The sequence below is a fragment of the Rhinolophus sinicus genome, linkage group LG13 (genome assembly GCF_036562045.2).
Source record: "Rhinolophus sinicus isolate RSC01 linkage group LG13, ASM3656204v1, whole genome shotgun sequence".
NCBI classification, from domain to species: domain Eukaryota; kingdom Metazoa; phylum Chordata; class Mammalia; order Chiroptera; family Rhinolophidae; genus Rhinolophus; species Rhinolophus sinicus.
In genome coordinates, this window is record NC_133762.1 from 47917034 (window position 1) to 47989122 (window position 72089).

The 72089-nt window shown below is 40.0% G+C and overlaps 1 long non-coding RNA gene and 1 pseudogene across 1 annotated transcript; both read left to right on the forward strand.

The window, feature by feature from the left end:
* Positions 1 to 5147: 5147 nt before the first annotated feature.
* On the forward strand, positions 5148 to 5339 carry LOC109449018 (thymosin beta-10; annotated as a pseudogene).
* Positions 5340 to 22891: 17552 nt separating this feature from the next.
* LOC141568057 (uncharacterized) lies at positions 22892 to 50534 on the forward strand. The gene is made up of 3 exons (XR_012491072.1): positions 22892 to 23019; positions 41231 to 41327; positions 50270 to 50534. It is a non-coding gene; the product is annotated as an uncharacterized LOC141568057 (long non-coding RNA).
* Positions 50535 to 72089: the final 21555 nt, after the last annotated feature.

Sequence of the window (72089 nt, forward strand, 5' to 3'; positions counted from 1 at the left end):
CTGCTCATGTTTCCACCGTTACCTTCTTGATCCATATGCCAACTGTGCCTCATTTAGCCAGGCCACGAAGACCTGTTTTCCTGTGGAGGCACAGCTCTAGTGACAGAGATGGCCACAAAAATACATATAAAGAGAATAGAAAAAAGTATCCGGCATAGTAAGCTGTGTTTCTGTCTAGCTGATCAGACTAAAAAGTACAATTCAACAAACAAATTCTGCATAAATAAAATTTCATTCATATGTTATTTTCCTTGCTTCCTGTACCACCTTTATTATTTAAAATAAAAAACAACAACCGAAAAACAAAAGAAAAAAAACAACACAAAAAATTTCTTATTGGAATATTTTGAAATTTAAAAGCCATCTTTTATTTTTAATGTCCTTAGGATAGGGGAATGCATTATATTTGAGATTTTTTACATTAACTAAACCACTCTCTTGGGGAAGAGAATTAGCAATTTGGAATACTGGTATTACCCAGAAACTATTGTGTTCCCCAAAGTAACACTGATAAGAAACCACTCCCAGAATGCCATGGGCCTTTTCAGTTAAAACTAGGATGGGTGTAACTTCTTCACTTCCTGAAGTTATATCAGTTACAAATATGTGGAAACAGAGAAGATTAAGCTATAATGGAGAATTTTCTTCTGAATAATTCATATTTTTCCTGTATAGGACTATTTATTCTCTCCCTCCTCCAGGTATGAAGTAAATATTGAAGCTTCATTATATTTTTTCTGAATATCAGAATTCTGACCATGATACTAGGTTTGGGCACAGGCTGAGTGTTTAGGGTCCCAGTGAACAGGATGCAATAAAAACTTCATAAAGAGCCAACTCTTTGCCATGTACTTCAAACATTATGTTTCACTAGTAGAGATTTTCTTGTTTTCAAAGCTTGAGGGAAAGTAACTTAAAATCTTAGCTTAGTTTTGCATGTCTCTGAAGTAAATCAAGATTGTCCATCCAAATTATGTTTTATTTTTAGTTTTTAAATTTGTTTTTAATTACAGTTGACATACAGTATTATTAGTTCAGGTGATTCAACATTTATATACCTTACAAAGTGATCACCACAATAAGTCTAGTCACCATCTGTCACCGTACCTAGTTAACGATATTATTGACTATGCTGTTACATCCCCATGACTTATTTTATAACTGGAAGTTTAAACTTCTTAATTCCCTCTCCCTTTCCTGCCCCTAATCATGTTTTAGTAAAATTCGTCCTACTCTTAACACCCCAGATTTTAAATCAATGAAATTTTAAGTTTTGTCACCTAAGTGATAAATTTCTTCCCTTCTGGAAGCTTTGCCAGCAAACTGACTTTCTGCGTGATTGGTTTTCCTTCACCCATGTTGAATGCAGGACCATCTTACTCAGTAGGAAATGAGCATGTGAGGGTTGAAGATGTTCAAGCCTTTCTGGTCCAAGGAACCCCTTGACTGTTTAAGTGTACCTGACCATTTGACTTGTCAATTTCCCTTGTCAAGTAACTCATCTAAGGTTTTAGGTAGTTCTGTCATTTTCCTGGAAATGGTTTAAGGTTCTGTGCTTTCTCATCTACCTCAAATAAAGTCTTTAATTTGGGCATAGAACAGATGGAATTCTATTTAAATGCCTACCACTTCATACTCTTGTCCTCCCAACACATATAACAATGTCCAGCTTTTCATGGCAAAACATCCACAAACCTAACCTTCTCTTTCTTCCTGTTCATTTCCTTTGACCTTTTAAAGGACAATCTTAGATCAATTGATAATTTTTCAGAGTACCATGCTGTATTGTCTTAGTGCCTTAGTGGGGAGGGTTGGGAGGACAGATTTTAATTACTCAAGTATTTGTTGGGTGTCAATGGGATGCCAACCACTGAGCTCAACTGAGGTTGAATTTTGCATCTCTCACCTCCAGAATGGCAGCTGTAGGGACAAGCTGAAGCAGAGGTATTCTGGCTTTGTTGGTGTGCAAAAGTTATTACAGATGAATTCACAATGACAAATGGACCTGGCTAGTGGTGTCCTTTAGGCTATAGGAAGAAGAACAAACAAAGCTGTGCCCTTCAATTAAGAGTAACAACCATCCAAATAGGAGAACTCTTCCGGTTTTCTTCAAGAAAGAAAATGGAAGCATCTACTGATGAGATCAGTTGTATAGACAAAGCCAAACCATTCAAGAAGATAACTGACCACTGCTGAGGTGGTGGGACAGATGCAGCAAGAGATTCTTTTGACTAATTTTGCCTCAAATGCTAGAGCCCTACAAAAAATAATAGCTCGCACTTATAGGATATTTACCATGCATCAGGATTTATTTTCAGCCTTTTATATACTATCTAATTTAAACTTCACAGCAACCTCTAGGGCAGGCACTATTATTACTTTTTTCAGATGCAGAAAATGAGATACAAAAAGCACGAGTACTTTGCCTAAATTCACGCAGCTAGCAGAAGATGGACCCAGGCAGTCAGATTCCCCAGGTTGAGACCCCTTAACCAGACAATGGAGCTCCTTGGGATCAGGTTTCTTGTACCACAACCTGGGAGAAAGAAGCACAATATTTCTCTTAAAAGCAATTTCTTAGAGAATTTGGGTGATGTTGTTTGTTTGTATATAGGTACTCTATCATATGATACAGGGGAGAAGCACACGGCTTGTATCCACGTTTCCTGGGAATTAGTTCAGCGTTTGGAAAGTTTTCTGCCCACGAAGCTCTTGTAGGTGGTTTTGCTCTTCTAGAAAAATTTGTAAGCTAGAGTTTGCAAAGCACAGCCCTTTAGCTCCCCTGGGAGACTGGGAAGAAATTTTGTCTTAAGCTGATTGAGTGAAAGCCCCAGCAAAGTGGCATTTTATAGAAGAGGTTCGATCAAAGCCAGTAAGGCTGAGGATAATTCCTTAAATGTATCTTTATGTAAACAGGGAGGACTCAATAAGATTTTAAAATAACACAGTTGAGTAAGTGAAACAATTGGAGATATGCATCTGATTCAAATCGAATTCAGCAACTGCAACATTATTATCTGATGAGAGAGATTTTGTGTCACATGTTCAAAGTTGGCTTTAAGTCCTTAAGAGGTATCAAAATAATCAAAGTGTTTTCTTTGCTCTTAGCTGTCTTGTGAAAGAATTATAAATGGTTGAACCGTTTATGTTGATCAGAAACCACAGTTGGGAAGTGAAAAGAAAGTATGTTTCTGAGCACAAAGCAGGGAGGGAGGAGACTCCATCCATTATAGCCTCTGTCTTAGAAGTAATGCTCTTTCTGCCTCACCTCCCAGACTCCAAGCCGTCAGAGGCTCCTTGGAGAGGAGTATGTCTAATGTGAGGAGAATCAGAACTGAAAAAGAGATTCCCAAGCTTGGCTGATTACCATAATCATGCAGAGTGCTTTTTGAAAGGTACTGATTTCTAGGCTCCTCTCCTGGAAGTTGTGATTCAGCAGGTCCAGATTAGAATCCAGGAATACAAATTATAACATATCTCTCTAAATGGGAGTCTTATGATCAACCAGGACTGGTAGCCACAATCTAGTGTACACATTTTATAGAAGAGGAGACTGAAGCTTGACAAGGATAATTCATATACTTATGCCCATTCTAGAGGTGAGCTGAGGTTGAAATTTCTTTTTCTTTGGCTCTTGATTCAGTGCTGTTTTCAAGTCTGAGTATATATGCACTGGACAGTTGGGGATAAGTGTGTGTGTGTGTGTGTGTGTGTGTGTGTGTGTGTGTGTGATGTACAGGTATGTAAGAATGAGGACCTATCAGTAGTAGATGTTAAATATTGGGCTATTAATAATTACATTATTTTGAAGTGTAGTCAGATGAGTAAAACTCTCTGACCCTTGGAATTAAAATGTTTATCCTTTGAAAATATGATTATTTAGTACACCGTTTCCTGGGAGAAGTAAAAAGCACAAAAAATAAAAGTGAATTATGCTTTCCAAAGAGTTATTTAAGAAAATATTAAACTTACTTTGCCCAAGGCTTACAAACATGTAGAAGAATCATAACTTAAACACCCTAGAAAGGATAACTAGACAAAATAGTGAAAAACTATCCTATTACTTGCGTCCCCCTCCCCAATCCATTTTTTTCCTATTTTGAGCATCTTGAGGTCAGGGACTATATGAGTATCTTATCCCTACTTATATGCTTCAATGCCTAGCCCAGTGAATAGCATATAATAATATTGATAATAATTATTTATTGGGCGTATTTAATTTTTAAAAGAATCGTATAATATAGATACTCTTATGACCCCATATCACACATGAGGAAATAAATATGTAAGCACTACCTGGTTTGTTTAGTGAGTGTAGAGGAAGCACCACCTCTGGCCTGGAATGGACAAGGAAGGGGTTCATGAGGAGATGGGACTTTTGTCAAGACTCGAAGGGCTGGGGAGGGATGGTCGCTGGCAGAAAGAAGGTCGCTGCCACTATGCTTGAAAAGGCAGGAAGGAATCAAGGTCGGCATGCTTGAGAGCGATGGTCTTCTTGTAACAGGCTTGATCAGAGAGACAGTGACAACTGCGATTGGAAAGGCAATTTGGGGTGGACCCATGGATGGCCTTGAAACCTGGATTGAGAAACTTGGCTTTTATTCTGTGCACATTCAGAGCTCCCAGAGGCTTTGGAGTAGGGGAACAACATGCTGGAAACTGCTATTGTGGGATGATTATGTCACGAATTAGGAATAGTCTCAAACACCACAGCTTGAAGTTCTAGTTCAAAGAAATAGGGACATCTGGAGGAAGCACCAGTTAAAGAGGAGAGGAGAAGATGAGTTCATCTTTGTGTTGACTGGGTTGGAATGCCTAAGTCAGGCGGCCATCTCTGTTGGCAGTTGGAGCTGTGGGGCTGGAGATAAAATCATGGACTATGGATTTTTGAAGTTGGTAGTAAATAAGATGTCTGAGTAGAAGAATAAGGAGCAAGAGGAACAGGGGGCCCAGGACCAAATCCTGTGCACCTGACATGTTTGGGGGTCAGGAAGATAAATCAGGAAGGCAAACACTTAAATGAAGTCTAGCATGTAATGAGCTTTTGCACTTTATTCAAAAACACCTTCCTGGTCTCTTGCTGCAGCGACGTGAGCAGTAACCAGGAATCTCGGCTAGGAGCGAAGACGGGGGACTGTTTGAAGAAAATGGCAGACAAGCCCAACATGGGGGAAATCATCAGTTTCAATAAGGCCAAACTGTAGAAGATGGGGACATAGGAGAAGAACACCCGGCTGAACAAAGAGACCATTGAGCAGGAGAAGTGGAGTGAAATTTCTTAAGAACCTGGAGGACTCCCCACCCCTGTCATCTTAGAGACTCCAGTCGTGATATGGAGAAGGAGCTGCCTGCGAGATGGACATGAGCGACAAGCTGTACTGTGAACCCGGGCACTCCATGCCCATGCCCTCCACCTGTGGGTTTCTGAGGGGAACCCCCCCAATCAGACTGCTAAATTCTCCAGTTTGCCCTGGGATATTGTAGAAAATGATTTGTATGATTAATGAAAATAAAACACACCTCGTGGCAAAACAAACAAACAAAATAATCAAACAAACAAAAAACCTTCCTGTATACAATTAACTGTATAATGTAGTCATCTCTTATGTGTATCCAGTGAGATTGGTTTTTTTTCCCCGACTACCTACAAGACATTCCCACCAAGCTGTCTGCCCTCTAGAAATCTTCCCAGAACCTCAAATTTAATATTTCCCCAAATGAACTTGGCTTCTCACTTTCCAAACTTGTCTTGTGTCCCATGTCCTCTATTTCAAGCGACAGTACCCTATTTTCCAGGCTCTAAACCCTTGACTCTCCTCTGTATCCCACTAGCTTCCAAGGCCCAGAAGGTTGACCTCTTTTTACTACTTGCAAGTGCCTCATCCCCTACCCTATTGTGCTTGAGTTCAGGCTCCCAGTACCTCTACCTGGGATGTTGCAATCACCTCTTAATTCATCCTCTCAAGTTTACACTCTTCCCTCTAATCCATCACACATACTGCTACTACCAGATTCATCTTTTGGTATTTGATCTTCTGACTCATCTGACCCTCTTAAAAACCTTGCACAGCTTCAACTTGCTGACAGCAGTGATTTCATATGTGGTCTCCTGAATGAAATCTTGTCCAGAAACTCCAGTATGTCAACTAGATAAAAGCAGGCTGTTGTGGTCACACCAGGAGAGTATCCTGGATCATTGCCCATTCTGTCTTCACAACACCCAGAACTCAGCAGAGGAGATTTTGAATAAATGCCAACTTCCTGAGTCTCATAGTGATGGCCCTCTGAAATTTCCCCCCAACTTACTTTTCCTATCTTATTTCCCATTAGAGCCAGGTATGTCCCTACAGTTGAGTCAAGGGGAACTGTTGTCTCCATACATTCCCTCTGCTTCCCCGCTTTGTGTCTTTTGCTCATTTGAATGGAATTCTCTTCTGTTTAGAATGCGTTCCCTTCTTGTGCATGCATCCACACCCTGTCTTTTAAGACCCGCTTCAAAAGCTTCCCCAGTGGAGAGTTCCCGCCTCAGTCCATCCCCCCTTATTGCTAAGTAATTTTCTTTCTACTTATCCCTTCATTGTCCATTATCTGGGTCTCTCTTAGGTATGTATCACTTTCTTTTTAGCATTAGAATTATTTAATGTCAGTTTTCTCTCCTTTGTAGACTGTAAAATCCTTGAGATTAGGATAATTGATTTTCCATCATGTTCTTTCTCAGGGACTGGAATACACCTTGAGCATGTTGCTCATAATTATTTGCTGAGTGAATATGGGCTTTGTGAGCATCTTGAAGGAAGGGACGAAGGCTTCATCATTATTGTGCATTTCCCATCATGCATCAGGCGCACCAGGCTTACAGCAGACCTCATATTGAGTATATGAAACTGGCAGAGATTTCATTTTACTTTGCAGCTGTAATGTACATTCTTTCATTTTCACCTGCCTTTTGAAAGCCACTGACGGGAGACCCTCTGAAGAGGCACCAAAGAACAATTTGTTCACCCAGTGTGGAGAATTAGTATCACTATTTTGTTCATGGTGTTCACAGGCTAAAAGAGCTAACATGCATTTCAGGCAATTAGAGGCAGAATCTTAAAATGCCTTTCTTCGCTATATCTCTTCCATTCTAGGCCATCTTTTCAGTAAATATTCTGTGGCATGTTCCCTTTGAGGTTATTCACTGCATATCACTGTCTTTAGGACAGACCTTCTGAAGGGATCTGGAAAGAATCTAAACTAATGGTTTGGAGCTTTTATAGTTATGCATCTCTAGCGAGGTGTATAAGTGGTTTGAGTTGAAAGAACCTGGAGAACTGTGGCAATAAGCTTCTGGTAAGGGCAGTGGGAAGTCTGAAGGAATAAATTAAAGTACCAGATGCCCTTTATAATGCTCAACTTCTCAGCATGAGTCAGTCCCAACTTCCCAGCTTGGGTCACAAGTTTATCTTCTCTAAGGGCTGTGAAAGCAGCCACAGCAGCAGGGAATGATGGATGGAGTTGTCCTGAGGAAGGGTGTGCATGTAAGTTCTGGTGGGGTCTTGAAATTCCCCAGGAAGTTTCAAAAATTTCTTGTAGTCTATTCAGTAAGTGAAAAACAAAGCTGGGGCGGGGGGGAGTTCACATAAATCATTTTACTCAATTGTATACATTTCAGTATCGCATAGGAAAAGCTTGAAAAGTGTGAAATAACAAGGGGGGAGATTTTTGTGATCACCACTTTTGACAATTAAAAAGGAAGCATGTAATTAATTAATTTAAAAGTTTAAGTGCAAGTTATAGTACCTCATTTATGTATCTTTCTCTTAAAGGCTGAAGTCTCAGAGCACACAGGCTTAGAGATGTGCCTGTTCCAACCTGTTCCTCATTTCTCTTGCAGTCTGAGTTGCCCTGAGTTTTTCATTGATAAGAAAATTAGGTCTTTTTCAGTAATAACTTACTCTTTTATGAAAATAATGTGCATGTTTCCTGAACTAGTGATTGGACGTTTTAGTGTCATTTCTTTGGTTACAATATTCACAATAATTAATCATATGTTAATTGTTGGCCCATTCATAGACATTACTATTTAAGAATGTTTAAGAAGACCTAGAATATAAAATAACTGAATCTTGGTTTGAGATGGAATTCAAAGATCTCTTAATATTTCACACAGAATGGAATCACAATGTTTACCTCAAACACTGGATATGCAGTATAAAGCAGGGATTAAGGACACTTGTTTAGACTTTTATTGCTTGGTTTAAATTTCAGCTTGACTAATTAAGCTGTGTGATTTTGGTGAAGTCATTTAACTTCCCTGCACCTGAATCTCCTCATCTGAAAATAGGAATATTTACAGAACATGTCTCTATTAGTTAGCTTTTACTACAATAATGCTGTGTAACAAACAGCTCCTCCATTCCCCCATATCTCAGTGGCTTATAACCATAAATATTTTTTTTCTCCCTCAAGGGTCTCTAGGTCAACTGAGGCAGCTCTATTCTAGGCTGAAATTTGGATTTAGATCTATTCTACAGGTACCAGGCAAAAAGAAACGATTCTCTGTGAGGCGTGTCTGGAGTACATGCGAATGAACCAAACCATTAAATAATTCCAGTCAGAGCCTGTGCTGTCATACATTTACATTTTATTGGTCAAACAAGTCATATGGCCAAATTCAACATTGAGGGGGTGGGTAATTATACTTTCCCCCCAGAAAGAGGAAGGGAGAATGAGTAGTTGTTGAACAATAATATCTACCTCACTGTCCTAGGGTTGTTGTGAGTGATAATTGATAGAATACATGTATAGCTCTTAGCATAGTAAAAGATCACATAGTAAAAGATCAATATGTAGTCCTTCTTATTTCTTATAAGAATGACTGCATAAGAATGGTGCCATAAACTGAATAGAGCAAAAAACAAAACAAAACAAAAAACAAAGCCAAAAAACAAAGGAACTTCTGGGAACTCAGTCAGACATTACTGAGATTCATGTTCCAACTTGCCCTGAGTATTTCCTTTATTGTCCTACTTCCATTCTTCTTGTAGTACCTGAAGGACTGTCAGCAATGTAGGAACAGAGGGAAGAAGTTACTATTTCTCTCTTCCTCATCCAGGCTGGTGCTCAGTTGACCCCTCACTGCTACTTCTGTAATCACCCAAAAGTGTCACAAATTCCATTTGTTCAGTATTTATGATAGTGAGTTCTGAATTTTTGGAAGTGCATAACTTCTATTAATTTTTCCCTTCCCCCACCTTCCTTCTTTGATTTTTCCCTCCCTCCCTCCTTCCCTCCCTCCCTCCCTCTATCTTCCTTCCTTCTTTCCTCTCTTTTTATAGTTTTTGTTTTGTTTCATCATTTAAAAAATAAAATGGGACCCTCATCAGGTAAATGGATTGGATCTCAGTACCTACTGTAACCACTGACTCTAGCAGTGAATTTGTCTTGGGGTCTTGGAAGTGGACACTAAGACAGAGTTTGAAATGTAAGATGTTTACTAAAGACTGAGAAAAAGAATTTGGCTTGTGCTACAGGTCTGATGAAGCCTCAGCTAACCAAACATGAACTCTGGATGTAGAATAGCCTTCCAGAGCTCTCCTGAGTTGGGTAAAGATAACCAATCCTTTCAATATTGTCCTATATCACTCACTGGATGTGGGGTACCCCAAGAAAGGGGCTTGGGGATTCTGTGGCTGTGGCACACCCCAAAGGAGCTGGCAGAGGGAGGCTATGTGCAGAATGCATACCTTGCAGCTGGACAACAAGCCCTTCCTGAAGAGGGATCTGTGTGCTGCATCTCCATCATTGATACTTATGTTTATGTATAGTTTTGCTATCTCAGTTCCACACTGCTTCTTGCCCAACCCCAAATGGACTGTTTTTCCCCTTTGCTTGTCATAAACTCTAAGAGACCTCTTTTCTATTCTAAGGGCCATGGTGGTAGCAAGACCCATCAGGCTCCTTTGGCTTTGAGCCCTTGAGAACACTCTGCTCCTGTGTTCACTCTTGAGTTTCCAATTCAGGTCATCTAACTTCAAGCAGGGTATGGAGGAGATTTTAGCAGAACCCCAATATCCGTTAGACTTAGATCTGTGTCCAAATTCTATTAGGAACCTTACCATAAAATCTCTAAAATATACCTTTATACTTCCAGGCAGGAGTCTAAACATTTATAGAATAATGGACTGTTGAAATAGAAGAAAAACACAAGTCAAAGTGTTCATCTTCTTCCTGCTACAGTTGAGGAAACAGATATAGAGAGTTATGACTTGTTCTTGTTCACCCAACTCTTTAGTAACAAGAAATGGGGTAGAAGCCAGACTCTCAGGCCAGTGGTTTTCTATGTCACCATATAGTGTTTAGATATTACTGGACTTTAAAAATTGGGGTCAGAGTTGGAGTCAGACAACCTGGTTCAAATCCTAGTTCAAACACTTATAAGTCATGTGATTACAGGCAAGTGACTTAACCTGTGACTCTAAATTTCCTCATTAAAAAAAAATTTATTAAAATATAGCTAAAATACAATGTTATATTAGTTTCGGGTATACACCATATACCTAAGGAAGTGATCACCATGATAAGTCCAGCAACCATCTGACACAGTACCACATATCAATATTATTGACTATATTCCCTATGCTGTACATTACATCCCCATGACTCATTTGTTTTATACCTGGAGATTTGAACCACTTATTCCCCTTCATCTTTTCTCCCTTTTTAATTTTCCAATTACAGTTGACATTCAATATTATTTTATATTAATTCCAGGTGTACAGCATAGTGGTTAGTCATTTGTATAATTTAAGAAATGATCTCCCTGACTAGTCTAGTATCCACCTGGCCCTATACATAGTTATTACCATATTAGGAACTATATTTCCTGTGCTTTATTTTACAACCCCATGACTATTTTGTAACTACCAATTGTACTTCTTAATCTCTTCATCTCTTACACCTCACCCTCCAACCCCTTCCCATCTATCACCACAACAAATCCAGTATCCATCTGACACCATACATAGTTATTACAATATTACTGAGGATATTCCTTATGAAATACCCTACATCCTCATGACTACTTTGTAACAACAAATTTGTATTTCTTAATCCCTTGCCCTTTTTCACTCATCCCCAACCCCACTCTCATCTAGCAACCATTGAAATGTTCTCTGTATTTATGAGTTTGTTTCTGTTTTGTTTGTTTATTTTGTTCTTTAGATTCTACATATAAGTGAAATCTCATTGCATCTGTCTTTCTCTATCTTACACTCCAACTCAGCACAATATCCTTCAGGTCCATCCATGCCGCTGCTGATGGCAGGAACCCATTCCTTTCCATGGCTGAGTGATATTCCATTGTTTTTATGTATCACTTACTCTTTATCCATTCATCCCTTTATGGACACCCAGGCTGCCTCCACACCTTGACCATTGTAAACAATACTGCAATGAACACATGATACACATGTCCCCTCGAAGTAGCATTTTAAGTTTCTTCAGATAAATACCCAGATATAGGATTCCTGGATCTTTCTTTGTCTTTTGTTTGTTTTGAAGTCTATTTTGTCTGGTATAAGTATGAATAATCCAGCTCTTTGGCTTACCCATTTTTATAAAACATTTTTTTCCATCCCTTTACTTTCAGTCTGTGTGTGTCTTTCAATATGAAGTGAGTCTCTTATAGGCAGCATATGCAAGGGTCTTGTTTTCTTTTCTTTTTTTTTTTTTTTTTTGAGTTATATGGGTTTTTTTTTTAATTTATTTTTTAAATTTATTGGGGTGACAATTGTTAGTAAAATTACATAGATTTCAGGTGTACAATTCTGTATTACATCATCTATGAATCCCATTGTGTGTTCACCACCCAGAGTCAGTTCTCCTTCCATCACCATATATTTGATCCTCCTTACCCTCATCTCCCACCCCCCACACCCCACCCCACTTACCCTCTGGTAGGGTCTTGTTTTCTTATCCATTCAGCCCTCCTATGTCTTTTGAGTGGATTATTTAATCAATTTACATTGAAAGAAATTGTTGATAGATATGTAGCTATTGTCATTTTATTATTCATAATTTTGACCCTTTTTTCTTCCATCTTAGAGAAGTCCCTCTAACATTCTTTGTAATACTGGTTTGGTGATGATGAACACCTTTAGCTTTTTTTTTTTAATCTGAGAAGCTCTTTATCTGCCCTTTGATTTTAAGTGATAGCTGTGCTGGGTACAGTAATCTTGGTTTTAGGTCCTTACTTTTCATCATGTTGAATATTTTGCCAATTCTTTCTGGCCTGCAAAATTTCTGTTCAGAGATCATCTTATGATCTTATGGGAGCTCCCTTATATGTTACTAGTTGCCTATCTTTTGCTGCTTTTAGGATTCTCCCTTTGTCCTTAACATTTACCATTCTGATTATAATGTGTTTTGGTGTGGACCTGTTTGGGGTATCTTGTTTAGGACTCTTTGCACTTCCTGGACTATTGCCTTCACTAGGTTAGAGAAGTTTTCAGTCATTATTTTATCAAATAGGTTCTCAATTCCTTGCTTTCTCTCTTTTCCTTCTGGTACTCCTATGATGCAAATGCTATTATGTTTGATGTTGTCCCAGAGACCCCTTAAACTATCCTCCTTTTTTTGGATTATTTTTTCTTTTTGCTGTTCTTATTGGGTGTTTTCTACTACCTTGTCTTCCAAATAGTTGATTCAATCCTCTGCTTCATCTAGTCTGCTAGTGAATCCTTCTAGTGCATTCTTCATTTCGTTATTGTATTATTCACTTATGACTGATTCTTTTTTTATGGTTATGTCCTTTTTTATGCTTGCTATCTCTTCGTTGAAGTTCCCACTAAGTTCCTTGAGCATCCTTATAGCCATTGCTTTGAACTTTGTATCTGGTAGGTTGTTTGCCTTCATTTTGTTTAGTTCTGTTTCTGGAGTTTTATCCTGTTCTTTAATTTGGGATGTATTTCTTTGTTTCCTCATTTTGGCTGTCTCTCTGTTTGTTTCTATGTATTAGGTAGATCTGCTATGTCTCCCAGTCTTGGCCAGATGGCCTTACATAATAGGTGCTTTGTGGGGCCCAGTGGCAGTCTCCCTAGTCACCTGCACCAGGTGTTCCAGGAGTGTCCCTTGTGTGGGTTGTGTGTGCCCTCCTGTTATAGTTGAGTGTTGGTTGCTATTGGAACATCAGCGGGTGGGATTGACCCTCAGGCTGATTGGCTGTGGGGTTCTGCCACATCATAGCTTATCGGCTGCTTTGTGGGGGGCTTACCCCACTGAGCGGGATTTGCCCCCATGGGCTCTGGTGCCTGTTGAGACTGCTCTTTGGGTGTGCCAGTTGTGGGGCTCATTGGGGAGTTCTCCGCTGTTGTCTGATGCCAACCTCCAGGTATTTTGGCTCTGGGACCTTTTGTGATGGGCTCCTGTGCAGATCCAGGTCACCCACTGCCTGTGACCAGCCCGGTACTACTTGGTAAGAACTACAAAGTGATCTGCAGTTGTTCACTGCCTGAGCTAACCCTGCAGGATTGTGGGAGAGGCCATGCTGTGAACGAGGACATCTGCCACCATTACCTCGCCTGGGGTAGCTCCACAAAATGCCAGGACACTCTGAGGTCTGTTGCCACCTTCCAGCTCTCTTAGGGTTCAACCACTAATAAAGCCTTACGTGGTATACAAGTTGGGTGCGGCAGAGTCCCAGGGAATCACTAGAGTGGCAAAAGTTGCAGTCAGCAGGTTGATGCAAATTCTGGTTTGGTGCCATTTCTGAGCCTGAAGCTACTTAGCAAAAGTCTCAGATCACACCAAGTCCTGTCACCACCCACCTGATGTCTGTTGGACCCCAGGTCTGATAGTTTTCCAAGAAAGAGTGCAATGTAGGTGAGGCTGGATGTTCTTGGAGAAACTGCCTCCATCGTTGGAGGAGTTGGTAAGATGAGGTCCCAGTTAGTTAGCAGGGTGGAGCTACAGAGCTCACCAGATCAATCAGATTCAGATTTGGCTGTAAGAATAGGGGGTGGGCTCAACACAGGAAAGATGGCACCAGCCAGTTACATGGGAGGAGGGAAAATGCTGACTGTCCTCTAGCCATTGTCCAGAAGCCACATAGTTCAGTCTTTCCCCTGTATGTCTCCGACACCCCCCGCGTTACTGCCCCTCTGGTGGAGCCCAAGGTGAGTGCTGGCAAGCAAGTGAGTCTGTGTGTAGGCCCTTTAAGAGATCGCCTGGGTTTCCTGCCGCCTTTCATCCCGCCCGGATGGTCAGAATCCGCACTGTTTTCCGCAGCCAGATGTTGTGGGGATGCTTTTCCTGGCACCAGTATCCTGGGCTGTGGAGGCCAGTGTGGAGCTGTGGTCCCTCACTTTTCTGGGATGAAGGGAACCCTTTTGGCTGAGATATCCCTCCAGGTTCTCAACCACCACATGGAGTTTTAGGGCCAATCAGTTCTGCGTCTCTGCCCCTCCGAACAGTCTCAATGTGGCTTCTTCTTCTTATCCTTAGTTATAAAACTTCTGTTCAGTCAGACTTCAGATGGTTTTCCAGGTTAACTGTTCTATAATTTTAGTTGTAATTTTAATTTATTCATGGAAGGAAGCAGGCACAGTGTTTATCTACCCCACCATCTTGGATCTCCTCAATTTCCTCATTTTTAAGAGGTTACTTCATAGTGTAGTTGGGAGCATTAACTTAGAAATGTATAAAAAGAGCTTTCCTGCTATGACGATGATTTCATTCACAAATCTTTATTGTGTGTTTAGGAAGACATACTAAGGGAGTGTGTCTATTATCTATTACCACAACGATTCTGTGGCAACAACACAAGACCTTAGTGGCATACAAAATTAAACATTTACAGATCATACATCAAGTGTCAGCTGTGGGTAAGCCAGCCATTTCTGCTGATCTTGGCTGGAATCACTCACATGCCTGGATGTTGCTTGTCTGTTGACTGATTTAGAATAACCTTTACTAGGTCAACTGCAAACAGCTCTGCTCTCTCTCTCTCTCTCTCTCTCTCTCTCTCTCTCTCTCTCTCCCTCCAGCAGGCTAGCTCAGGCTTGCTGTCATGGTGATGATAGAGGTTCAAGAGCAAGTAGAGATACTCAAGGCATCTTAAAGCCTAGGCTTTGAATAGGTACACCATCATTTCACTTCTTTCTATTGGCTAAAACAAGTCATGTGGCTATTCCCAGAGTCAGAGGAGAAGGGCACTACAAACGTACATGGTAGATCAAAATGAGGTGGGAGGAAAAGGCCACACCTTTTGATGGGAGGAGCTCTAAAGTCACATGATAATGGGTGTGGATATAGAAATGGGTGGAAGTCATTAATGAATTCACTTTTGCACTGAGAGACACTTTCTAATAAGCCTCAGTTGACCCTATTGGATACAGGTTCATGATGACTATTCCATGCTGAATTCTGCTTATGAAGGAAGAATCTTTGTAATGAGATTCCTTTATACATGAGTGAAATAATTCCTCCCTCATCGTTATCCAAGGCTGACACCCCACTCCAAAGCCTAAGTTCATCCTCTTTTTACTTCCTTTCACCACCAGCTCCATAGAAACACAGAGTTTTAGATCTGGAAGGGGCCATCACAATCGTCTTCATTTTACAGGTGAGAAACCTATACTCTAGATGGTTGTAATAATTTGCCTCAGGCTATCGAGTCACTTAGAAATCATCCAAGGCTGGCACATGGTTCTGATCATCAGGCTCTGGTTCTCTCCACTGCTCCATCCTGCTTAAGATTTTTTTGTCCAGACTCTCCTACTACTTAGGAGTTTGAGGAAATGCCACGCAGACTCCCATTGCCTATTACTCCAACATTATCATTTAGTTCTTTAGTTTAAACAGCGTTGGTTCTTTAAGTGACTTATTATGAAGCAAATGAGCCGGGGGGAATCATTCTATTTGATTGTAGCCATCTTAGTTATCAATGAATACTTTAGCAAGAAATGGGAATAATGAGGCGTGTGTGTGTGTGTGTGTGTGTGTGCAGCAAGATGGGTTGGGGGATTATTGGTAAAATAGAAGTTAAGGGCAGAAAAAAGTTTCTAGGCTCAAGTGCTTCTTAAATTTTGAGGTACACATGAATCTCCAGGGAATCTTGTTAATAAAATGAAGATTCTAATCCACTAAGTCTAAGACAGGGCCTGAGACTGCATTTCTAGCAAGCACTTAGGTGTTGTGATGCTGCTGGTCCAGGGAACCCTCAGTGAGTAGCAAAGTCTAGAACATTCTCTCTAATAGAACTTTCTGCAATGATACAAATATTCTATACCTCCACTGTCCAGTACACTAACCACTAGCCACATATGGCTATTGAGAACTTGAAATGCGGCTAGTGCTGCTGAGGAAATAAATTTAAAATTTTATTTCATTTTAATGAATTATATGTGTCTAATGGCAAATATTTTGGGCAGTGCAGATCTAGAGAATAGGATCCATGTCCTATTTAGCTCTGAATTCCCTGCGATAGAGCCCAGGGCATGATGGTTCTCAATACATATTCACTGTTATGTGCAAAGGGCATGTTGGTGAGGCAAGGGGCTGGGGTGGCATGGAAGACACAATTCAAATCTGTTCTACTTTATTTTTCCTAAGAACTATATTTCAGTAGTGCGGCATGGTGGATGAGACCAGGGTGTAGAACTCGCCGTCTGGATTTGAATATGGGCTCTGCCATTGATTAACATTGACTTCTTGATCCTCTGTGCCTCAGTCTCCTCATCTATAAAATGAGAATAAAATAGTGTGTCTGTTCTAAGATTGTGTGTGTGTGCATGGAATGATGTAATATCTGTTAAGTTCTTAGAAAAGCTTCTGGAACATACCAAGTTCTCTCATGTACACATGATCTTACTAAGGCAGAATCTCACCTGGATTAAGCCCTTCTGTATCTTTGCATTCTTTCCACCTCTCAGAAAAGCTAAGGAACTACTTGAGCTCCAAGTTCTCAGGCAGAAGGGTTCCTTCCATGTTGCTGATGCTGCCTGGGGCAATGTGACCTGGTTGTGTTGTTAATCCAGGAGACTTTAACCCAAACTCCCATCCCTAAGTGGAGCCAATTCACCCAAGTGTCTGGTGTGAGGGGGAGAAACAAACTGCTAAAACAATGAGGCCAACCTTCTGAACCAACAGGGTAATGATAGCTGGCCCCACAGAAGATACGACGGCTAGGAAATTCTGCACCATGTTTATACAAAACCAAGCAGGAAATGTTTGCCAATGGAGTAAATAAAGGAGTCTTCTGGTTACATAATGTTTCGTTGTGCCCCAGTTTGAAGCTGTTTTGGAATCGTTGCTTGCTCTAGGTTTGAATTTTGGAGCTCAGGCTGCCATCTCCTCTTTTGTTTGCTTGCTCTTGATACTTGAAGTGTCATTCTTCTTCAGTTTCCTAATGGCCTGAGTTAAAGAAGGACCAGAACGTGACTTCATCACTTTGGCTTAAGATAGCCCTCATGATCTACTGTGCTGCTGAACCTGTGATGCGGGGATTGATTTGGATCAGGGTAGGGGCGATGGGCTGGGGGCTCAGGGCCAATTGTCCCATGTACCTGGAGTAAATGGAAGCTCCATTGTTACTAAAGACACATCTCTTTGTTGAGATCCTACTATGTGCCAAGCATTATGCCAGGCACAGTCTCAGGCTCCCAATAACCTTGTAATGTAAGCAATTATGATCCAAAGATATGGAGTAGTCTCAGGTAACATGATCTAACTCAGAAGCTGGGGTAAGTTAGCCCCCAAGTCTCTGATTTTCCCCTTCTGTTACACTGCCTCTCCTGGACTAGAAATTAAAGCAAAGATTTCAATTCAGTTGCTTAGCTTCCCCTTCGTTGCCCTGGAAAACAAAACATATTCTCGCCTCGGGAAAAAAAAAAATCTAGTTTTAAAAAAATCAAAGAAAGTCCTCATGATTCAACACATTTTAATTTGTATAGATGGGCAAATTTATTACAGCATATTTTTTGAACTTGTCATTCCGAAAAGGAACCAGTTTCTCCCTACCCAGTATACATTGCATGAAATATTTATTGAGCACTTGTTGAAGGTGATGGCTAGGGGGCAAATGAAGCAAGGTACAAAGTCCTAACATGGTTCTGACAGATTGCGAAGATTGGTGAAACCCATTTTACTGCCGTGGGCCTCAATTTGCTTAAGTATAAAATGTAGGTGTTCAAGAGCTCTCTGAAATTCTAGGGTATGGTGAACCTGGGTGAGAATTTTGGCTCTCTCAGAGAAAAACTACTTTCTGACCTCTTATCTCCTGGAGGCTCCTATGGTTTATCCAGAAACTCTAGAAAAGTCAAGAAAACATATCCATGACTCTGTTCCTTGAGTGCCCCTCAGGGTCCAGTGGGACTGAAGGAGAACTAGAGGAAAAGGCAGAAATGGAAGCCATCGTGGTATCTGCCATTTCCTGGGCATTTGTCACATCTCCAACACCACTGTAAGTGTGTTACTTGGACTGTATTTACTCATTTAGTCAATCAGCCCAATGATTTAGAACAGTGCATAGGGCATATGAATGAATCTAGGAAGTTGAAGGGATGGACAAGTGTTTGCAAATGGATGGGGAAGGGTGCCTTAAGTCTGGGTGGCCTAAGTGATTTCATGTTCACACTGGTGTCCCCTAATTTCTGATTAGGAGGGCTAGGGACCTACAATTCATTTGGAAGAGGGTATATAGAACTTACCCTGAAGCTTTGTTTGACACACACATCGTTTTTGCTTAGCTTGTGTGTTTATTGGTTGGGAGATGTCTGTTGCTAGAGATTGCAGGGCCTGACCCTAACTCACAAAGCTGTTCCTTGGTGCTGTCACTTAGCCCCTAGCAAATCTTCTTTGTGCCAGGGGTTCAAGTGTCTGAAATTGCATAGTTGAAGACTTATTCCTTAGTGCTCTGCCTTCTCTCTGTAGGTTTGTTTTTATAAATTTTATTTTTTCTTGAGGATTATCACTCAGTGAAGTGAATGGATCCTAATTATACAGTTTGAGTTTTGACAAATAGATTCTCCCAGGGACCCACCACAACCGTCATGATTTAGAACATTTTCACCTCCCCAGAAAGTCCCTTTCTTCCCCTTTCTAGTCAATCCCTGCCCCTCTGCTCATCCCACATAACAACTATTCTGATTTTTACCGATATAGATTAGTTTTACCTGTTCCGGAACTTCATATACATGGAACCAAGTAGTATGTACCCTTTAGAGTCTGGCTTCTTTCACTTAGTATAATGGTCTTGAGGTTTTTCTGTATTGCTGCATGTTCCAGGGGTTTGTTTCTTTTATTGCTGAGTAGTATTCCATTGTATGAATATACTATGAATTTTAAAATCCATTCTTGCTGATAGACATTTAGGTTGCCTTAATTTTTGACGTTATAAGTAAGGCTGGTATGAACGTTTGTGTACAAGTCTTTTGTTGGCACATGCCCTTCTTTCTCTTGTGTAGACACACAGAGAGGATTTTTTTTTGGTAAGAGAGCAGGTGTATGTTTAACTTCATAAGAAACCTCCATGAGAAAGCAGTTTTCCAAAGTGCTTATGCCATTTTCTACACCTACTCAAGATTTTCTCTTAAAAGATCAGCAGTACTGGAAAGGGAGATCTTTGTACTGCACAATCTCTCACTCCCCCATTTCCCTCTTTGCTTATCAAACAGGCCAACTAGCCAATCTGGACATAAGGCAGGATTCAATTAGTAAACATTCCAATCTCTTATTACTTAGTTTTTTATTCACTTGTTCATTGTATCAAAAAGCATCTCTCAAAAGGTACAAAGGAATGAAAGTGTGAAGGATTTTAAAATCCAAAGAGAAAGCAACAGCTAACATCATACTCAATGGTGAATGTTGAATGTTTGCCTTTAAGGTAATGAAAAAGATAAGGAAGTCTTCTCTGACCACTTCTGCTGATATTGTACTGGAGGTCACACCAGTGCAATAAGACAAGAAGAAGAAAAACAGGCATTTTTCTTCACAGATAGCATTTTTATCTATGTAGACAATCCTAAGGAATCTACAAAGAAGTTGCTGCAATATGAAGTATAACAAGGTTTCAGTATTTAAAATTGATGCAAAAAATCAATTGCATTTGTACATCCAATATCAAAGAATTGCAAAGTAAAAGAAGAAATATCATTTACAATAACATCATAAAGCATAGACACTTAAATTCATCTGTAACAAAAAAATCTGTAAGACTTATACACTAAAAATGCAAAACATTGTAGGGACAGGTAATCTAAATAAATGGAGAAATATATCCTATTCATGGATTGGAAAACTCAATATTACTGAGATGTCAGTTCTTCTCAAGTTGATCTCTAGTCGGTATTGGCAGACATTTACTGTAAAGGACCAGATAGTATGTACTTTAAGTTTTGTGGGCCATATGATCTTAATCATAGCTACTCAACTCTGCCTTTGTAATACAAAAGCATAGACAATATGTAAATGAAGTGTGGCCATATTTCAATAAAACTTTATTTACAAAACATTGTGACACAGATTTGTTCTTCTATTACTCATCAGCTGAAAAATGAGAATTTAGACCAGATAGTCTGTAGGGTTCCTCCCAACTTTCTCTTGGAAAAAGAGAAAGGGGTCTTTTCTCTAATTGTGCCAGATAAACAGTGCACGTAAGTTATATTACTGTTTATTTGGTTGATAATTCTCTTGCAAACTCATTTACATATACAAAATGGTGAAAATAAAGCCTACTTGGCAGTGTTGATGAAAAAATTAAGTGAAATAATGTAAAGATGTAGAGCTCTGCGAAAACACCTGGCTCATTCAAAGATATTTATATCCTATATCCTACACTCCCCATTACGATATTTTTTCATTTGTTTTCAGAATTTAGCTTTCAGGGTTGAAGTTTAAATTACTGTTTTTAGTTAAGCAACTGTGGCTTCAGATGACAAGCTTGTGTGTGTCTGGGGAACCTGGCTTCAGTACATTTACACCTGGCCCAACTGCAGACTGACCCAACTGCTATACTGCCATTTTGTAGGGTGAGCTGCTGGAGTTGGATATCTAATAATCACTCCCCTCAACCTTCAGGTGCCTCTATGAAGGACTTGGCTTTGTTTCAGGGGTCACAGTGAAGAAAGTGCAAGAAGCCCTGGGGTGGCTACCCAGAAACATCAGGCGCTTAGCTCCCATTGCCTTTTTAAGAAGACTTGCTTCTTATTGTAAATATTATACTCCAGCCTCCCAGCATAATCCCAAATAATGTCAGTTCTGAGAAAGGTTGATAAGTGGTGAGAATTTAAGACCTTCCATCTGTTGGGAATAAAAGCTGGTAGACTTACAGGGGTTTTCTTCCACCTTGTACCATTGGACCTTTCCTTCATTCACTTTCCGTATGCTTTCTGGTCTTGAGTTAGTTAAAGATGAGGGTTGGTATGCTGCTTCCTTCAGCTTTGCCCTGTGTGGCATTTGTCTTGCAACTTTCCCATGCTTGTTTCAACAGGAAAAAAAGCGTAAAGAGATTGACATATAGCTGCCCTGAGGCTAGATTGTCACTGAAATAGATTTCTCCAAATAAAAATAAGGGCATTTTTGCTTGCAAGGCCTTGCAATGAAACAGAGTTAATAAAAACTGCATGGGAAACTCACATTGCAGCTATAAAAAAATTAAAAAATAAAATTCTTAGCTAAAGTCAGCAGTGATTGTTGGCTCAGGGTAGGAATTAGAGAGGAAAACATTTTGAAAGTCATTGAAAGTGAAGAGGGAAGATTTATTACCCTTTACCCTTTTGTTTAACCCTTCAGAAGTAAAGCTAGTCACACTTGCTTAGAAAGTGATTAAGTCCTGGGTTTTTAAGAGTAGGACAGGCCATTTTCTCTTGGTGGATAAGCTGTTAATAGAAAATTGGTCTACTTAACTTAAAAACAAAAACAAACAAAAAACCCAAAACTGCTTCAAAATAAAGACTTGATAAAATCATTGATGAAAATGTTTCCAGCTTCATTCTTCCTCCTCCATCAGTCTCCATCTTTGTGTGGGTGTATCAGATATCTCTAAGGTTAAAGATTGTGTATCTTTCCAGGCTGGAGGGCAGGGACACCTCTCATCACTCTCCATTTCTCAGACCCCAGTGCTATCATCTGGAATATCTCCTGGAACCCTGGGGAGATCGTTTGTTTCTAGAGCACCCCGCTGGGCAGGGGTCTTCCCTTCAAGAATGGAGCATCCAGGTTTTTTCCAGCCCCAGTGTGAGGCACCACTAGGCCATCAGGAAATGGTGATTGATTAGCTGAGAAATTCACCATCTTTCTGCATTCAGGATTCACCAAAACACTACTCTAATTGGAACCTGAGGCCTCAATTAATTCCTATTTAGGACTACAGACATGAAAAATCACAGCAGCTAAGACAAGGGGGCTTTTAGTCCCTGGTTGCTATGGGGAGATTTATAAGAAGATTTAGAAGTGGTTCAGGGTCCTTTCTTTCTCTCCCCTTAAAACCTATAAACTCTGGTCATTTTCACAAGTTTTTGCTAATTAATGCCACCACTGTGGAAATGGGGGCTGTTCTGCAAACAAGCTTCAACAAATGGGATTTTTATTACTGGTGGAAAAATCTGGGGAATAATTAGCAGATCCATGGAGATCCCTTGACTCTGGGCATCTGCATGGTAATGGCCAACCCTGGAGATCACTCAGGGAAATGGGGTCCGACTTTCCACCTTAGGGCACATTTATATCGTCAGTTACAGCCTTCAAACTGCAGTTGGACAAATGTGGGAAAATATTTTGTGAAATGCTAGACAAATGAACCTGATGTTGACCAATCTCAACTAGGAAAACTGGCTCTGCTTTGCTAAGTGCTGTACAGCAGCCAAGATTTGCAAATAAAATATTTTGATATCTCGTTAAACTTGAGTCCCCAGAGAGCGGCACACACACACATACACATTGCTGGCGAGGGTCCCCCCTTAAGGTGCCTGGCTGAAGAAGATTACAGAAATGACAGACTCACAGGGCTGGAAGAGAAGCTGGAGGTCATCTGGTCCAGAGGTTTGTAACCAGGCGATCCTTGGAGAGAATCCACGGGAATCTGTGAATGTGGTTGGGAAAATAATTACATTTTTGTTTTCATTAACCTCTAATTGAAATTTGCTATTCTTTCTGCTTCAACTGTGGGCAACAAACCACAGGGACATCACCTGTACTTGTAATTTTTGACACAGTAGAAATCAAAGATGTCTTCATATCACATTGCAGTGCTGCAGCTGATCTCAGGATATTTATGCCCATCACTTCTTTGAAATTATGGTAGTTATTAGATCGCCTGCTAGACACTATATTTAATGTCTTACTAAAGAAAATACGTATATTACTATATCACATATTTAAAATTATTTTGAGCACTGTATTTTATGTAATTAATTCTTTCGTAATTATATGTATTTTCTTAATCCATTTAAAAACATTATTCTGAGCAGATGCCATAGACTTCATCAGACTGCTAAACAGGTCCATAACACAAGGTTTGAGAACACGTCCTTGCCCAATCACCTCTATTTACAGCTGAGAAAATGGAGGCAATTTGGTGAGCGGCAGAGAAAAGGCCAGAAGCTCATAGTGCTGTCCCCAGTCTGTTCCTGCCCTTACAGGTGTGTGCAGTGAAAGAGTGTATCCCTGGTAAAAACAACACGGCACACTTACTTGAAACAAAGTTTTAAAGAATAGGAATCAGGGATGATAAACAATTCCTGAGGCTAATTTTAGCCAGGAAATTTGTTTTCAAATTCAAATATGCTTTTCTACCTTCATTCTAGAGTGTGGATATTGCCAAGGTAAGTGCATGTCATTATTTAATAAAATTAATATAGAGGCACAGTTATGCTAGTTATATTTAAATGATCCCACAGAATACATTACATGTTATTTTCTATACCCCTAATAACAAATTTGTCTCCTGAATATTTGAGGAAATGAAAATTTTAATCTGTGAACATTCCAGCTGTGAGAGACAAGAAGCTGGGTGTCAGGCCCATCTAGGTTGGGATGAGTATGGATAATTTGGATTATTAACTTCATATATTATCTAGAATGAAATGCATTAATGATACAAATATTTTTGAGCTTATATGCCTGTACTAGTGAAACAAACAAGAGCACAATCATTTCAAACAACCTGTGTTTCTCATGAAAGTGTTAGCTGATCCTACACTCCTGATGCAAACATAGAGATGTAAGACATTCAAATAAATTTTCTTTTTGTCTCACTGTTCAGTTAAAGGCAGATTTTTTTTTTTTTTTTTTAAGAATTGATCCCGAAACATTCTGGTTTGCTAAATTTCACGATTCATGGAATTGTAAAACTTTAGCATGGAGAGACGTTGTATATGCTCTAGTTCAGCAGTTCTCAAACCTGTAGATTTTTCAAACATCTTTTTTTCTTCATTACCAATTTATCAGATGTGACATACATGTGAACATATTTATTCATCTTGTTTGACTTTAATTTTTTTATGTTTTAACTTTTCATTTTGAAAATTTTTCAGACTTATGCAAAAGTTACAAATATAAATAATTTCTGTATGCCCGCATCCAGACTCTCCAAATGTTAATATGTCTTGAACCACAGTACAGTGATCAAAATCAGTAAATTAATATTGTTCTACCTTATTGTCTTAACTATAGACCTTATTTAAATGTTGCCAATTATCCTACTAGTGTCTTTTTTCTGGTCCAGGATCAAATCTAGGATTACATACTACACTTAGTTTTCATCTCCACATAGTCTCTAATCTGAAACATTTCCCCAGGCTTTCTTTGTTTTTTGTGATCTTGAAACTTAAAGAGTTTTGGCCAGTTATTTTTGAAAAGGTTTCTTAATTTGGGTTTGTCCGATGTTTCCTCGTGATTCTTTTCAGCTTCTCCACTTTTAGTAGGAAAACCATACAGATAATATTGTGTCCTTCTCAGTGCACTGCATCAGGAGGCACTTGATGTGGATATTTCATTACTGATGTTAATTTTGATCACTTGGTTAAGGTGGGGTCTGCTAGGTTTCTTCACTATAAAGTTGTAAATTTTGTAATTAATAAGTATTCTGTGGGGAGATACTTTGAGACTATGTAAAAATTCCATTTCTCATCAAACTTTTACACATTAATTATTTTTGTGGGTTTTATGTATTTATTTATTTTTGTTATTAATAGTTTCAGGTGTACAAAACAACATAATGATTAGACGTTTACACATCTCACAAAGTGACAACCCCAACAAGTCTACCTATCTGACACCGTACATAGCTATTAGAATAACATTGATTGTATTCCTTATGCTGTACTTTACATCCCATGGCTATATATATGTATTTTTAAATTATAGTTGACATTCAGTATTGTTTTATATTAGTTGCAGGTGTACAGCACAGTAGTTAGGCATTTATATAATTTATGAAGTGATCTCCTCAATAAGTCTGGGATCTATCTGACACCATACATAGCTTTTACATTATCGATTATATTCCCTATACTGTATTGCATTCACATCCCTGTGACTATTACATGACTATCAATTTGTATTTCCTATTTTAGTATATGTGCTGCCGAAGCGAGCACCAATTTGTATTTCCTAATCCCTTCACCTTTCTCACCCATCTCCTCAACATTCCTCCAATCTAGCAACCATCAGTTTGTTCTCTGTATCTATGAGTCTATTTCTATTTTGTATGCTCATTTATTCCGTTCTTTACATTCCACATAAAAGTGAGATCATATGGTATTTATCTTTCTCAGTCTCACTTACTTCACTTATCATAATATCCTCTACGTCCATCCATGTGGTTGCAAATGGTAAGATTTCATTTTTTTATGGCAGAGTAATACTCTATAAATATACCACAATTTTTTTTTGTCCAATTGTCTATTGATGGACATTTTATTTGTTTCCATATCTTGGCTATAATGAATAGTGCTGCAGTAAACATAGGGGTATATATATTTTTCGAGTTAGTGCTTTGGATTTCTTTGGATAAACACTCAGGAGTGGAATTGCTGGGTCTTAAGGTAGTTCTGTTTTTAGTTTTTTGAGGAACCTACAAACCATTTTCCATAGTGGAGGCACCAATTTACAATCCCACCAACAGTGCACGAAGGTTCCCTTTTCTCCACATCCTTACCAGCACTTGTTGTTTGTCGATTTATTGATAGCCATTCTGATAGGAGTGAGGTGGTATCTCATTGTGGTTTTCATTTGCATTTCTCTGATGATCAGTGATGTTGGGCATCTTTTTGTATGTCTATTGTCCATCTGTATATCCTATTTGGAGAAATGTTTGTTCAGATCCTCTGCCCATTTTTTAATTGGTTTGTTTGGTTTTTGGTGTTGAGTTATATGAGATTTTTTTTTTTTTAAATAAATTTTGGATATTAACCTCTTATCAGATGTCTCATTGGCAAGTATCTTATCCCATTTAGTGGAATGTCTTTTTGGTTTGTTGATGGTTTCCTTTGCTGTGAAAAAACTTTTTAGTTTGATGTAGTCTCATTTGTTTATGTATTTTTTGTTTGTTTGTTTGTTTCCCTTGCTTGAAGAGATATATCTCAGCAAAAATATTACTAAGGGTAATGTCTGAGTGTTTACTTCTTATATATTTTTCTAAGAGTTTTATGGTTTTGGGTTTTTCATTTAAGTCCTTAATCCATTTTGAGTTTATTCTTGTATACGGCATAAGAAGGTGGTCCAGTTTCATTTTTTTTGCAGGTATCTGTCTAGTTTTCCCAGCACCATTTATTGAACAGACTGTCTTTACCTCAATGTAAATTCTTATTTCTATTGTCATAGATTAAATGGCCATATTGGTATGGATTTATTTCTGGATTCACTATTTTGTTCCATTGATCTATGTGTCTGTTTTTATGCCAATACCATGCTGTTTTGATTACTATGAACTCGTAGTATAATTTGATGTCAGGTAGTGTGATGCCTCCAGCTTTGTCCTTTCTCAGGATTGCTGTGGTTCAAATATGAATTTTAGGATTATTTGTTCTAATTCTGTGGAAAATGTTCACGCACTAATTTTAATAGATGATTCTTGCCTGAAACAACAATTAGGTTTGTATAAGAAAGAAGCAAGTTCATTCTAGAGAAGATTCGATACTTAACATGAAATCTAAAAGTTTCTTTTCTTGATTTAGATTGTTTTTCATAATTATTCATTGCCCCACTGAATTCCTTTCTCTCACTATTTACCCAAAGTTATAAATGCCATGAGAATGTGACAGTTATGAATGTGCATACAATGTAAATGTACTTGAAAGACAGGTGTTGTAATTCCTGAAGGTTCTTATTGGATTTCAAGTATTTAAAAACACAGAAAAAGGTGCAATGTGGATTCTTTTGTGCATGAATGTAATTTGATCACATCCCCTGAGTACAGCAGAGTGTAGTCATTTATGCCTTCAAAGCCACAGACACCTAATAAGTACATACAATATTGAAAGAAACCTTGCATGTTATACAAGTGTCAATAACATAAGCTTCATGCTGTGCCCTAATACCCATCAAAGTGAGCTACAGCTTCAAGTAGCGAGAGGGAGGGTTGTGTTGGGGAATTTCTTGCATTAACTTTTGGCTATCCACTTCAACTCTTTTTGTAGTGCAAGTCTAGGTATATATAAATAAGCAGATAAATAAAACTGCCTCAGAATTTCACTCATTACTTTGGAATGGGCTATAAGAGAATCAGATATATGTGGACCTCCACCAAAGATAGAAAAGTCTTGCCTACTGGTTCTCGGAATGCATGGAGCCAGATGGTGAAAAGACCCCAGAGTAGGGTAGTTCTTTAAAATGTGGATGAGAATAAGCTTCCCATTAGACTTTTTGTTTTGTTTTGTTTCCCCAGGGCTGACTCCTTTAAAAGTATGGATATGCGAAATAGAAATGTTGGTATAGAAGGGATCATTCTCTTTTCCAAGATATCAAACAAAATGATTTCACAAACCCAGTGAAGACCTAAAGAGGTTATTTAATTTCACCTTCACTTCATCAGAAACCATCCCTAGTTGTAAATCCTCCCATTCTTAGAAAACTCAAGTGCTGGAAATGTAACACCTCCATCATCTCTCACCAATTTTTACTGTCAAAGTTCCTTCCTGATGCTTACCTGAGGACTTGCATCAATAAAAACCCAGTTTTTTACAACCCAGCCATAATAATACTGGGCACCAACCAAAGCTTGTTTCTTGAACTGCCTTTACCAACAGTAATCAGAGCTTTGGGTGAAAATTTGAAAGTATGGTTGTAAAGAGTGTTATGGACACAATGCTAAGAGAGAACACAATTTCTAGATAATAGACTTAAGTTGATTTTAAGTTAAAATCCAAAAGATCATGACAGCCAAATTTGGGCCAAATCTAACAAGTTGAAATGAATAGTGCTACAAGTAAGATTGTTCACTTGGATCAGAAATGATTTGCCAGCATAAATTGTACAGATCAAAAAAACACACACACACACAAAAAAACAAATGGATAAAAACAAAATAAAACCAAGTCTTTTTTTTTTAATTAAAATTTATTGGGGTGACAATGGTTAGTAAAATTACATAGGTTTCAAGTGTACAATTCTGTAATACATCATCTATATATCACATTGTGTGTTTATCACCCAGAGTCACTTCTCTTTCCATCACCATATATTTGACCCCGTTTACCTTCATCTACCACCCCCTCCACCTTTACCCTCTGGTAACCACTAAACTATTGTCTGTGTCTATGAATTTTTGTTTCTTTATATGAAACCAAACCAAATCTTACTTTAGAGATTTTACTACAAATAAACACATGCTAGAAATACGGAGTGGCTAGTAATCTTTTCCCATCCATTACTTGTGGAGTTTTGAATGCAGAATCTAGTGGTCTGGAAGTGAAAACCTTGACCAAAATGTTGCAGGGCCTTGGGCCCAGTACACAGTGATCTGGTGAGGAGGCTGTTAGCTTCTCAATTCTTGAGCAAGCCCACTGAACAGATGTTTCCTTGGTCAGTTGTGTGACTTTATGTTAAGTGTGACTTTATACTAAGCTTCAAAACCTGTCGCCTATTTTTTTTATGACAAGCTTTCAGAAAAAAGTGAATTTTAAAAAATAAAATAACAATAATTAAAAAAAAAAAGAAAAAAAGAGAAACAAAAGTGGAAGTGGATTCTGGAAAAAAATGCAACAGGCTAATTTGGCTTAAAGAGCAAATAGTTTATGCATATTGCATATGGAAATTATACTTGTATTATGGAAAAACATCTCAAGAGTCTTAGGTATAAGAAATTTAATTGACCGACAAAGTACACAGGTAGATACAGTATTTTTCAGCAAATTAACACTTACAAATATTCTTTTGATTTGTAATTTTGTGGTCAGTGACAAAGAAATGATGCTTATTTTGGAGAAAAAAGGAGAATCTGAATATAAAATAAATTTGTGAGTTTTTTTGGTTTGTTTTGCATTTGCCGACCTTTTGATTCTGGTCTCAGATCCACAAAATATTCAACTATAGGGATGAAGAATGAGATTCGAAGAAAAGAAATGTAGGTTGAGAGACCATTAGGAAGGTTTTTTGCAGAACATAAAGAGAGTCTATTTCCTGGATCCTGAGCCCAATTCTCTCCTATTTTATTTCCTTATCAATACCCCACCTTTCATTAAGGCCATCCAAGGAGACCCATGAAAGCTTGGGAAAGAATATGCACTCTGAAGATGGACTGACAAGACAATAGGAGTAACTCTTATGGAGAAAGCCTTCCAGTGAGTAAGCAGATACAGGCATTTGCAAACGAGGTGTTTAAATAGAGAGATTGCATATTTTCTGACGGTTTTTGTTTTAAGGCCTTGAAGAGTTAATTAGGTGCCAGGACCTTATCTTTGCTATGGTCCTGTCCCTTCAAGGATTGAAGCTGCGAAGGCCCTTAGAACCAGCACAGTAACTACTTCTAAATGATCAGAAACCTCCTGAGTTTTCCACTTGAGCTCACTGTATGCCTTTAAGCAATAGAGATTTAAAAGTCCTGAGATTATAGAACCATAAAAATACACATTTACATGTGGTCACATGCCACGTTTAAGACTGGGAGTGAACCACAAAGGGAATGTTTTATACAAGCACCAAAATACAAATTCAATTAATGACACAGCAACTCTAAGAGGAACATGAGGGAAACGCCAAAAGCTGAGTCTCATACAAGCCCTGGATGTGTATTCTGGAGCTGTGAGGATGCATGTTGTCAGCCTCTGCTCTTTTCCATAAGTTCTTTCTGCAGCAATATAAAATGCAGCTAGTAAAACAGGTTTCTGTGGGAGGGAGACTTGGGAGTGCCGAATTTCCTCCTTTTTTTGCTGAACAATTAAGCAATAAAAGCTGTCTGGAAAAACAGAAGACATTTCTGAGCTGGCCATGCATTCTACACATGCCAAGGAAGGGGATTTTTTTGTAGCCTTTTGACTCCTAATCCTGTATTTACTTGTTAGCTAAGTAGAATTGATTTATTTGGTCTTACAGAGTCTAGGCTCTAATCTCTGTTAAGTTTCTCTTCTCCCTCCTTCCCTAAAAGAATGACATGCTTATATTAGATGGTTGAAGGTAGGTTGGGGAGCTACTATTGTTTGAGAAGAAGAAATGATCTTAGTTTAATAAACAAATTTTCAGTTAATTCAAAATGAAGAGGTATTTTAGTACTCACTGTGGGTCAGGACTCATGCTAGGCCTTTGACACCGGGAGAACAAGATAATCAAAGATATAGAAACAGTCAGTAGTGGTCAGTATGAAAAATGGATATGCAAGGGACACCATTAAGAGGATCAGGATCTTGACCACATATGGGGACTTGACTAATGTTTCTTATAGAAATCTAAACTAAGGTTGAGAGTGTGAGGAAAAATTCATCAGGTAACGAAGGGCAGGAGAGTGCTTCCCAGGCAGAGGGGCAACACAGGTGAAGGCCTGGATATAGGTGAGCACTCGGGGGGTGCGAAGAACTAAAAGAGTGTTGATATGACTACGGCATAGACTGGTGAGGGATGAGTCATGTGAAGTAGCAGAAGCCAGACTCCTCAGGTGATTGCTGATGTGGTTAGGAGTTTGGGGTCTTGCCCCAAGAGGGAGAGATGAAAGTGTTCTTTCTACCTCAGTGGTGATGTGGAAGAACCTCTGCTTCTTGAGGTCAACCATCAACGTGTATCCTTATGATACCCCAGTGGGTGGAATGGACCCATTTTGCCTCTATCAACCATGAATTACCAAGACCTTTCCAAATGTCTATTTTGTTTCTTTAAACTGTACACACTTGGGAATTAATACATTGTTGGATAAAATAAACTTAACTCCAAGTAAAGAATTAAAGGGGGCTCATTTGTTATATTATGTTGGGTTTGAGAGAATAATTTGGTGTCTACCTTGTCCTTACCTTCTGAGCTAGTCTTGGTCTCAGTGTCTGAGAGACTTATCTCAAAGGAAATCTACAAAAATATTTGTGGATTTAGACATACAAATCGACAGGGAAAATCATCCAGCAATTCATGTTCCTTGACCTCTCAGAAGCCCAGTATGAAGGTCCCCAGGATACAAAGTTTCATTTTCCTTATTCACATGTTTTTCTTAAAGGGCAACTGTTTGCTAATGTGTTCATTAAATATGAATGCATCAAACAAGCACCCTTTTTGACACAGAATTCTGGAATCTTAAGCATCAGCGGGTATGGGTGTGTTTTGGAGAGATGAGAAGATATACAAGGTCTGTGCTCCTCAGATCGCCTCCCCCAAATGGAAGGAGAGCTGGATGTGAGAGGCAGCAGTTCAGGATGCACGCCAGACCTTGTGACTTATGTGCTGTGTGACTGAGCTTTGTGGGGATTAAGTCAAATCAAAACAATGTGTGTAATGTGTTTAGCATACTGCCCGCCAGGTAACGGGCGCTCAGTAAGGATTGGCGCTTGTTATGAGCAATGGGGTACGGCCATATGTTAAAGGACATTCAGTGGTAAAACCACAACTGCCTTGGATTGCTGTGGGGGTGGGGAGGTAAGTAGCATAAGAAATGTCTTGGTGGGGCAGAGAGGGAAGTCCATTTTTAGCTTGTCTCCAAGGTCAGATGGCATGACACAGGGACCAGAAGAGAGAGAGAGCATTTGATGGCTCCTGTTATTATCACAAGCTGATGTTTACTTAGCGTGGCCCCTACCTGACTATCACAGAAAGGTTCTGGTGTGAAGCCAGCTAAGTAGCAGCACTTCAGCTTGCTGCTTTCACAGGATTTGTTTCTTTCCAGGTGCACCATCCATTCCCAGGACATTTTATAAGCTGAAAAAGGCCGTACTAATGCAAAGTATTCCTATTACCGTGTATCAGCTGGTGAAGTAGTCCTTACAAATGGGAAATATTGGGCACAACCCAAGGTCCTCCCTCCCTCTCCACTCCCCCCCACTGCTTCCCATTTTGAAGTACATATTTATACTTACTGACTGTTACTGGATCTGGAGCCCAGTCTTCTCCTATTTCTCTTACTTGTTCTTTGCCAATATCCCAAATTTCATTAAGACTATCCTGGGAAACCCAAGCAGTCAGTGGTGGGAAGAAAATGCAATTCTGAAATCAAAATGTAGGATGATGGAAAAACAGAATCCTATTACAGAAATTTAATTTAAATGCACTGTGGGGGAGGGGGCTGAGTCATTGTGTGCTAAAGTGAGTTCCCCGTACATTTGTAATGATAACGCTGTCCAGTGGCTAATTACATATTCATGGCCCTCATGGTTTTCATGGCATCTACGTGATGCTCCCTCATGTAGATTTACTCTCCTTATATTCATTTCTTGTCTTTCATTCTTGTAGTTGAATATTTTGGATATGGGACAGAACTAAAAATGTGAGGAGAAATCACCAGAAGTGAAAATGTAAAAGATGGAAGAGTGTGACTGTTGGCAAGGATGTGGGGCATTGCTGGTGGGAGTATGAATTGATACGACCCCTTTGAAAAATGCTTGGCCCTGCCTATTAAGCTGACCGTAAGCTACCCCAGGGTTCAGCAAGTCTACTTTTCGGTATGTACTCAACAGAAATGCATAAAATTGTCCCAAAAGATGTGAAATAGAATGCTCAAATACCCTCAAACTAGAATTATTCAAATGCCCATCAGCTATAGAAAGGATAAATAAAATGTGGCATGTTCACAAAATGGGATGCTTTACATTATTGGGAGTAACTGATCTAATGTTCGTTATACCTATTAATGTAGGTAACTCTTATACACATAAATGTTGAACAAAGGAAACCAGACACAAAAGGGAAAACAGTATATGGTTTAAGGTATATAAAATATAAACATAGGCACCACTAATCTGTGCTGTTATAAGTCAAGATAGAAAGATTAGTGACCAGAAGAAAGCATGACCAGGGCTTCTTGGGTGCAGGTCCTGTTCTGTTTCTTTCTTTCTTTCTTTTTATTAGTTTCAAGTGTACAAAAACAATGTAATAGTTAGACATTTACACCCCTTACATAGTGATAACCCTCCTACCCCAATCTACTACCCCTCTGACATCGTATGTAGCTGTTACAATTCCATTGACTCTATTCCCTATTCTGTACTCCACATCCTATGAGTATATATATATATATATATATATATATATATATATATATATATATATGAATGTCAACTATATACATATGTATATATATTAAATCATAGTTGACATTCATTATTATTCAGCTTCAGCTTCAGGTGTACAGTGCAGTGATCAGGCATCTACGTTTTGTTTCTTAGTCTGGGAGCTGGTTACAAGGGTGTGTTTTGTTTGTGAAAATTCATTGAACTGTATGTGTTAAGTGTATTTTCAGTATCTTCTATTTCAGTAAGAAGTTGTTAAAGGTTGGGAAGATTAAGTTCATTATTTTTGCCACCTTCACAGGCCTAAGCACTATTAGTAATTTTTGTGTAACAAAGCTGGCCAGCTGAACCAACCAGCTACGAACAATTCCTTCAGTCCTTAAATTTATACTTTTCAGACAGAATAGAGCACTTTAGCGTAACTATTTCAGGATGGCATAGTCAATGTCTTTCTCTAAAAGCTGAAGCTAGAAATATCACCCACCCAGGGCTATTGCAAATAGTAACCGAGATCTTTCATAGAGCCACCGTTCCTGGCACTGGCAGGTACTCAGAATGGCAGCAATCCTGAACCGCTGATTCCATTTGGAATCAGGGGAGGGAAGGAAGAATGAACAATTGCTGAACAGCTGTTACGTGCCAGCCAGGCATTGCTCATAGGTTCATAAGCAGCTCTATATGTCATCTTATTTAATCCTATATCAACCCCATGGGGTAAAAATGATTCCCATTGTCCAGATAAAGTGACTGAGGTACAGAGAGGCAGGTGGGCAACATCCCCGAGCTGTAGGAGATACACTGCTATTTGAACCCAGGCCTGCTTACTTTCATAGTTCATTCCACAAGAGCGCACTGCCTCCCAATTAGGTAGAAAACTACCAAGTTGTACTTTAATTTCTCTAAACATAGAGGTTTCCTTCTGAGGTAGGAATCAACTACTTAGCTGGTTTCAGAGTTCCATTTTTTCTTGTTGAGTTGACTTAGTGGTAAAATAATTTTTGAATGAAGTGGGCAGAGAGATCTGGAGAACAGCAAGGAAATCTCAAAGGACCCTGGGATTTGGGTTCTCACTGGGAGGGTTGTTATGCTTTGCAGTAATTGCATATTGAATAAATAATCCCAATTTCCATGGAGTGGGCTGTCTGGACCCTCCAACTTTTAATACTTATTGACTTATTTTATATGGTTTATCAGTTTAACAACTAAAACACACTTTCCTCTTGGTCAAGAGTTTCCCAGGAGTATAATAGAAAAAGTGTTAGATGCAAATTTGTTAATATCCACTTTCACCTCTGCTGAAAGAAAAATAATAAAAAGTCCAGGTACTGGCCAAAAATAACTTTTACTAAAATAGGCCCAGAAGCCCAGCTCTGGTCCTTGCAACAGAGATATGATGTGGTTTGCCTTCTTTGTGAATTAGGACTTTACCAATGTCTGTTGGCTTGATGCCTCTAACAGCTGCACAGAGAAAGGCGTGAGAAGGAGACATGACAACAGAACCAACCTGTGTGGGTCCAAGCATCATGCTGGACACCTGCACATTAGTTATCACTACTCTTAATTTAGAAAGAGAAAAACTGATGTCACAGAAGTCAAGAGACTTGCTTAATGCCACAGAGATATTAAGTGGCAGAATCAAAGTGGATTGGCAAACTTTTTCTGTAAAGGACCAGATAGTAAATATTTCAGCTTTATGGGCCATACAGTCTTTGTTTCAACTACTCAGCTCTTCGGTTGTAGTGTGAAGCAGCCATAGACAATATACAAACAAGTAGATATATTCCAATACAATTTTATTTATGGACATTGAAATTTGATAAAATTTTCATGTGTCTCAAGCAATTACACATTTTTGAATTTTTTCAACTATTTAAAAATGTAAAGACCATTTTTAGCTTGCAGGTATACACAAACAGGTGGTAAGCCAGATTTTATAGGCCACAGTTAACTCACTCCTGTTTTACCTGATTCCAAAGCTCTGGCAAGGCATTTTGACTTAGGAGTTATTTTATCTAAGGTTCCTTGGACTCAAAACCTCTTTGCTAAGCAAGACTTAGTTTTATACTCATCGTGCTTTGACTGTTGAAACCTTTGGCACATAGTGGAGGGATGGTGAGTATGTGTGTACAAGGTCTGACAATTAAATTTGTGAACTCATCCTAGAAACAGTGCTCCATACCTTATTGCTGAATATCACTATGGTCACCTTCGAAGTACTCCCGTTGGGAAGCTTTGCATGGACGCCAGTGCCTAGTCCACCTCAAAAAAATTTTGGAACTCGTTTTCTGGAATGGGCATCAGAGATGTCATTGTATTACCCTTGATGTCCTGAATGTCATCAAACTGTCTTCCTTTCAATATTTCCTTTATCTTTGAGTCAAGAAAGAAGTCATTGGGGGCCAGATCAGGTGAGTAGGGAGGGTGTTCCAATACAGTTATTTGTTTACTGGCTAAAAACTCCCTCACAGACAGTGCCATGTGAGCTGGTGCATTGTCGCGATGCAAGAGCTATGAATTGTTGGCGAAAAGTTCAGGTTGTCTAATGTTTTCACGCAGTCTTTCAGCACTTCCAAATAGTAAACTTGGTTAACTATTTGTCCAGTTGGTAAAAATTCATAATGAATAATCCGTCGGATATCAAAAAAGTTTAGCAACATCATTGCATCTAGTTTGCAAACTTAACTGTCAGACCTTGTGTGTGTGTGTGTGTGTGTGTGTATTTGTGTGTGTGTGAAAGAGAGAGAGAGAGAGAGAGAGAGAGAGAGAGAGAGAGAGACATAATGAATGGACAGCAAAATGTATTAACTCAGTTTTCTTTTATACCAACTGACAGATATTGACCTTTCCATTTTCAAAACTTATGATGTCTAGATACTTGTTTTCTAAAATAGAAAGGTATTAAAATAATATCAACATTAGGATTTATTGTATTGTGATGAATCAAGAGAATTTGCCAACTCCTTGGCCGCTAGTAGGTATAATTCAATGGTTGTCTAACTTGGAATATTGTGAATATTGACATTGGGTCATGAGTGGTCACAGGATGATTTGCAGATGTTATCTACTGAAATTTGTAGACAGTATCTGCTGACATCCTCCATGTTATCTGCTGCTTCATTAGGTTCTGGGGATGTCAATTCATGGATACAGGAAGCACAGCTGTGTTTATAGCTAAATCAGGAGGAATTTTGGCACAGATTCATTTAGGGCAGGAAGGTCCCATTGGAGAACATGAAGAAAAGAGAGAAATGGTTGACACCATGAAATGTTAAACTGGAAGGAATCCTTAGGCAAACTCAACTCACGAGAAAATGGACACCCAGATATTAGACAGTTAGTGCCGAAGCCAAGGCTGGTATCTGTACAAACACTAATTTTTTTCCTCTATCTAGTATCAAGGTGTGTGTGAGATTGTTAAAAGGCTGTAAACTTGGTTTCACCATATAGAATTCAAAATAACAATATCAAATCATAAAATAAGTGAAAAAAGTCCAAAAGATTTCTGATTTCCTGCACTATGGCTATTTCTGATACTTTGCAAAATAACAAAAATCAAATTTAAAGAACGAACCTTTTGCTCCTACTTTGTGAGTGCTTTAACCCATTGGATGATTTTCCCAGCCCTTCCCAAAGCGTCTAGATTAATTTTTGGTGACATTGCTAGGGAACTCCCATGAAATCTTGTGGGTCCATGGAAACCATGTGTAAGACTCTAACATATTATGTACATCACAGACATCCTATCATGTGAAAATGTTCTGTTCCAACAGTTCCTTGGAACCTCAGATGCATTTTTCTTAAAGAACAATGTTCCAAGGGACAGTTATCTTCCCAAGCTATCATAAAAGCCTGTTGGATTCCCCAAGTGGCTGAGCTGGAATGAAAGGCCTCTGAAGCTGCTGAGGCCCCAACTTTCAACCCTTTGCGAGACAGCTCAATGGATTGGGAAACTGGTAGAGGCCCTGCCGTATCCTGTCCTCCTCCTTTTGGGAGAACTGGGCAGTCCTTGAGTGGTAAGAGGGAGGAGGGCCTGTGGGAGTGGGGGCTTGGTGGGGAAGCTAAGGTCCCCTTTGGAAACAACGGAGGAAGGCTCCATGTTAAAGGGGAAAGGAGGAGACAGGAAACCTCCATTAAATTGTTTATAAGTTGAATTGTTTCTAAGGCCGGAACTGACAACTGTGTTTTTACAAAGTAAGAAAGGATGCAATGAGTTCCACAGCCTTCATTTAGGTATATACAATGCTTAAAAAGATCAGAGTGCAGTTTTCTTTGGACAGGTAGTTTTCAAAAAATTGAGTGTTGGGACAGCATATAAAATCTTCCAATTTGAAGATTATTGAAGGTTATTGCTGATGCCATTTGAACAGTATTGTCATATTCATGGACTGTGAGACAGTTTAAATCGCTGCCTAAGCAAGCAATTATTTTGTTTTTGCTTCTCCAGTTAGACAAGGGAAAATGTTTTGCATTCTATCAGCTGGGCTTTTATTGTTTTTCATGTTAGGACAAATGGTCTTTGAGAGGTGGGGTCTTGTTTGAGGAAATGTCAAGCTGTCCAGTTTAGATTTATTGGTGATTGTGGCAGGTGCCAAATGTTTCAAGAAGTTGGTGTATGCATTTTTTTCCCCTCTCTCCTGGAAGATTTTCTGGAATCAGGATATGTTCTCTGCAGGAAGAAAACACATGTGTTACACTCAAAACAGTGTATGACAGAAAAATCTAAAGAAGGCTTGTAGTGGATGGATTTACATCATCTGAAAGGTATTTTGTGCACCAAGTTCCAATGCTAGGGAAGTCAGCTAAACAAGGAACTTTCATTTAGGGCATAGGATTGTGGTATATGCTGTCTGGGTGGGCTACAGAGGCATGATTTATGGGGATATCATAAGTCTTGCTGGCTCTAAGATATTTGCCCTCCAATGTCCAGGAATTCCCATCTTTGGCACAGTCCTCAGAGAAGCACTGACTTAGCTCAACTTTCCCACTATGTACCCCCACAAGCAGGTCAAATTCAGTGTGAACCTTATGGCAGGGAATGCTTTGGAAGCTTATGTTTTATCTTAAAAATTGCTGGGAATTTTACATCCTTTCCATACATATTCATGTTTTATTTAATTTATCACCCATCCTCAAATCTTTGAGTACAAATGATGTTTCAGAAAGATGGATCATGTTTATTCTGTAGCCTTGAGCACTTCCCCAGACACTAGCTTTTCTCCTCGGGAGGAGGAGGATCCTATTTTGAAAAACTAGTACTTCAGTTGTTGTCCAAGTAGTGGTCCATCCATTGTCCTTTGGAATATACAACTCCTCCTCTGGAACAGTGACATGTGAATTCATTTTTACATTAGGAGAAGGTAATTTGTCAGAGGAGTTCATTGTCATTTTGGAAAACAGTACTCAAGTCACTAAGGGATTAGGAATGAGAAATCTTTGGTGATGGAAAAGGGAAGCCTTGAAAATACATAATATTATTCCGGGAGGGTAACCTTGGGTGGAGATGGAGGGAATTAGGGCGGAAGGGGGAGCAGTGTGGTGGAGCAGAAGGAGAAGTAGAAGCAGAAAAAACAATGGAGGTGCAAGTGGAAAATTTGTTTTCTTAATGGCTTTCCATTCTTCCAAATCTATCTCCAACCTTAATTTCATGCCTCAGTTCCAACTCCAACAGCTCTATTACAATAGCAGCCCCTCTACCTGGAGACTCAAGTCAACACGACGTTAACTCACTTGCGAGTGACCCCACCCACTCCTTCCTCCTGCTGCCTTTCAATTCCCTACTTTCCATTGGACTCTGGCTCATCAGTGACACTACGGACTGTTTGCCTCACTGTTTCAGCCAGAGCCTAGGGAGTCTTCATTTTTTCTTTCTACCCAACTTCCCATGTATACATCCAATTGATTACGAAGTCTAACTGAGTAACCTTGGAAATGGTCTTTATAGTCTGTAGAAATTATTTTTTCTGCACAAAACATTCAAAAGGCTGAATGGCAGAGAGTTTAATGAAGAGCCCAGTTACAGTAACGATGACGAAGCTATGAAAGAACTGTCCCCAGTTTGTGATCTCTCGTCACTTTAAAAACCAACATTTTAAAACAATTTTAATGCTGACAGATGGTGCTTGTGCGTAAGATAACATCCTGAGGGTGGGGTGGTTACCCATGGCTAGCATGTTATCCTGTGACTGTGGCTTATATCGTATATGCTCCCGCTCAAGAGAGTGCATGGGACTGCATATAGAAGTGATATTACATAGTGATTATGGAATTATCTGTATTTCATTAAGAAAAGTCACTTGCAAACTCTGTTCAAAAATTAAAAGCACATTCCCGGGTCCCAATAGATATTTGTTGAAAGGATAAGTGTTACTTGTGACACACAAACAGTAGTAGATCTTTATACATCAAAGTTTTGAACACAGCTCGACCTCCACAATTGGACCTGCTGCTTGTTCTAAAATGAATTTCTATTCTGTTCTTAATCATTCTGATACTTACACACATTGGTAGCTTCCCACTGTCAAGAAGTTCTTACTATGGTGGAAAAGATTTTTCACTGACCCAATCCCCCAGCCTCACCTTGACTCAGAGGTCCCTTCTTCACCTCTTCCAACACCACCTGTTCCCCAGTCTACACTGAGCTCTTTATCAGTCCTTGAAGAATATACTCAAAGCAACGATCTCTGTGTCCTATGCACATTCCCTTGACATTTAACATTTTTATGCATGCTGGCCCAAATTCCAAGTGCCAGCACCTGAGACACCTTGCCCAAGGGCTTCTCTGACCCCCAGAACCCACTCTGCCCAGGCATGGGTAGACTTGAAGTACTAGGGAGTGATCGGCCCCTGGAAGCAACTCTCACCAATAACTTTCAAGAATGGCTGTATAAATACCTCACTGAAATCTATCATGACACGTATTGCTAAGTGGAAATAGATAATTACCTGTCATGTGAATGAATAAATGAATGAGTGAATGAATGACTGAGTTAATAGCTTTGTTTGTCCTGTTTAGTATTAGGACCTGAGACAAAGTAAAGTATCCCTTTTCCAGTATATATTTTCTAGAAGTTTCTGGATGTTTCCCTATAAAGTTTTTCAGTAAGCTTCCCTCTAATTTGTGAGAAACAGGTAAATCAAATTAATATGGGACATATTGTTCTGCATTACTTTTCAGAAGTTTCTTTCATGTTCTCTTGCACTCGCTCATTCTATTAATAAGAGCAAATGACCTACTGTGTGTGATTCAGACGCACACATACATCCACTCCCTTTGAAGTGTCAGCCCTGGAGCCCTGTTGAAATGTGCATCTGCCATGGGAGTCAGTTAGTATGTTGCCCAGTTAAACATCCATCCAGGATTTCATAGGGACTTGAGAATCATTGTTTTTGGCTAGAATCCTGGGTTTGAGGTTTCTTCATGTAAGACTCTGAAAAAGGATTTGGAAATGTCTCTAATCCCAAAGTATGTATTTAGGAGGCTGCCTTTGCCATTACCCACCTAACAATTCAGGCTCCTGGGGTCAGTTCACCCAAGTGCATTCATTTCATTGGTAGAATAAAAAGGAACTGATCCATGAGACAGATTACTTGGGTTCTAATGCTTTTTTTTTTTTAAGGAGTGCACATGTGGGGATAGAACCAGTAACCTCGGTGCTAGTACTGTGCTCTAACCAAATGAGCTAACTGGCCAACCCCCAATGCTGGTTTTAATAGGTAAGTTATTCATTACTTGCCACCCCATTTTTCTTATCCTAGATGAGATGGTTGGAATTGACAATCTCTACGTCCCTGTCCAAATCTGAAATTCTGAGTGGGATTCTGAATTCTACTTTGCCACCAACAGTGTGTCCTCAGAGCCTTGCCTATTACTCATGAGAATGTCAATGTCTGGGTAAATAGATATTTTGGGTCAGCTCTAAAAAAACCCAGAAGTAGGTATTGCGTGTTGATTTTGGCATGTGGACAAGCCTGAGCAGAGCCATGTCAAGCATTTCACCATGATAGCTGCTGGAAGGAAGGGCCAAGGGACGCGGTCTGGGTGAGCTGCTTGGAATGAAGAGGTCCAGCCCAAGTTCTGTGGCACAGATGACCCTGCAGAAGAAGAGGAGGGGGGAAACCCAAGGGTGAATCTAGGTATCATAAAAAAAATCATTAGTGTCCATGTTCAAAATGGCTTATGACACCGTCTCAAAGCCACATTCTCAGACAATAGGGAAAGCTGTAAATAGATCCACACAGTTGTCCAAACATAGCAGCAAAACTAAGGAAAGCCAAATTAAACAGGCTCAACTAAAGTTTTGGGTGAAATTGCTGAATGTTGCTCATGCTTTCAGAATGGGAAGCAGTGTTCAGAATACTCAAAACAGTGGGTCCTTGGAGGCAGCTATAGGCTGGTAGACTGTCTCTACCCTCCCACTAGGAGCTCGCTCAGCATAGAAGAATCAGAGACAGACACTTTCAAAAGGGTTGCCTCACTACTTGCAGGATTTGCAGCATTGCTCCATTGTTACTCCAGTGAAAAAATTTTAGAAAGCATGTTAGGCTCCCAAACCCACACGTCTAAGAATTATACCACATGACAGAATTTTAATAACATGGTCGCATCTCAAAAAAATTTTAATTTTAACATAATTTCACACCTACCAAAAAGTTGCAAAAGTGTGCAAAAAATTACTGTGTACCCTTCATGTTCACATTCAATGTTTTACCAATCCTCCCTTCCTCTCTCCCTCCTTCTCTCCTGCTTTCCTTCCTTCTTCCTTCTTTTCTTCTTTCTTTCAAATATATATATACATATATATTTTTTCCAGAATTGTTTGAGGATAAGTTGCAAACATGATGCCTCTTTATCCTTAAATATTTCAGTGGATAGTTTCTAAAAACAAGGACACTCTTATGTACTCATAGTGTTATCAAAATCAGGAATTAACATTAACATACGTAGTACTATTATCTAATTTACTTCTCCAGTTGTCCCAATAATGTTTATTATAGCAAAAGAAAATCCTGGATCACAGGTTGCATTCAGTTTACATATTTTCCATCGTTTTTTAATATGGAAGAGGTTCTTAGTCTTTCTTTGTCTTTCATGATATTTTTGATGAACACAGACCAGTTATCTTGTGGAATGTCCCTCAATTAGGGTCTGTCTGATGCTGTGGAATTTCCTTTTAGCTTTATGCCCCACCTCCCGAAGTACAAATGCCCAACTGGGATGTGACTGGCTGCAGGAAACAGCTTCTCCAGCCTAGCAGTCTAGAGCTCATGCAAAATCTCCTTTGCCCTGTCTTGGGGTTTTCCTCCCTATCTGCCTGAAACATGGTTTCTTCCTCTGCAAGTGTTATAGGAAAATCAGATACATTGCTCATTAGAAGTTCGACTTATATTGTTGCCCTCATTTATACTGTTGGATGTGGCAAAAGGATTCTTCAATTCTATCAGAGTTAAATAAAAGATTCAATACCCATTAAAAGCAGGCTGGGGGAAAGGATTCATGATGCATAACATAGCTTCTTTGGGAAAATAAACTTTGAGTTCTAAACAAATTTATGCACAAATTAATTTCTGCAGCTTAATGGGCTCTTTGCAGGTGGTTTCCATTTGTTTTACAATTAAGCGTTATAATAAGATTCCATCTCGGTCTCTACTTGGACGTGTTTCATTATTTAGGCCCCCACATGTCATTACTTTAAAGTAGTTTTCCCTATAAGTTGGTCTTATGGCATGAACACTGGAAATAAAAATGTTTCAAATTTCCAGTGAACCTAAACATGATTTATCAGGCTCACTGACCCTCACATTTTATTGTCAAATGAAGGTGGGTGGGAGAAGATGAGATGGTCTGGAATAAGAGCTACTCAAAGTGTTTTATCTGTGTCTTGACAGAAAATTGAGGGTGTTCTTAAGGGCTGGACATTTCTGACAAACCTGCCAGTCAGGTGAGGAAATCTCTGGATGAGAATCATGAAATTAGACTTCTGGGAGGGCAGTAATTATTACAAATTGCAGTCGAATCTGAGAACCGTTAAAGATGTCATCTCTGAAGTGAACCTCAGCAAGCAGCATCTCCAGGTTTAAACAGTAATTAGTAGCCAACATATATAAATACTTGAATGAATAACTTAATTCTTAAGACACAGATGATAACTAAATCTGTTCTTGGAAGACAGTTCCAGTTATCAGGTCTTTGGAATCATGGGAAATTTGTACAGTTATGTTTCTGTACAGTGTAAAGAACAATCTCATGTTCTACAGATCACTGTTGATTATTGATATACCACCCTCTTAATCAATCAGTCTATTATTTTAGATATAGTGTAAAAAATACTGTTCTAGAAGCCAGAAGAATCACATCCTAATCTTTAATCACTTAATGAGGAACTGGGCACAAACTGTGTTATAGATACTACATAGTGATAGAAAGAGAAGTAAGACATAGTCCTTACGCTCAAACAGATACAACTGTAAGAGAAGAAAAATTAATTAAAAAAGAGATGATACATTTTCTTTTTAAGTACAGCATGAAGCATTAAACATTGAAGGAAGTACAGAGGATCCCTGAAGTAGAGATGAAAAATAGCTAACTCAGATGGAAATGGTATGAAGAGACTATTGGTAAGAGCTTTGGGAGGAAGTTATAATTGAGCTGAGTTCACAGAATGGGTAGAAATCAGCAAGTGAATGAGGCAAGGAAGGGCATTACAGGTATAAGTAATAGCACATTTAGCACCTAATGGTGGGCTGCAGGCTGGAACATTGGAAGATGGTAAGTTATTCAATATAGGTGGAGGTAGGAGGAAACCAGGAGATGAAGCTGGAAAAGTAGGCAAGGGGAGATCATAGAGAACCTTGTGGATGATGTAAGGAACTTGGAATGTCATCTGAAGTTTACTCAGAGTCATCAAAGGGACTTAAACAAAAAAGCAGAGTTGTTAAATAGCAGAGGTTGGAAGAGACAGAGATCGGAGGCAGGCACAACAGCTAGGGCACTCCTGTAATAGCATATCGAGCAGTAATGATGACCTAAACTAAGATGATAGCCATTGGAATGGAGAAAATGGTATGTAGGGTGTGATCAAACAATACGGTGAATGTTTAAATAAAAAAATATTATTACAGTAAAAGACATATTGCCATTAACCGTCCCCCCCCCCCCCAAATGCTCCCTGTCTCTTCAAACAATAATTTTTGGTACAACAATTTCTGTCAAATAACAACATTACAGTGCATCCTCATCCACCTCATTTACGGGATTTGACACCATGCGACTTCTGGCTCTTCCCCAAAGTCAAAAATGACCATGGAACATAAATGTTTTGAATCAATTCAGGACACCAAGGCATCCACGATGGCACAGCTAAAGCTAAAAACACTCACAAAAGAGGACTTCCAGAGCTGCTTCAGAAAGTGGCAAGAACGATAGGATAGGTATGTTCGAAGTGAGGGGGAGTATTTTGAGGGGGATTCATGGCAATAGGCCTTTTACTGTAACAAATTTTGTTTATTTAAATATTTACCATATTGTTTGATCACACCTCTGTGATTAGAAGGGTGTTTCAGAGATGGTGGCTGATGGAATGTAAGGTTTATGAAAAACCACCAGTTAAAGATGACTCTAAAATTTCAGCCTTCAGTGACTAAAAGGGTGCTGTTACTGTCATTAAAACAAGGGAGAAAAAAAAGTGATGCTTTCAGATTTTTGCACATGTGGCATTTGGTGTGCCTGAGGAACATCCAAGTGACGATATTCCATAAGAAGTTGGAGGTTGGGTTCTGGATCATGGAACGAACTAAAGTTGAAGATAAGACATTTGTAAGCCATTGGTACAAATAAAATGAGCCCAGGAAAATGGGTAGAGTGAGAAAAGAAGACAGACAGCAAGCATTTCAAGAGTGGGATTAGGAAGAGGATTCTGCCAAGGAAAGACTGAAAAGGAGTGAGAGAGGCAGGAGGAAAACCAGAAGGGAGGGCTTTCATGGAAAATGGTGGCGGAGTGAGTGGTTGAGGGTGATGTGTATGCAGAGACTTTCTTATGACAAAACCAACTTTATTTTAAGGTTTGCCAATGGCAGGTCACAGATACTCTTAGGGAGAGAACTTTCTGTGGGTTGGTGAGATTAAGGAGACAGTGAGTATAGATAAAACAATCTGAAAGTTTGTTGGAGAGAAGACATAGAAGACAGCACTTAAAAGAGGGCATAATTTATAGGTGGGGAAGGCTAACAGGGCAATATGAATTAACTTTTGTGCTGGAATGAAAGAACCAAAAGAGAGAGACTAACAGAGATTTTGGAGAGAAAATTTCAAGATTCTGTGTCTACCGATGCAAATATAGGACTTTTGGGCAATCCTGTTGCCTCCCTGAGCTGCAATCTCTAATTTCCCTTCTGGTTCTAAAAGTTGTGATTCTGGCGCCTGTCAAATTCAGAGGAGTGTGCCAGCAAATGGTGCTGCATCTATGCACCTGGCAGGCAAACAGTGAAACTATGAAGGAACACACCTGAGGGCTGGAATTGAATATATATACATAGAGAATTTGTGGACAGTGAATGAGATTTAAGAAGCACATTTTGAGAAATGTTATTTTATTTAGAGACAATATCATAGGTTTGCTTATTTTTATGAAGATTTTGTTCATAGAAGTTCAAGGTTTCTAGCAACTCTGTATTTTAGGAAATGTGGCCCTTGAATCTTCATTCCATCCATTGCGTTCACCTGAGGGGGCTGCTTTCTTTTGTAGGCCTGTCCCAGCACCCTCTGGGATTTTGCATTTTTGCCTTACTGTGTCTACATCTCCTTTCTTCTCTTTATAAAAGCCAGCCGTTTTCATAGGAAAATTCTGCTGTAGATTATTTAAGAGGGGGCTTGATAGAAATCAGACTGTGTGGTGTGTATGTCAATAGTGTTCCAGCATGTGTGGACACTGGGGGGTGGGGTCTTCCATTGTGGTAGAGAGGAGGCATGAGATTTGTTCCATGTCATTACCTTTCCATTTTGAGTCTACTTTAGGCTGCATGGAATATTGTCCAAAATCAATTTCAAGGCCTCTCAGGAAGGATAAGTAACACTTAGGTCATATCATCTAATATCTATCCTGAAGCAACTGGCAACATCACTAGTTTCTTAGGATTCATTCTGGAAAGACATTTTTATTTCACACACACACACACACACACACACACACACACACACACACACACACACATATGATATATACTAATGGTGCCCACCCTAATGGTGCCACATTATATATAAATTTCTTTTCCTCTAATGGCACATTTTGGTGATTTATTCCATATAAGCAGTACAGGTAGATTGCCTCATTCTTCTTAATGATTGCATAATTTTCCATTGTGTGGATTTTCTGTAATTTGTTTAGCTGGTTTCTTACTGATGGATCAGATGGATTGGATTGTTTCCAATATTTTACTATTATAGCCAATTCTGTTATACCTCGTTTTGCACAAGTGCAAGTATATCTACAGGATAAATACCTAGAAATGCTATTGCTAGAGCAAAGGGTATGTGAAATTTCAATGTGGAAATATTTAAATAGGTTTGAAAATGGTCAGTATGAAGGGCGATTTGTTTGGACCGAATACGTCACGAGGGAAAGTAGGATGTGATTCACTAGAAGCTGATATGTGGCCACACATCTGTGTACTTTAGTACAGTGAAACAAAGGGGTGAGTTAGAACCAAAGTACAATACAACAGCACTCTCTGGAGCTAGTGATTGGCCCTTGTGTAGCAAATTTTCCTGAAGATCTGTCCCTAGCCACTGATATGATCCATAGGTTGCACCTGAACTTTGTATGCCAGATGCCCAGCTCCTGGGAAAATCTCAGCATCTTCCCATCAAGAGGAGAGGCTTCATCAACTCTTACCCTAGAAGCTTGTAGTCCCAGGCAAGTCATCTCTGGAAGCCAGGTCCTGGATGAAGCTATAAAGTAGGAACTTCAGGGTGAAGGAGCAAGCTATGAGACTAGTTAAGGAGCATATCAAAGCCAGAGCAGTAACAATGAAAGCAATTCTCCATTCAGATAAGACCCTGGTATCTCTGTAGCCCCACAACATCAAAGAGATGGGATAGACAATGCAAGAGTTGGGTGTTGTAAAATCAAGAAGCTTTTGTTTAAGTGCCCCACCCCTTGCAATCAACTTCCTTTGGAGTCTGAATCCATAATATTTCTGGGGCCAGAGTCCCCAAACACCAGGTGATGTTCCCACAAGGAATGAGGTGTTTGTTTCAATAGGGTTAAAGATAAGTAAATCTAAGACACCACCTCTGGTAGCTGGGCACCCCATTCTCCAATCTCCTGCACTTTAACACATGAAACATTTTCCCATGTGTTAGCATAGGAAAGGTTGAGGAGGAAATGGGGCTGGAGGAGAATGTTTGAATTAACTAGACAAGACATAAGAAAGTAGAACAAAGAAATATGGACTCTCATTCACCTATATTTATTCCTTATCAAAAAACACAGAAAGTGTACCTCTCTTTTCCCGATCTAGTGTTTCCGGAGCTCAGGAAGTACAGTGTACAGCAGTTAACTCAGAGAGTCATGGATTCTACATCCAGTTCCCTCATTCTCTGAGTGACCAGGGACTTAACCCAGTGAGGCTCAGAGTTTATATTTATAAAACTGAGGGGATAACAGCACACTTATCTCAAAGATAGTTGGGTAGTTATGACACACGATCTGGAACAGATGAACCAATCAATAACTGTTAGCTATTATTAATATGAATCCAACAGAGTCGACTGTGTTGCAACTTGGTTTGCGCCAAAGCCAATCCCTTATGGTCACAGTCCCTTGGGGTGCATCAACTCTGGTTTATCCTCCTTGGTTCATGTGTGGCTTCTGTATGTGCAGACATGGCTCAGGTAATTGCATCTCATGGCAGGAAGATGCAGTGCAATTGTACATAGCTGGAAGTCAGGTTAGTGGTTTTTAAAGTGTGCTCCTTTGACCAGCAGCATCGCATCACCTGGGAACATGTTAGGACCCACTGCAGACCTAATTAATCAAAACCTCTGGGGGTGTGGTTCCCCTGCTCAAGGCCACAGGTAATACTAATGCATGCTAACGTGTGAAAACCACTGATCTAGACTTTGGGATGCTATTGAACTGCCCTGCTTCACATGGGAAGAGCTGGAGTGAAAAAAGAAATTCAAGATGGCATGTTCATAGACCATGGACAAATTTGGTTGAATAGTTTAACAATCTTGCCTGTTCTTGAATATTCTCCTCTGGCTGGGAACAGCCTGTCAAGCTGCAGCTATTTCCTTTCCTCTTTCTTTCCCTGCTTGTCTCCCACAAGACACAAGATAGTTCCTGCCTCAGCTTCTCAGATTACCATTTCTTCCTCAAAGCCAATTAAAGGTCTCTAATCCCTCCTGTGTTTACCTAAAGGATGAATTTGATCAGAAAGGATGAATAGGAAGGGCAAAATCCTAGAAGGGCTTGGGAAAGGAAGTTTCTGCTCGAGTGGTGGGAACACACCCCTTCTCACTAAGCTTATTATGAACTGGTGCATTTTTTGAATTACAATTCTCCATCCAGACGGTCTCTTTCATCTAAAGCCCTTGGTTGTGCTTTCAAAGGCAACCTCTGACTTTACTTTAGGATTAATACTTTTGAGATTTTTTTCTCCCCAAGTACATCTCGGGTACTCCCTATCCCCAGTAATAATTTGAATCATATGAAATATCCATTTTTGTAGGTGGAAAGCAGGTGAATATCAGCAACTTCTTATGATTCAACTTAATATATACACTCAAGGTTACTTATGTTGGAACCCATCGTTCTGCCTTACTCGCAACTGAAGGCAGATCAATTTTAAGGGCTTCTAAGCTCAGCAGAGAGCTGAGACCACCTAGAGTTTGCCACTTCCTGGCTTACTTTCCTCATCTGTAAAATGGGAACGTTATTACCTTTCTTAAAGGATGATGTAGGATTAAATGAGAAATCATGCGTGGAGTGTCTGGTGCAGTGCCTGAATTCTAATTGATACTATATGTGTTAGTGTCCTACTTTAGCGAGGCTGGAGATAACAGTCTTGAAACTCACATTTCCGGCTCTTCTCCGTCCTCCATATCTACGGATGGTCAGCCTCCAAGTTATAACTGGTACTCATCTAGAAAGGGGTCTGGACCTTGTTTAAGGCCCATAAACAGTATGCATATGTTACGAGATGGTAAGAGAGTGAAATATTTTGTCTGCCTTAAGTAACCATTATTCTTCATTTCAGAGAAGTGTCAGATTAATTTATTTATGTGTTTTGGAATCTTAGTAGGAGAAGAGAAAGCGGCTCAGTAAATGAATGCAGAGAGTTCCGGCCTTATCATTAACTGGATTGTGCAACCCCAGCGGATCAGCCTAACCTCGGAATGTCTCCGTTTTCCTGTCCTGTACATGAGGATTGCACATATGCCTCAATCTACTTCAGTGAGGGTGGGAGTGATAGAGCTAGTGCTTCATGAGAGCGCGTTGAGCTTTTGGAAGGCAAAGATGTTACACCGAAGCAAGGCGTTATTACATTATGTAAGGGCTATCGTTATTCTTGCCAATAGTCATGACACCAGGAAAACCTATCTTCTATTATAGTTCAAAAGCAGAATGAAAAAAGAAAAACGTGTTTTTGTTTTGCAGTAGAACCGTCATCACCCCCAGAAGTGCTTTGGAGAGTGTAATAGGAATATTCTCAATGGCCTTGAAGAGCAAGGTTAAGAGCTACCTGCACTTGGCGCTTTCCTTACCACACAGTGGTAAGAATCCTGATGGATTGTCTTTCTGGCTAATTACTAGATGTTAAAAAAGGTTAGTGGGAACTTGATACTCTGTAAGTCGGACTGTTGACAAGAGACCCTCTAAAATTTAAAAGACAGGTGTTGATTGGAAATTTGCATGTGTTCCAAGCCAGTGTTGTTTACCAGAGCCACCCTTTACTTGGAAGTAAACAAGGGAAAGTAATTCAACATTCCCATCAATAAAATGGCTTGCCCTGTGCTTGTAAAATGTTTTGTGACTTATTCATAAACTGAGAGTTGAATAATGACAGGTGTATGGTACCACGCATGAGCAATGAATTGGGAAGGTTCACTTTCCTTAACGTGAAACTGGTTATATTTGTAGAGAGATGAAGTGATACACAAATGGAGAACTGGAATCTGGGGCCTCTATTTTTTTCTTGTTAAGTTAAAGTGCTTGTAGCTTTTTGTTTAATATCAAACTATGAAGATCAACCCATGCACATGAAAAGAATTGTACACAACTGGCAAACAAAAACATGCAATGACTCAGGTTCTTTGTCAATTTTTTTGCCTCCCATCAGGAAGGAATCAGCAGGCTTTGCTGAGTACAAATTTTGAAGACTTTCCTCCCTTAAAAACTTTCCAGCCATCACCACTGATGCCTCACGTATGGGCAGATATCCAGTCACTCTGGACAGTCTTTGTTCTTTCTTAATGAGTAAAACATTGTGAGTATGGCCGAGTCTTTCTCCATCCTCCTTCTTCTTCTCTGCTTTTTACAATGATTGCATGTTCACATGTCTATGCTCGTTCTGGCCACGTTCTCTACTATCTCTTCTGGGGAAGGCAGGCAATCAGGATTACTAACAGCTGCTTTGGAAGTGATTAGTTAAGCCGATGAAAAGTGAATTAATACCCTTATTAGCTAACCCCAAAGCAGGTCAAAATGGAAAAATTCCACAGTTACACTATTTGATGCCAGCAAGATGGTAATTAAGGACTTTTTCCTGACATTTTTTATTTGGCAAATGCTAGCTTACTTGTGCGAGTCTAACTAGATTGTGGCTTCCACAGAGGCATTTGGTATAAAATACATACATATTTTTAAAACAGGATTGGACATTTTAGCTTGATTAGAGACATAGGAACTGAATGTTGAAGGATGATGGAGTGGATTCTGCTCCAGAACTGGCTCTCTTTGCAGCTCTTCAACATACCCCACAGCTGAAAGAACTACGTGACCAGAGCAAAAAGCTTGAGTTAGCGCAAGTATTTCAGATGCCATTGGAGGACCTTGAGCTGGGAGCTGTTGCTTTTACTGTTAGTAACGTCTAGCTAAAGATGACGTTGCCATGTAGGCTGGGGTGCCATGGCTGATACTCACCAGATTTCCTAAATGCACCTAAGGCAGAAGAACTAGTTATGCAACCTTCAGAATCGTGGTCATGGATAGTGGGAGCTCAGTCCAAACCTGGTTTTCTTCTTTCCATGCTGGTTTGTGCTGTTTCATTTTGAAGGGGACCAAAATGTTGCCACCCGGAAGCTGCTTTTTGGGATATTGATTTTAGGCTATTTATTAAGAAAAAAGGACTCAGAAAGAACTTTAACCCTTCCCCTTCCTACCTAAGAGATTCAGATGAAAAAGCCTAGGAAGGGAATTTTAGGATTCTGCCTTAGTTTAATTTGAATTAAATATGGTAAATAAGAGGACTTCAGGCAGGGACCTGTTAGCTAGATACCCTCTGTGTCCCATTGTTTCGGAATTACCTCGCAAGAATTTGCCTGCCAGGTGTGTTCTGCTTTTCCTCAACTACCTGTAAATCACCCATTTTCACTTCTGAAGTCAAAGACCCCTTTTCTCCCGCCTTTTCTCATATCTCTCTCTGTATCTGTATATCTATATCTAAAATATATCTAGATTTAGATATTTATTTTTCCCAGGAATAGAATTCAGCCTAGTTAAAATGGGATTGCCATATAAGCATTTTATTTAATATCAAGTCTTTGTAGATCATAAATTCATGATGAAAAAATAGGGATCAGGAAATCTACTTGTTGCTAAAAATTTGTCAGACTTTGATTGTGATACCAGGTAGCAGGAACCTTGTCTTTGTTCCCTAATATAATTCTAGCACTTACAATAGTTCCTGGCACTTAACAAATGCTCAGTAAATAATTTTTGACTAAACAATTAAAGAATGAATGTTTTTTTTTTTTTGGTGTCTCTTAGAGAATGTAGACCTGACAGCTATCAAAGTCTGTACTTAAAATTTTCACCCTATTGAACCACAAGCATTGTTCTAGGGCCTGAAAGACGATCAGTTCTAGTCCCTTCTACCATGATATATATACACGCCACCTCGTCCCTCACCTGGCTCCCCACCACCACACACTTAAATATGCTTAGACCACCTGGGCATACTCCTTACCTGATCATGTGGATGGTGTCCTGCTGTCTGAGTAATGTAAGGCCATTTGGACTTCTCAAGATGTGTACCTTGGTAGGACACCAGTGTTGATATCCAACAAATATTTATCGAGCAATTACATTAATGATGAAAGTTTCAATTTTTATTTCCAGAGTGCAAGATGAAGTAAAAGTTTTATATGACATAATTTATAAGACTGTACAAAGCCATCTTTAGCAAACATTTTGATTCTGTGAAATATCTGTGCCCACATTACATTTAATTCAGAGGCTATTAAAAGAGTTAGGTCTTTATTGCTTCTCAATATTGTGACTGGAGTCCAAAATGGTTTTAAAATGTCCTTTGAATTGCCTATTAATACGTCCTAGTCAATATCAACTCAGCATTTTGTCCTTCTGGGTGTTTTACTTACAGACATGATTTCAATAATTTTCTTAGGATTTTGGCCTATATATTACCGACAGATAATTTCCATCGCAAACACTTCTCTGGTGAGCCTTTGGGTCTTCAAATATATAGTTTAATAGAGAGTTAACCCATATTTAATTTACTTTGTTAATTTTAAAAGAATTAGGACACAATAGAGTTCATTAAACTTTTCAAAACCCTATTGAACATCATTTGCTCTTTTCTGAATGGTACAAAGGGGGCCCCAGCATCTTAACAAGCCTCAGGGTCGTCATTAATGCAATAATCATCACTGCACTGAAAAAAGTGTGACTGTGCCAGCTCATAACATACCACACATGTTGATTTCCATGTTTTGAATATCTAGCATGCCCAGTCTTTGGTTCTAATCAGAAGAGCTGTTTTCTATTCATATCTAATTATCTTAATTGCCACTGCTTCCTATTATGCCACATAAGTAGATAAGAGATATATCAGTTAAAAATTGTCAACCCTACTACGTAACACATAGATTACAGGCATTTTATCATATGGTTTTCTAAAGTGTGGGAAATTAATTTGCTTGATCTTTTGTGTTACAAATCCAAAGACAAAGAATGAGTGCCGAATTCCAACAATGTGAGTTGTAGAGTGTCTGTATCTTTGTACTGTGTAACTATTCCATCACTAATGGACAACTTTTAAGCATGAGATGCCGCTTTATTTGACTTTCATGTGATTACTGTGGGTCTGAATCCAATGTATGGTTCCCCCCTTTCTGGTCTTGATCTATTGAAGAGGAAATTTACTTCTTCCAGTGAGCAACTTCAAGAACCAGTAATTACATTTTAATAGGTCATCCACATTTTGGCAGCTGCAGAATTCAGACACTTCTGTAGCCATCTCATGTCAACCCCAAAGTTGATAGATTCACTACAAGCCAGTCTCTTGATTTTAGTAAAAATATTCTGCTTTTTTTTCTGGAAAATAATTTTTTTAAGTCCATTTTCTTTCCTTTTTTTCCCCTCTCCAATCAGCAGATCAAAACTTTGGGCCCTTCTTAACCCTAATTCAAACATCACTTCAGAAGTTAACACATTTGAGTTCCAAAAGCAATGCTTTTAACTTCTGTCCCGTGGTCAATAAGGGGCTAAATCGATCTATAAACAGTGTCAGATGGTGTCTCACACATGGCACTTAAGAAACCTTACTCCTGATAGTACCTTGACCTCAGGGGCCCCCTGGTCAGGCCGTCTCGGTGACACTGAACAGGGAGGCATCAAAGAAAAGGCCTGTGCGGTCCTGTGAACCTGACAGCCACCCAGCCCCCAGGAGAGGGTGTTGAAGACAGGGCAGGCATGGAACTGATGTAGTCACTGAGCAGTTTTAGTTCGGCTTGTGACATGGCTGGTGTAGGCAGATTTCTGGCTCACGTTTTTTCTACTGGTTCCATGTCTCACCCCACCTGCATTTCAGTTTATCTAGAAACTTTGCATTGGGCACCGATCAAGTTCAGGGGTGGCTTTTAAGGAAGTCAAAACAAGGCAAGTTCAGAGCTAGGGAGGCTCAAAGTAATCTCTGAAGATGACAAGATGATCGTCTGCAGAACAGAGCAGCATTTTGATGTAGTAAAAGTCCTGCAACAGTTTCTATGGCCGACACTGTTGGTTCCCTGGAGGTCCCTTGCAGGCAGTTCCACTAAACACTGAGAGCTTCTAGTGTCTCTGTCTGAGGGTGTTCCGTAACCACCAGGGTGTGCTTGGTCGGTTTGCAGGGCATGCTGGGAAACTCAGGAACTAATGCCCCCAGGATGGATGTCAGTGAATCAACACCCAGCTTCTTGCCCCTCAGAATATAATTCTGAGGTATGTTCCACACAGCCTCTAAGAGGGCCCCGGTGGGGTTGTGCCCATAGTTTCTCATAGCAACTAACTCATGGTCACACTTTGTACTGCTTTCTTTTCGTTCCTTTTCTCCCTGCTCAACTCTTGCACTTGTACTTCCTCGGACATTTCCAAAATAAACTGCCTGCACCCAAGTCCTTTTCTCAGAGCCTGCTTAGGGGGAAACACAGACTACAATAGAGTCAGCTAAAAACTCAATTGTCATAACAAAAATAATTTAAATGACCTCTTAAAAACTCTATTTTCCACAAGTTGACAATCCCATGCCTTGGTTTAGATTTTCCAGAAGCAAATTCTAAGACAAGGATTTTACCACAAATAGTTTATTAGGGAGGTGATTCCGGGAAATGCGGGTAGAGGAATAGGGAAGTGAGAGAGGGGAGGGATGGAAGAAATAAAGTGGGTGTTATCAAGCTAGTTAATACAGTGGGCAGCTGGAGCCCAATTCTGAGGAGGCATCTGGAACACTGTAGAACATGCCTCAGAGTTGTCCCACTTGAGAGGTGAGGAAGCCCAAGCATTGTTTCACCAACTCCGCATGTTCTTAGAGGGCTATTGGAGAGATACTTTCCAGCACGTCTGGGATGATCTACACTCAGATCGACCATGATCTTGTGGCCAGAAAAGAAGCCCTCTGGAGGAGCATCTCAATTTGCAGTGAGCAGCCTTTGAGGATAGACATAAGTGCTGAGGGAATTTGGGAAGGGCACCCAAGCCCCGGCTACACATGTGGAGACTCTAAAAACCTATAGATATATCTCTGAAATAAGGGAAAGTGCAAAAGAGTCACTTATTCTCTCACTCAACGAATGTTTATAAAGCCCTTCCTATGTTCCAGTACTGCAGAAAAACATGGAAAAGATTGAGTTTGTGTTGCTTTTGGTGGTCTTGTCTGTGTGTAGAACTTTGCTCCTGTAGGAGCTCCATGGTATTCAGCACAGAGGGATAAGTTTCAATCTTGACGTAACTTCTCAAAGCCTGGCTTGCTGAGTTCACAGGTTGTCGTGAGGACCATTGGAATGAAAGTTAGGAGACTTGTGTTCTGGTCTCCGCTCTGCACTTAACTAGCCATGTGACTTGGAGGAGTTATCTTGCCCTGCAGGGCTTTGATTTGCTCTCGTGCTACATGAAGGAGCTGGCATAAGATACTCTGGGAGCCTTCCTGCCTGAAATGCTGAGGCCAAGGATCCATGTACTGAAGTGGGTGTGGTGGCAGGGCTGTTTGTGCTGTTTGGGTCACTTGCTGTGAGCAGCCTCTGGTCTAAAGGCATTTCAGGTCAAGGGATGTCTGAGCTAGAAGAAAAGTTAGCACTGGAAACTTAGTTTTATAATTAATAGTAATGAAGCTTAGGGAAGCAGCACATCTTGTGCAAGCTCACCCAGCTAATTAGGGGGCAGAATTGGAGCCAGAACCTAGTTTTCTATTGCTCAATTGATGGATATTTCTGTTAATCCATGAATCACACTGTTTGTAGCAAGCTATAAGGAATAAGCCTTTTGAGGCGGTAGTCTAATGACTGAAATAACCACCTGACCCAAACACTGTGATCATGAAATTGAAAGACATTCACATTTAAGGGCTTAAACTAAATCTCAGAGGCTACAATTGCTTAAAAATGGTCTCCTGTTGAGTTGGTTCTATGTACTGCCCAACAGAATTCTCAATCCCATATTTAGGGATTACTATCAAGTGGAAAAGATGGACCACACAACTGAGTAAGAAGTATACTTGTATACATTGTACCATGAGTGCTCAGGTCAGTAGATACCACCTATGTTATTTAGCCTGGGTTGAAATATATTCAAAATGGCAGGAATAAGCAAAGAAAGGAAACAGAACTGCAGAAAGAAGTGGAGAAATCCAGCCTCTTTAGAGAACGTGAAAGTAATTTAGATGTGAATTTAGAATATGAAGATATACCAGGACAGCTGCGTTCTGTGTCAATACAAATAAGTATCTTGATTTCACTCAGCAAATGACTGACCAGCTAGATGGTGATATGCTTGGCATTACATAGGACTGAGTTCAGGCAGATGATCACGGGGTGAATTATAGGTATTATGCAAGTTATGGCCTATTTTCTGGCCTGATTTTCATGTGATATGTCATGTTCCACCTGAGTAAAATTTTAAGTGTTGGGAAATCCAGCACAGGAAAAACCCATTGTAGACTCTTCTGTGTTCCTTGGATCAGTATCACTGACATCACTTGGGAGCTTGTTAGAAATACAGAATTTTAGTTCTGACCCCAGACCTACTGCATCAGAATCTTCAGGGGATGTACATGCATGTGAAACTTTGAGAAGCACTGCTGCAGACAAGAAGTGCTACTCAAAACAAGTGGGTACTTCTTTGAGTGGAACCATTGAAAAACTCTCAGCCCAAAATAGAGCTGCTCAAGGAGACCTTGCAAACAAGTGGAAAAACTGAATGTAATTCAAATAATTAATATAATGGTGTCATGCTTAGTGTTGTTGTGAGCTAATATTGAAACAATGTAAAATCAAATACATAACTTTGAAGAAAAGCCTGCTTTCGCTTTATTCAGGTGTGAATGTAAGGGAAAATGTTATTTATAGTTGTACGTTAGTTGATTCTACAAAGGATAAAAACATGTTGCTATTAGACGTACACTGTTGAAGGGCTGTAGTGATTTCTACTCAGTGTCTTCAGCCTGTACATGAAATGGAAGGTCTCAAAACCATAGAATTCCCTCCTTTTCTTTGAACGCACAGAGGTAATTCTCAATCTTAGTTCTGAAACATCACCAGCCTTCATTAGTAGGGCCTGTGAGATATTTGTAAAAAATGGGGTTAAAATTGGCTTTTTCTTTTTTAAAATAATTTTCAAAGACCATTGAAAGAATCATTTACAAAACAGACTAAAAACATTTTATGAGGACAAGTGGTTAAATATTTAAAGAGAACTAGAGATTTGAGAAGCATTCTTCCATTGGCAGGGCTTAACAGAATAATTACAAACCATTTTTTATATCCAGGCGAAAGCATGCAATGCTTCTTGAGGGCTAGGCTTGAAATGGCACACTGTCACTTTTGCTGTTTCATTTGCCAAAGCAAGTCACATGGCCAATGCTAGTTTCAAGGGATGGAAAAAAGACTCCAATACTTGATGGAAGAAGCTACTAAATCATATTGCATGGGAGGAAATAATTGGGAGAAATGTTGCAATCCATTTACCACATCAAAATAGGCTGATTGCTATAGTAAAGAAACCCCAAGTCTCAGGATTTTAACAATAAATATTTATTTCTTAACTTTGTCACAGCCCATAAGGGTGGGCAGGGAGTGGACCAGGGGCTCTGCTTCACACAGTCATTGAGGAAACTTGGCTTCTTCTATCTAATTGCTGTGCCATCCAAGGTTATGGAGCCTTCTACCAGGTCCTCTGTTTCTAGCCAATAGATGAGAGAAGAGAGCAAATATGTAACAGGAACATCTGCTCCTAATCGTCCCCATCTGGAGGTGTCATACATATCGCTCTGCCTCCTTTCCAATGGCCAGAACCTGGTCACATGGCCCAACAGAACAACAAGGGAAGCTGGGAAATGTGATCCAGCTGTGTTAGGCGAAAAAGGGAATCTGGTTTGCTGAACACCTAGCTGGACTCTGCTACTGTAACCGACTCTGTGACTCATTCCAGGAGAAAGTGCTCCGGATACATTTCAAAATGTTGATGCATGACACTGAGGGGTAGACAAAATTTTGAAAGACAAGGTCATAATTAGGAAGGGGAGACAGACTCAGATACCTGTGTAAATACCTGGGATATGACGCTGGAATCTGGGGAAGGACTGGAGAGGATTTCGGATGAGGCGGGTGCTTTGGAGGCTGTGGAACTTTAATAGGAGGAGACGGGATTGAAGGGCAAAGGGAAAGCTTTGAGCTGCGGGTGAAACTGGATTTGTTTGCTTGTTTAACATTGTTGCCTCTATGGGGCCTAAAGTTGACGCCTTAATGTAGGAGGGCTATGTTAGTACTGATCAGAATAATGTACCCCTTAGGGCTACATTAAAAAAGTATGCTCGGTGCCTCATTTGCACCTTCAAAATATGCACATACATGTGTGGGCCAGAAAAGGCTGTGCTCAGAACATGCATTCTTGTGTGAACTGTAGGTAATTGCACAAGCAAACAGGAAGTTGCGTAGGTATGCAGGCAGCCACCTGTTGGAGAGATGTGTGTTGGCACGGGCAGGCATGTGCCTTGCTCCTTTCAGTACATTTTAAAGGCTTCTGCTGAGGGCAGGCAGGGAAAGCAGGCCTCTGGGCATCTGCTTCTCTAACTACAGCTGTTGTTTGTCCTTCTCAAGGTTTCCTTTCTGGGCAGTGCCAAGTTCAGGGTGTGTTGTTTGTGGCTGTAAGAAAACGTTACCTTTTCAAGGTCTTTGTGGGAGCACTGATGCAGGGGTGTTCTTGACTTTATCACAGGTCTGAAAATTTGTGTTCCCTGATATTCACGTGTTGGGATCCTAATGCCCAATGTGACGGAGTTAGAAGGTGGGGCCTTTGGGAGGCGTTTAGGTCCTGACGGTGGAGGCCTCATGAATGGGGTTAGTGCTCTTATAAAAGGCCCCAGGGACATCCCTAGCGCCCTCTACCATGTGAGGACACAAGGAGATATATGTGACCCAGAAGCGGGCAACCTTATTTCAGAATTCAGCCTCCAGAACTATGAACAATAAAGTTTTGTTGTTCGTAAGCCACCCAATCTGCAGTATTTTGTGATAGTAGCAGCCTGAATGGATTAAAACAGAGGGTTTGGAAGCAGTTGGTTTAGACATGTGTTAGTTCTGTGCTGAGAGTTTCTGTGGTTGTTTCTTTTGCTAACTGCTGAGCTGGTGAATAAACTCTTCCTTTGAAATTCTCTTTGCTCCGGTGTCTGTCTCCTGGTTCTCTTCCTGATTCTACAGGCCACTTACCCCAGTCTTATTCACTGTCCTCTTCCTTTATCTGTCCCTCAGACATTTCCCTGTGAGTCTGTTTTTGACCATTTTCTGATTGTCTTGACCTCCACTGTCCAAAAGAACTTTCTGTAATGGTGGAAATGGTCTATAACTGCACTGCCCAATACCATAGCCCCTTGCCTGGGGAACTGAAGTTTACATTTAATTTAATTTAAATTTAAACAGCCACATGTAGTTGGTGGCTGCCGTATTGGACAGCACAGCTGTAGAACAATTTTAATGGGTAATAATTTCGCCTTTAGTGTCAATCACCATCCACTCCATTACTCCTGCTCTGTATCTCTTGCCTTCCCTGCTCTACTGACCCATATTTACACATATCTGCGATTTCTCCACCTGGCCGCTCTGTGGTCCCCTCAAACACACTGTGGCTAATGTTTAACTGTTTATCTTTACTCACAAAACACATTTTCTGCTGCCCTTCCTCCATCACCTTACCCTTGGACACCCTTGTTCATTTTTTAGAACACAGTTTTGATCATACTATGTCATTCATATTGTATTATCAAGGTGGATCCCAAAGCTACACAAATTTGGGGGCTCTCTTTAAGGAAAAGAATGCAAAAAATATAAATGCAAAATTAAAATCTGATCTTTGGAGGGGCCTGGGTAAGAGAAGGAGGGTGCCTCTGAAATTTAAGCTTTATTTCCTTTATTGTAAATTGGCCTCAGTTTATTATTAGAATATTGTACAGTTTCAGGTTTGAATTTCAGTTTGGTCACTTTCTTGCTATACGAACTTGGGCACAGTACTTAACTATGCTGGGATTCAAATGGTTTATTGAAGATAAAAATAATAATGCCTATTAACTTGGTTGTTACAAAATTAAATAAGATAATATATGAAAAGATCAGTATATCTAGAAGGTATTCCTTGAAAATAATTTTATTCCTTTATTCTCATTCCATTGAGTAGGACCAGCAATAATATGATGCTAGTAATAGTAGCTAATGTATCAGATGCTATGTTCAACACATTACATAGACTGTCTCATTTATTCCCAAAAAGTAGGTAATACCCCGTTACAGATGCGGAAACTGAGGCCCAAGAAAGTAAGCAAAAATGCCTGAATTCTCACATGCTAATAAGTGTGTAGGGAAGCTGCGATTCCAGCCTAGGCAGCTGGACTTCTTGCACTCTTAACCTCATGCCGTGAGCAGAGCATGCAGGATTTTTCCTAACTCCCTTTTCATCAACATGCTGAATTCCCTCGATATGCATCTATGTTCTTGCCAACCTCTAAACATTCCATGACTTGTTGTGTGCTTCATTTCTTTTTTTTTCCCTTATGCTGTTTCTTTTGCCTCCTACTCAATCTTCTGTGTGTGTTCCATGGGCTTTAGTCATGTCTTCATTTATCAATCTTTATTGCTTTCACTGTAAAGGGGTTGCTGAGAGGGTTTGCTCCCTATGCAACACGATGTCCTTCTTATAAGCTTCACGAATTATTATCTTCTGAGCAACTGCTCTCTTTATATCTCATAGGAGAACTTTAAAACATACAGCTGCTTGGGTCCTTCCACCTCCAGGCCACTTCCATCAGATTGTTTGGGGTTGGGGTGAGATGCATTGAGTGAAAATATTGTTTCCCTCTTTGAGCTGGTTACTAGAAAGCCGAGAAGCAAGTCCTGGCTCCCCTCTGCAAGGGAGGGGACCCTGGGCTTTATTTCACCTCTTAACCTCATTTTCCCCTCGCCTATTATTTTAAATTGTACATAACCTCACTTTTTTGGCATGCGTAGGTCATCTAAATTAGTTTTGCAGTCACTATAGGTAGTACAAGTATTAGGTTGGTGCAAATGTAAATACGGTTTAAAAGGGTAAAAATAATTGCAAAAACCGCAATTACACTTGCACCAACCTAATACAAATAAAGGATGACGATGATTTTGATTACAACAGATTAACTCTAGAAAAATCAGAATACCTGATCATTGACGGCTGCCTAAGTATGGGGCAATCTCAAAACAGGAGGCAATCAAATTGGAAGTCTTGAAGAAAAAATTATCTTCAAATCTAGGGACCCCAATCTCCCTAGAACAATTCTAGCACCATGGCTCTCTCAACGCTGCTTGCATGTGGCCATTCATCTGATGTCTTCATCTTACTTGGGTCCTTCTCTGATTCTAGCTTTATTGAGTAATTTAAACATCTGACTGCTAAGAAAGGAGTATTAAATGAAATCTTGTAAAACAAATAAATTCCTTTGTATATTTGAAGCTAATGACATATATAAATACCCAGTGTTTGATTTTACCCCTCAATTCTCATTATTTTGGTGACTTTCTGCTCAGATGTCCAGAGCTAGTCAGGTAATGACCGGCAAGTGCATTAAACATGTATGCCAGGTACAGCTGCAGGCTTTGTAATTTTCCCATTTGCTGGCCTTCGCCCTGAGTCATCTGAAAGCAGGCATAGGGGCTATGGCTGTGAAATGGCTATTTGTCCTCACATTTTAGGCACTTTGAGGCCCCAAAATGGCACAGTGGAGGAGTGGCCAGGGAAAGAGGGCCTGGCAAGATTCCCTGGGTTTCCAGACAGCCTCCTGCCCATGCTCCCAGATGGTGGGGGCTGAGGGCAGGCCCCTCAGGTGGGGGCCCATATGCCTGGACCACCCGCTCAGGCTCTGGAAGACTTGTGTGCCCAGCACCTCCTTAAAAACTGATTATCCAGCTTGTCTCCTTTGTGAGCTGGCTCATTACCATTTCATTGTGTTGTGGTAATTCTTACCCTGCGCAATGAATATTGACTTCATGCTTGCTTTTCTAACTGAATTACAGGGGGGCAGTCTGAGGGCCCGCATTGCTTGCCCAGCTCCAGCCGCCCTGGCAGCCACTTGAATAGTCTCAAAGAAAAGCTGTTTGCTTGAGCATTTAGGGATAACAGTGAGCTGTCACAGGCCTCTACAGTGATTTATTAAAAGACAGGAAAATGGGAGAAAAGACCTTTACTTATTTCTTGCACCAGCTGCCTGCTCGCTTTCTTTCATTCTCTCTCTCTTTTTCTCTCTTTATTTCTTCCTCCTTTCCCCTTCCTTCCTTTCTCTATTTCTTTCTTTCTCTCTGCCTATTCCTTCCTCCTTGCTTTTCACTCTGTCTTTCTCTGCCCTCTCTTTGTTCTCATTTTTAGAATGAGAGGAAACACATTCGAAAATGTGTTTTAGGCAGATGCTTGAGGGACTTGTACCTGTTTCCCACACCTAAACACAACCAATAAAGGTAGCTGAGTCCCTACGTTTATCATATGAAGGCAATGAGAGATTAAACACTTGTAGCCATGCATGTGTACACACACACACACACACACACACACACACACACACACACACACACAGCAAACGGCACTCAGCTGTCCTGGAAAGAGGAAACTCTACTTGGGAAAGTAAGGCAGGCTGCCCTCTCCTTCTCACCGCCCCTCCTCTCGAGCTGCTCTGCAGTGGTCCTGACCACCTCAGACCTGACCCTAATGCAGTGCCTATCTTCTTCGGAGGCCACCCAGGGCTCTCTGGCTTCGGCTTCTCTCAGGAACGTGTTGCCTGGAGGGTCCTCCCTCCTTGTTGTGGTTCTTCTCAGGCCTGGACACAGCTCCGCTATGTCTCTGATGGCTCCTCCCTACATCCCGATGTCTGAGAAACACAAACGTGGCTGGTGTGAGGGCAGACCTCTTAAGTGAAGGTACTTTTTGGATGACAACAAACTAACCTATTGGACCACTGAGCAAGCTGTTTCATGGGGCCACTGGGATAGGAAGGAAATGGAGAATGTGCTGAGTGACCCTTGGGCATGCTGGCCACTAGTGGGCAATCATGGGGGTGAGGGGGCGTGGCTAGCTGTTCAAAATTAAGCCACAGGGACTTTGTTTTCAGACTTTATCTGATTTTCAGGAACATAGACCTTTTTTTTGGTGGTTTCTAGAAGCTTTCTAGACATGCAGTTTTCTTGGAATCCACTTATATTCTTTCTGCTTTGCTTCTGGAGCTGATTCCTGCAGCCCCTCCCCTCTCCAGCTCACTGTTTGCTCTCTGTCCTCTGCCGTGCCCCCACCTTTCACTTTGCTGTTCCCAAAAGCCTTTGGTCCCTCTTATCTCCCTCCATGAGGCTCTAATTAGCCTCCTCACAACCCCATTAATCAGCTGCCCCAACTCCTTTGGTTTGCTTCCTCTCGGAGGCTGCAGGCTCACCTTTCCCTTCCCAGATGACAAATCAGCCATTAATCTTGGTTTGAAAAACGTTTATTGGCCGACTTCCTTCAGTAGCTTCTGAACTGTTTGCAAATAAAGAGGAGGGATTTTTGGCGACCTCAGTAGAGATAGGAACTCACAGGTGGATTTATTCTCAGGTTTGATTTTTTTTTTTCTTTTTTCATGAAAAAAGTAAATACACAACTCTGCCTCTCAATGCTTCTGATTTCTTATTTTTGAAAAGTTTTAGGATCTTCTGTTGGGCTGTAGTGCTTTTGTTTGTATGGGTCAGGCTGGTTTGTTGCTATGTATGTACCAAGACAGGGTGACCTGCAGGAATAATGAAGGGGGTGGCTTGACTGGGTGCTCAGTGACTCTGAATAGTTCAAACAGGGTGCCGCCATAATGCTTTTGTGGTCAACAGACAATGGCTGCAGAAGAGTAATCTAAAAGTTTAGGAATTGAAGTGTTTTAGGCCTCTTTGTCAGCGTTTTGGTTTCTCCTGACTGATCTCTGAATGTTATACTGCTCCAACCTCCCTTCTTAGGATCCAGGAAGTTGGGTCATTCATAGTCTAGATTCAGTCTCTGGGAAGAGGGTTCTGTCTTTTAGGATGTAGGAAATACAGCTGGAAATTTTGCAGGAGGGTAGGAAGGGTGTCATTTGAAGGAGAATCTTTGCAAAGGGAGGGCCAAGTTTTCAGATGTCATGGGTTAGAGGTGGGCTGTGAGTAAGATGTGGGGTGTTGGGTCCTTCAATCCCATCTCTGCTTTAACACAAAGGAATTTGTGATGTGGACATTCTGGGTTTTGGGCTAGGGCAGTGGGGTAGATATTTTCATGGTCCTCAGGCCCTGTGCATATTGTGCCTTACAGAAAAGATGAATGGTTCCTTGTGTCCTCAGTGCAATGGATAATCTTAAAACCTGAAGCCCTTGGGACACGATCTTTAAAGTGGTCTACACCAAAATGGTGATGTTGAAGTTTGTAATCATTGTCTTGTGACAGCCATATTTGCCTTTCCCCCATCCCAACAGTTAATTTAGACTGAGGATTACCCATTCAACTGGTTTTTAGAAAAATACTTTTTTTTAGTCATTAGGGGTTAAAGAAAAAGGAGGCCATGTATATACTATAAAATGCGTCCACAACTTTGTCCTTTCCTCCCCACGCTCTTTGACCTTGTCAGAGAGATGGTGTCTCTCCCATCACTGGAAAATCCTTGAGGATTAGAGTATTGTCATTTTCATCTTTAGTCATCATCTCCCTCCCCAGGCTCGTCAATTTTTTTCTCATATATTTCAATTGATGTATAAATTACTTACAGTGAAATGCACAGATCTTTAGTGTGAGTTCAATTAGTTTTGACAAATTCATACACACATGTAACCCACAGAACATTTCCACTACTCCAGAAAATTCCTTTGGGCTCCTTATCAGATAGTCTTCTTCCCCTTGCCAAAACCAACAATTTTGACTTCTATCACTGTAGATTCATTTTGCCTGTTTTAGAATTTCATACAGTTGGAATCATACAGTACATATTTTTTTGTGTCTGACTTTCTTTACTCAACATACTTTTTTTTGAGATTGAACCATGATGACTGCCATGGTTGGGCAGATGACTTTGACCACCAATCCACAGAATTTTTACTCCCCTCAAAAAGGTTATTGCCATCAGGTTGCACCCAGAATATTCAGGATAGCTAAACTATTAGTGCCCAGTTTGAACAAATGCCTAAGGATGAAAGAAACTGCCTACCTGGTGTGTGTGTGTGTGTGTGTGTGTGTGTGTGTGTGTGTATGTGTGTGAGTGTGCGTGGGCGGGATGGGGTGTGGGCTGGGGTGCACTGCTTTCTTCCTAGTACTTGGAAGATTCTTTTCATTGGAATCATTTTTGCATATAGCCTGCAGGCTCACTGAAACAATTCTGTAACTACTGTTCTTCAGGGGATTTTCTTTGTTGAGTAGACTTCTGTGCATGGGCTAGGACACCAATCCTTTATGTAGAATATACCTCCTGTATGACTTACAAATGAACCCAGCCTGTTGAAAATGAAGAGATGCCTTGACTGTGGTATTTGTTGTCCTGTCACAGGGCCTGGGGTGCAAGTCATGGCCTTGGCGGATTTTCTAGACATACTGTGTGTATGTGCTCTCTCCCTTCTCGAATCCCAGGCAGCTTAAGTTTGGCTGGCTTTTGTCACACATTCAGTTAATTTATAGGGTGGGTGTTGTACCAGTCTAGCTGCTTGGGATTACACCTTAGGCACAGGCCAGAAAGTCACCTTAGTACTTAATTTATCTCCTTTTGCCAGTGGTGCAATGTTAATGATTAATGTTCTGTCCTTCATAATTGAAGATAATCACACTGCCCCAGAGGTTTTCAGTTTATAGTTTCCTTTTAACAATGCTTATTGACTTACACAGTCAGATTCTCTCATTTGATTCTTTAACATCACAGAATTTTTGAGCATTGAGTGCTTTTTGGGGTCATTTTTTAAAATAAAAGAAATGAAAATACATGTCGGAGAGTTTCATGGATTCATGAAAGTTACCGCAATAATTAGTGTCACCAGCTAGATGGCTGAGTAGAAAGATTCCTGCCTTCTAGACCCACATGTAAGTATAATCTTTGTGCAAATATGGAAGCCAAGAAAGTCATGTATTACAGTAATTGGTTTATTAAACCCCACAGATAATATGTGGCAACTACATTCTTCATAAATGGATGATGTTTGAAGTAGAGGATTTTGTATCTCAGTTGGGTGATGGGTGAGAAGATAATTTAACATAATAATTATATATATACATATTTGCAAAATGTATATACATATATAATTACAATTGGTTATATTGTTTGACATTAATAAAATTTCTGTGGTCAAGAGATTTGGGAATCATCTGTAATTTGGTTTGCATTTATTATTTCTTGCTTTTGACCTTTAGTATTTGATAACCCCAAACTCTGACCCCTTAGCATTTAATCTTCAGGTACAAGAAGAAAGAGGGAGGTAGCCCCCATTCTGCCTCAGGGTCTCAGGAGACCCTCCTGTCGATGCCTGTGAGAGCTGAACATGTGTTTCTGAGGGGAGGGTATGGATCTGCTGGTTATAAAAAAAATTGACCTTGACTGTGAAATAGAGAGTTTAAAAAGCAGCTTTACCCAAGGGCCTGAAGCTAATGATTCCAAAGTGTTGACTATGGTATCAGAGTAAACAATAGCAGGCTTACAAAGTGTTTACTTAGCTTTGCAACTTACAGAGGAATTGCATGGGCTTCCATCCACACCACATTGCTGGCTTGTATCACAATCGTCCATTTTGAAGCAACATAAGTGATTTTGACCTTTTGTTTAGGTTGTGGGTCAGCACAGAAAGGAAGTTTTCTATAAACGACCATGATGTTTGTGTCAAATTGGAATTGGCATGTCTTGGACTGGAATTCCTTTCATTTCCAGGAATGGTGTCAACAGACTGGATAAAAGTGTCAAACAAGAGGGGCATGTGCCTTAAGCTCATCAGATGTTCACACGCTTTATTTTGTTTAATAAAAAACATAGCAGATGATGGGAGATGCTTAATTATGGTTTAAATCATTCCAGCCAACAAGTTCCATTCAAATGTGCCCATCCTATTGCATTTTCATAAGTAGCATTAGATGTACTGGTCTCATACCCAAGGGCTGCTGTGGAATTTCTCAAATGGAGAAATTTTCATCAGACAAGATAATTTTGAACTAATTGCACATGGTACCATTTTCAAAGAGGCTGGTACTATGTTGAAATAAAATTAGCCACACAGACTCTGTCCAGAGCTAATAAATAAAAACTGATAGAAAAGAAACATATTGACCATGCTAAATATTATTATTATTCATTTCTCCAAATTTTTTTTGGGATGTGAGGAAAATATACATACATTTAATCAACCCAATTTTACTCATGTAAAACATGAAGCTCAACAGGCTCAAACAGTGCAGATAAAGTCACCCAGTAACAGAACAGGGACTAAGTCCTAAGCTTCCGGACTCTTGTTCCTGGCCTTCTGTCAATTGGCCACACTGTTCAGACACCATGCCAGCTTCAAGTGAACGGTCAAATCTTTTTCCTCTGAGCAAAGTGGCAGCTCTCCTCTTAGCCTCTCCATGGCCTTTGAGTCTTGTCACCATCATTTAGGTTCATTTCCACCCCACCTCATCCTGTCACCACACATAAACCCGGCAGATGCCAAGCCATTGCCATATTTTTACACTTTTCTTGACCCCTTCTCCCCAAAAGGATTACCTATCCTGTGTCCTGCTTTCCCAAAGCCAACCTCCATGGCTTGTTAAGTGAAAAGGAGATAACAAGAGGGGTTGTCATGGCATCATGCATATCTGAGCCCTTCCAGGAGAGCAGAAGCCTTGTCCATGCCTTGGGTCAAAGCAAGCTCATAGGCTTCATCCTAAAGAGTCAAGACTGTCCGGTATGGCTAGTTGGTCCTGAATAAATAGCAAATGAATGAATGAACAAATGAATAAATTGAGGCCAATGTATTTATTTTCAAGGGGGAAATTAAGGGCCAGAGACCTGGAAGAGTCTGAGGTCCCAGGAGCACAAACTAAACAGAGCACAGACTAAAGCCAAATCTAGAGGCCACTCTCGCTACTATTCCATACTGACAACTACTATTCCATTGAGGTCAGTTCAGGTCCTGTTTTAGGAAAACTTCCAGAGAAACTGCACCCTGTCTATAAATCCCCTGCCTCCTCTTGACTCATTATTCCTCTATACATCTTAGCACTTGATCCACTGAATGAAGCACTTTTTAACATTCCATTTTGCATCATTCACATTTGATCTCAATGCCTGCTATATAAAAAATACTGTTTGTTGAGAAGTGAAATGCAAATGTCTTTCAATCTTTAATGCAGAGGAGTCTCACCTTCTGAACAAGAAGTAGACACCTGCCTTCTGTTTTTGTTGTGTTTATGCAATTTGCAAATGTGCCACAGGCACATAGTAGGATTTCAACAGACTTATTGAATATAATTGAATTTTCTGGTAGCTGAGCAACTAGACAGACTGGTGGATAGATATAAATTAGCAAAGCAGATTTAAACCATGTGTTGATCATTGAAAAGTCGTTTCATTTTTAGCCAAGATAAATGCTTTTTTAATGTGTAAAGAAATCTATAATTTTCTGTGCTTTGAATTAAAGCTCCTACTTCCCAGGTTTCCTGCCTGCTTCTGGCTGCTCTTAATGAGCTAATTTACCCCACCGAGGTGAGAGATTTCCTCTTGGGAAAGGGTTTAGATGTGCCTGTCTCACATCCAGGGCCCCAGAGTGTTTCCTTACAGGGCTTTAAACACGCAGAACGTATTTAAGAGAGAAGCCAAGAAACAAATCTGTTATTTTAGCTTTATTCCCCCTTTGATCACACTCGCTGGAGTGGCAGGTCTGGAGACTGTTTGGAGAGGGCTGGGTCTCTTTAGGAAGCCCAGTTCAGGGGGACCCACCCAGCTCAACACAATGAAAACAAAGTTGTCAAGGCTTTGAGGTGGCTGTGAAGATTTATTCTTCCTGGGCAAATTGGTAAGACATTTATATTTTTAAAAAATGCTTTGATGAACTTGATAAGGAAGCCCTGGTTTGAATGTGGAAAAACATTCTAGAGCTTTTTCCACCCCTGAACTGGGTTCTCAACATTCATTGCGAAGCTTGACCTGTGGAAATGAACTTTCCCTTCAAATTAATGACAAGACCATAAAGGGGACCATTTGGGGATTACAGAGCACAGACTTACATTGTGTTAGACTATAAGCCTCCATTAGGCAGGAGGTCTTAGAAACCTTCCGCCGATCTTGACATGTTCTCCACACATTTCTCACTGCCCACCAATCTTCCAATTACTTTGTTATAGTTTGCATTACTTACATTGCTAAATAAGTGTGGTTCCATTACTTCTACCAGCTGAAGCAATAGACGATGCACTTTTTTTTTTTTTTTTAATGTATATGATGGAAATAGTTTCTGTCCTTCCTAAGTTCAAGTGTTGTTTGTTGCAGAAGAAGTGTCACACACTGTTCTAAAGTGTGCCAGTCACAGCTAGGTCTCGAGGGATCTAGGAAAGAAAATGGAAACTGGTGTGAAATATCTTTCTCTTATGGTCCAGAAAGCCTTGTAAGCCAGGAACATCTGCCAACATCCCTGAGGTGGTGCCTCGAGTTCTGTAGACCGTTATGAAAGGCTCTTAAAAGACTGTGAGCTCCAGACCAAGAAAAAGCACAGACATTTATCAACTAGAAGTGGCAGAAATTCTACAATCATTCGGGGATTTGTTTTGGAAAATTCAGACAACTGTCCTTCAATTCTGTTATTGGGACAGCTCTGTCTTGGGTTGCAACTGGCAGTGTGGCTCAGTGGAGAGTCGATGGGCTTGTGACAGATGGAACCAGGTTTGAATTCCTTTGTGGGTACTTATTTTCTGTGTCACTTCAGGTATATTCGTAATTCTTCTTGCTTAATTAGCTCAATTGTAAAATCAAGGTAATTGCATTTTGTTACTTGGAGTTATTCAGGTTGTAAGGATCAAAGGCAGGCTCAGGTTACACTAGAGATGGGGGATGACTATAAGAGACACAGACACTTAAGGAAATATGGCAAATGATCACCAAGCAGGATACAGCAGCCCTTTCATAAGAGGCCCTGCCATATTCATGGCACAGTTTTTTTGTTTTTGTTTTTGTTTTTGTCTCGTCTTCTCTCTGTGAGCCTGTCTCCACTCTGCCTTTATAAGTTTTTCTTCTCTTCTACTCTTTTAATCAGTCTCTCTCCCTGTCCTTGCCTTGCATTCAAACCTCACCGAGACAGGAACCCACTGAATCTGGAGGTTACCATCCAATGGGGAGCTCCCTGTCGGCCAGAGTTCTCAATCCAGGCTTCCTCAGAGCTGGCTCAGCTTATGGTGGTTGCCTTTGGCCCAGGATCTAATACCTGGAACCATCTGCACTAGCCAGGCCAACAGAGTCACATAATATCAAACATGGCTGCTTTGTTCAGTAGGGGACTGTGCTTGATAATCTCCATTTGTCCCTCCAGATCCATTCTCTATTCTTCTCTGCCCAGTGTCCTGGGGACTGACCTCTATAAACTATATTGCCTGGACTCCATTGCTGCCTTATTTACTGTAAGGTTTAGCTAATAGGAAGCATTGGAAGGAGGGAAGAATGGAGAGAGAAGTTGGGGGTATTTATTCTTCACCTCCCCCCACAACCCATCACCTGGCTGTTTTTGACATTGCCCATCCTCTGTCCATCAGCCCCTGTACCATATTTACAACTCTCTAGCACTTTAGTAACAGTCCTCTTCTCCAACCTATAGGGTAATGGCTTCCCACTTTTGCTGGAACCTAGGGGCTGCACCATCCCTAGTTGGTTCCCTTAACTATCACTGCAGTTTTGTAAATAGTCCGTTCACCCAACTCTCGTCAATGAGCCCTTTGAGTGGGTCAGGTCTTACATTTTAGAACCTTGACTGATACAAGCATTGCAAGTATGGTGGATCTAAACATATCAGGTGCTGTCCAGGACAAACACTCAGCTTCAGGAATAGTTGTTAGAATTAAATGAGTTTATATTCGTGAGGACCTAGTGCATCATGAGACTCAATAACTTGAAGCTTCTATCATTATTATTTTTGCCATGTTTGTGGGGAAGAAGCTAACAATATTATGTGGCTAGGAGACATAAAGTCTCCTTACATGTCTCATCTGGCTTCTTCAATAAGCTAAAAGTAGTCACTTCCAGGATAATGGGCTTGATGTTAATAGACTCACCAGTGGCACAGTATTGAAT